The 72,089-nt window shown below is 33.0% G+C and overlaps 6 protein-coding genes and 1 long non-coding RNA gene across 9 annotated transcripts in view; 3 read left to right on the top strand and 4 right to left on the bottom strand.

The window, feature by feature from the left end:
* LOC112037221 (APO protein 2, chloroplastic) overlaps window positions 1–5,415 on the bottom strand; it is a 6,366-nt gene extending 951 nt beyond the window's left edge. The window contains exons 1-4 of one of the 3 annotated variants that reach the window (XM_024070034.2): window positions 5,292–5,415; window positions 3,794–4,066; window positions 2,619–2,971; window positions 1–416 (exon numbers count right to left, since the gene is read on the bottom strand). The exon at window positions 1–416 is cut by the window's left edge and continues 951 nt beyond it. In XM_024070034.2, the coding sequence (XP_023925802.1) occupies window positions 1–416; window positions 2,619–2,971; window positions 3,794–3,961 (937 nt within the window). In that variant the 5' untranslated portion in view covers window positions 3,962–4,066; window positions 5,292–5,415. The remainder of the gene's footprint in view (window positions 417–2,618; window positions 2,972–3,793; window positions 4,067–5,291) is intronic. The other 2 variants (XM_065782872.1, XM_024070033.2) reach the window with 2 other exon arrangements.
* Window positions 5,416–16,546: 11,131 nt separating this feature from the next.
* LOC136071499 (uncharacterized) lies at window positions 16,547–17,501 on the bottom strand. Its single transcript, XM_065782877.1, has 2 exons — window positions 17,433–17,501; window positions 16,547–16,882 (listed from the first exon to the last, which is right to left on the bottom strand). The coding sequence occupies exons 1-2, from the start codon at window positions 17,499–17,501 to the stop codon at window positions 16,547–16,549; spliced, it is 405 nt and encodes a 134-aa protein (XP_065638949.1).
* Window positions 17,502–33,595: 16,094 nt separating this feature from the next.
* LOC136071503 (uncharacterized) lies at window positions 33,596–34,279 on the top strand. The gene is made up of 2 exons (XR_010632796.1): window positions 33,596–33,779; window positions 33,861–34,279. It is a non-coding gene; the product is annotated as an uncharacterized LOC136071503 (long non-coding RNA).
* A 4,683-nt stretch (window positions 34,280–38,962) lies between these two features.
* On the top strand, window positions 38,963–39,864 carry LOC112037219 (early nodulin-like protein 15). Its single transcript, XM_024070030.2, has 2 exons — window positions 38,963–39,219; window positions 39,331–39,864. Exons 1-2 carry the CDS (start codon window positions 39,039–39,041, stop codon window positions 39,678–39,680), a joined length of 531 nt encoding a protein of 176 aa, XP_023925798.1. The 5' UTR covers window positions 38,963–39,038; the 3' UTR covers window positions 39,681–39,864.
* Window positions 39,865–40,661: 797 nt separating this feature from the next.
* On the bottom strand, window positions 40,662–45,062 carry LOC112037218 (uncharacterized). Its single transcript, XM_024070029.2, has 10 exons — window positions 44,931–45,062; window positions 43,407–44,393; window positions 42,572–42,656; window positions 42,364–42,459; window positions 42,090–42,242; window positions 41,801–41,908; window positions 41,550–41,669; window positions 41,273–41,398; window positions 41,067–41,150; window positions 40,662–40,950 (listed from the first exon to the last, which is right to left on the bottom strand). The coding sequence occupies exons 2-10, from the start codon at window positions 44,372–44,374 to the stop codon at window positions 40,825–40,827; spliced, it is 1,866 nt and encodes a 621-aa protein (XP_023925797.1). The 5' UTR covers window positions 44,375–44,393; window positions 44,931–45,062; the 3' UTR covers window positions 40,662–40,824.
* Window positions 45,063–48,014: 2,952 nt separating this feature from the next.
* Window positions 48,015–48,821, bottom strand: LOC112037216 (uncharacterized). Its single transcript, XM_024070027.1, has one exon. The coding sequence runs from the start codon at window positions 48,819–48,821 to the stop codon at window positions 48,015–48,017; it is 807 nt and encodes a 268-aa protein (XP_023925795.1).
* Window positions 48,822–60,573: 11,752 nt separating this feature from the next.
* LOC112037203 (serine carboxypeptidase 24) lies at window positions 60,574–69,120 on the top strand. Its single transcript, XM_024070014.2, has 9 exons — window positions 60,574–61,234; window positions 64,675–64,782; window positions 65,134–65,229; window positions 65,333–65,425; window positions 65,522–65,607; window positions 65,682–66,082; window positions 66,287–66,382; window positions 68,500–68,605; window positions 68,738–69,120. The coding sequence occupies exons 1-9, from the start codon at window positions 60,961–60,963 to the stop codon at window positions 68,885–68,887; spliced, it is 1,410 nt and encodes a 469-aa protein (XP_023925782.1). The 5' UTR covers window positions 60,574–60,960; the 3' UTR covers window positions 68,888–69,120.
* The last annotated feature ends 2,969 nt before the right edge of the window (window positions 69,121–72,089 follow it).

The following is a 72,089-nucleotide window of genomic DNA, read 5'->3' as shown; positions in this document are numbered from 1 at the left end:
TGTCGACTTCATCAGATGGGGCTACTATCTCTGAATCAGGTATTTCTGTTAATAATGGTGTCTCAGGGAATTCAGGGACAGGATCTGGTAGTTCACTTTCATCTGCATCAATGAACTCCTTTCTCCCAGTGCGGATGATTGGCTTTCTTCTCCTTTTTGTTGGAAATTCAGGAATATTGACACCAGCTTGGATGCAGAGCTCAACTACGGCTGGAATCCGGGGAATTGAGAATCTCTCCTGATGAGGAATACGCTTTCCAAGGCGATCATAGAGGTGGTAGGCTTCTACTTCAAAGACTATGTCGTCAACAGTTGCATTTGTCCACACATGAAGACCCTTGCGGAAGCCAGCATTTGGACCTCTACAAGATCTGAATGGATGTCCAACAGGTCCCACGTGAATTTCATTACAGCCGCTGCATTTGCATTGCACAAAAAAGTCACAAAACAAGTTGAATGAATTTTATTAAAGAAAAAGGTTTGAATATATTTTGTTCCTTCTAAATTTGGATTTGCTATCAATTTAATTCTTATAGTTTCAAAATATCAATTTCAACTTTTTCAAGTATTGGTTAATTTGGTACTCTTGTCTATCCCTGTTAATCATAGGCAAAGGGTCATGTAAATTATGCCTGAATGAAACTATTTTGATAGTTTTCTTCTACTTCTTCTTCTTCTCTCTCTCTCTCTCTCAATATGTGAAAAAACAGAAAAAAGGGAGTTGGGAGGGGGCTTAGGTTCAGGCAGCATGTCCACAACGGAGTCACCAATGCCACAGCAAAACAATGTAGCCAAGGATTGTCTCTGGTAGTAATTCACCCAATCTATTCACCATGTAAACAATTGCTGGTGTTGAAATCAGTAAACATCAATTTAGTTCAAAATTTCTTCCTATACCATTTTCTTCACTTTGAACTCTAAAAGATTTGCCAATCCCTCAAAAACAAAGCAGTTGCATGCTTTGGTCATGAAGTTCCAGCTCTATCAGGATCCATTTCATCCGACTAGAATATTATTTGTTTAATTGCCGATTGTCCCAAAACTTAAGCTGTTAGGAAATGGTGAATTTAATCATTTAACCATAATTCTAACACTCCCTCTCAACTATGGGCCTAAACTCCCCCTTAATAAATGAGGCCCAACACGTGGGATTTTTAATATTTTAAATGGGAATTAGAGTGGAGACAGAGATTGAACTCAGGATCTTTTGCCCTGATATTATATTAAATAATTGATTGTCCCAAAAGCTTAAGCTTTTAGGAAATGATACATTTAATCTTAACCATAATTCTAACCGTATTGATTCTATGCCATCATAAGGATATTTGTGTTACTTGCAGCTTAGTCAACAAAAGTTGCCTCCAAGGTTTTTTTTGGGAACTTTGATTATCAGGCTGAGACTTGTTCTTGGAGGAATAATAGTTTATGGGTTAGCATGGGTTCAATTAGTAGAAGTGAATTTGAGTCGCACTTGCATCTATAGTCCCTAACATTGGTGAGGAAGCCAAAGGTCAAATTCAAATCTGCTGAGCCAACAGAAGCAACACTAGCAACAAAAACAAAGAGAACATACCAATTCAAACCTTAGGAACAAGTCGAAGACCAAGGAAATGTTCATGAAGAACAATAACACAATGAAGAGAAGAGGATTGCAAGGTTTGCAACAAGATTTCCAAAATATCGCTCTCTCGTATTTTCTATTTGATTCATTTGATTTATTTTATCATCTATTTTATTTTTCCTCTAAATAAAAGTTTTGAAATGACCTTGTTTTATGCTCACCTGCAACATCACATAAAATTTAGTGTTCCTATGATTAGCAGAGATAGACAGAAGGACTAAATTGAAAATAATCCAAAACTTCAATTTTTTTTAAGAGTACTTTATAGATACTATAGGATTTCAAACTATGACATCAGTTTCATGATGATTGCTCTTTACTAGGAAGGCAAGACATCAATTCGGCCAAAACTTTGAAGTTAATGCTGCTGGAATTAGAACTACACGGACCATATTGATAACAAACTCAAATTTACAGGAACCAATGCCTATTTTAGCTTTAAAAAGAAAAGGGAAAAATGAAGAAGAAGCAATTTAAGTTTCAAGCAAAGTTGACACTGCTAAACTTGAAACTAGATGGATCAAAGTGAAAAAAGTAACAAACTCAAATTTAGCCTAAAACAACCCCAGTTTAAGTTCCAAGCAATTTTTTGACAAGCGATAATCTTTTGTCTTAGATAACAGTCATCTAATATTTGTTCAAGGAGAGAAAGATGCTCACTGGGCAAACATTAAAAAAAGAAAAAAGAAAAAAGAAAAAAAGAAGCTCATCTAAAGAAATCACATACAATGAAAGAAAATTGAAATTCAACCCAGTAAAGAGAGCTAAATTTTTATCACATGGACATCAGCTAATTGAAATATTTTTCAATATGCTGTTGAGTCAACATGTCTGCATTCATCATGCAGTATAGATATATCTCATGAGATACATGCAACAGGTCAGTTTAACAGATTGATTTAGATAACCAAATAGATTTCTGTCACAGTGCTTAACAAAAGCTGATTTTATTTTTTTCCATTCCATGAGTCAAATATTAGCAGAGGAATTGAATTACCTGCAAGCATGCACACGAACCACCTTTAAGAGTTTCTTGAGATTGTTAATCAGTGTAATCCTTGCATTAAACACATCATAAGCAACTGGTATGAGCCTCTTGACAAGTAGGCCATTCTTTGGTGGTGGAGCAGGTCGTTTAGGCTGGCCTTTCATCTTCTTGACCCTCTCCCTAGCAGCCCGCCTCAGCTCCACAATGGGTACTGGAAATGGCTTTTTCTCCTTCTTTGAATAGTAGCGTGGAAAATCAGCATTTTGAGGAAGTTCACTCCTGATGACCAATGGATATGATTGACACAAGTTCAGTGATGGACTTCTGTACTTCAATGGGAGTTTAATTTTAATGCTACTGTGCTGCAAAAGAATAAAAGTAGAGTCATGAAGCATAAACATTAGATGGGAAGTTCCTTAAGAGTTACAGTTATATAGGAATCAAAGAGAGTTTCATGCAGGCTACATTTTCAAGCTGCAATACAGATATTGGAGACACTTAATTCCTGATTTTGGCTTGTCAAGAAACAAGCTAACAATCAGAATTGATTGTGTAAAAAGCTTTAACAGAAAATCTCAGTGATTATTACAGTAGACCCTAAATATGTTATAACTTGAAGCAATGGCGCAATACTGCATATTGGACAAGCTTTGGCTGGGGCTATTGTTCAAGGCCATTACTAGGAAGTTCACCCAAAACAATAGTTCATTTAATTCAGGTCTTTTCCATTTTTATTTACTTTTTCCTTCTTGGAGAGGTGATTGGTAAGCACCCTTGCCTTCCCACCCACCCTTTTTTTTTTTTTTTTTTGCAGAGGCTGATTCCTGGAACTCATTGACTTGAACTCGAACTAATTTTTTTATTGGTTCAAAACCAGACTGAATTGGTCTTGTGTGTTTGCCAAACACCCTAATTGTAATTGGAAGCTTGACATATGTACACTTACAATAACAAAAAACAGCAATAACTGACTAATAACCAATGCCTGAGTGTACTAGTACGGAAATACAGTTGTAAAAATTGAGGGTCCTTAGAACCTTGCATACGATGACATTGGCTTAAAGCTAGATGGCTAGTACTCCACAATTTTCCCAAATAAAATATCAAGAGCTTTCAATAATGTTTTCCAATCAAGTGCATTACACAACCAACAAACTGAGCTGTGAATTCTCAACAAGGCATACCTGGAAAGAATCAAGTGAACCAAGACCCAGATGTCGGCTAAGCTTCAGGTGTTCTGCATTCTTCTGGAAGGAAGCATTTAATGGCCCCACTTTGGGTGTTAAAAACTTTCCTTTACCACACAACAAGACCACTGAGCTATGTGTAAAGTTTAGAGAACCACAGTCCATCCTTAAGACCAAGATAAAACGTCTGCTCAGAAACTTTCTAAAACAAGCTTTGAAAGAGTACAGCTTGAGGATTCACATCAATCTCAATATATCTTTAGCTAAATTCTTGCAAAAAAAAAAAAAAAAAACTATTTTAGCTAACCCACATTTCACATACACCTGCACCAAATTTTCTATTTTTACTCAATTCCATTTGAATAGTCTTTCTTCATTCTTTCTTCATTATTTTTCCAAATCAAATGGTCATATTTTCTCCATTGGTTATACATTACCTCCAATATTTTATTAACTAGTAAGTTTTATACACACACCATAGTTTCATTTTTCAAAGTTTTAACTCCTAAGTTTCATAATTGAAACTCAAAAAAGATTACAAAGAAAGAATTGAGGAACCTGTGCATATACTTAATAATATTTTGAAAATCACAAAAGGTACTTATAAACTTTTAAAAGAATCATAAAGTCCAACTTAGAAAGTTGTTGTTTGTTAAGTTAGAGTATCAAAATATGTCATTACATTGCAACCACAGCATATTTAAGTTACTTATCAAAAAAAAAAAAAAAAATCATGAATAGCATGTTAGCCCTATATCTTGAAATAGAGGATCAAAACCAGTCTATTTTGCCTACAAGGGCAATGAAAGACGTTTGGAAAAGACAATTATTCAGACAGTTAAATATTTTTTTGTATCTCAGTCACTATTGATTACTTATTCTCAGTCTCTATTCAGGAACTAGAAGCAGTCCTTAGGCTTTGTTTCTCAATTTTACACAGTTGAATTCAAAACAATGCCACAAAAGGAGCTATACATGGACATTTCTTCCTTTGGATAAACCATTCTGGACATTTTAAACTAATGGCATTGACAGCAAGCCAAAAAGGAGGTTCTTTTACAATGAGAACCTAGTTGTTTCTAAAACCTCTTTGCAAGAGGAGATAAAAATTGGTTCTTGAAGTTACTTTCACAGACACATATGTTACACAACCAAGTTCAGCTCCAGTTTCAGCTTATGCTCAAAACCCACAACCCCAATTCCTAAAACCATACACCAACAAAACCAAGACACCATAAATATGAACTAAAATCAGCTAAAGTCAAATGGGTATGTGCAAAATCAACAAACTTTAGATTAAAACACACGAACACAACAAACCCACCACCAACATACACTCAACAGGACATCATAGTATCATACATTCATACCCATTATCAAAATGCACAAAAATTCATCATATCACAAAACAAAACAAAATGCAACGGCTTTTTTTTGGGATAAACCGAAATGAAAAAGAAAGAAAGAACTATTAAAAGATAAAAAAAGAGGGCACCTTTTGGCTAGTTTTAGAAGCGAGCTTTAACAGAGCATGTTTTTGAGTCAGATTTTTATTTGTGTGGACAACTCTGGCTGTAGTGGATGAAAAGAGAAAAGGGTGTTCTTGTGATTTAGAAAAAAAATGTGAGTAAATTTTGGGACTTCCGTCAAATTTATTGGACCTCTGGGCTGGAAGCTGGTTTTTTGACGCTGGAAAAAGCCCATTACTAAAGTGGGCTGGGCATGTCCACCTTGGATTCTGCCCTTCCATTTTTAATGGACCAAATCAGAAATTTTTTTTAAGGAAAGAAAAAAAAAAAAGAATAAATTTTTTATTTTTTTATTTTATTTTTTATGTTTAAAGTTAGCTTCATGTTCCATATTATGTAATTTTTATCGATGCTATATTATTTGATAATTTTTTATTATTATTATTTTTAACAAATCACTATTGAATTATATTGTTTTAGGTAAATTCTATGAAACCCTCCTGAGGTTTGGGCTAATACCAATTAGGTCTAAAACTTTTAAAAAACGACTAACTTGGTCTTTAAAAAACAATTTTATCACTAACTTCGTTTAGCACTATTCACTCTTCTCTTTCTCATCGCAGACCCTCTCTTCTGATCTATTCACTGTGAGTCTGTGATTACACTAACATAAGCATAGATTTGAGCACAAATCACACTACACAACATGTCATAGAACACAAACATACACACATAGCCATATAAATTCCAAAACTTGAAACCCCCAAAAATCATCCCAGATTACCAATCATACACACAGATTCATATGCACACACCAACAAAATCACCATATTAGAGCCATTTTGAGACAAACCTTAAATCAAAAAATACCCACAAATCTGCAAATGACCATACCCAAACCCCCATTCAAACCCAAATAAAAAATCACCAAATCCTTATATCACATAAGAAAACCCAATCTGTAAATTGACCAAGACCTAAACCAACAAAGAACCAAACCAAAAGAGGAAAAAAAAAAAAAAAGAATAAAGAAAGAGGATAGAGATTGGCGGCCACCAGTGGTGGCGTCGTCGATGGTGGTGGCGGAGCTCGTGGGTCTTTGTCAAATGTTCCCTTGACGTTTGACACACAAACCTAAACACAAACAAAGACTCAAACCTATAAATCGAGATCTAAACCCAGAAATGAAGACCTAAACACGTTTGGCACCATATTAGAGCTGTTGGCATGGAACAGCAGCAGTGGTGGTGATGTGAAGCTCGAAAATCCCTAGCCAAATGTCTCCATGACACTGATTTGAGAAGAGAATGGAAGATGGTAGTGGAAAAAATGGGTTTTGGCCATAAAAGAGGGAGTCTTCAGTCGCCGTGGGTATGGGTGAGAGAGAGAGGGTGCCAGAGGTCTGAGAGAGAGAGGAGAAGGGTTTGGGCTAGTCAGGGACAAATTTTTCTTTTAAGAACTAGTTTTAACAAGTGTAACTTGATTATGATTCATTTTTTTTTATTTGAAAATGGTAAAAAGTAGTGTAAGTAAGACTAAGCATGCATGCACACATACACACACAAGTGGAGGAGAAAATTTGAACCCAAAATTCTCTATATTGCAAAATCTAATAATGTTACTGAATTATAAGACTATTGACATAGTTATATCAAGGGAGTCAATACCGTACCGGAGGCTGTACCGGTTTGTCCGTTGGTACGGTATATTTCGGATACCGGTCAATACCGGTGTACCGTTTCGGGTTTACCGCTATTTTTTATATTTTTAAATAAATATATATATGTATGTGTGTGTATATATATTATAATAAATATAAAAGTTTACATAAAACATTTCCTCAATTCAAAACTAATTATTCATAATTTTAGACTTTAGTATCAATTAAAAAGAAAAAAAAAACACACAATATAGAAAATAGAAAGCTTAAAAGTTACCATTGCATACTAAGAAAACAAATAATACTAATAATTTAAGGCAAATAAGTTATCATTCTACCCTAACAAAAATTCAAAAATTACAAAACTTAAAAAAAAAAAATTAAAAAAAAACTTTTTTCCTATACCGGCCGGTACGCCTGGTACCAGCCGGTATTGCCCGAAATTGGCCGGTATATGGCCGGTACCGCCGGTATTTAAACTGGTACGAAACGTTAATGTTTCGATACCGGTATGCAACCGGTACGGCTGGTACCGGTACGGTATTGACTTCCTTGAGTTATATGGCAATATGTATCTGATTACTTAGAAAAAGTATGTGAGTTCTGTAAGAAAGAAATAAACAAACCATAAGAAGGATTTTTCTTTAATTTTTCTTTTGGACTTTTCAACTTAATGCCTATTAAATAGAAATCCCCATTTTATGTAAGAGTGTAAAATATTGTGAATTATTAAAAAAGAACAAGATAATTATGTAAATTAGCTATTTATACTATCTTTATAATAAATTTGTAGCTTTATTCTCACTTTGCTAATGATTTTTTCTTCTTTGAGTGCTCTTAACTTCTAGAATTTTTGAATTTAAGGCATCTAAATTTTCTTTTTCCTAAGGGGAGCTCATAATTTTTGGACGGACAAGAGAAAAAATATTAATTCTAATAATTTTTATATGACAAATTGATAGTTTCTTTTTAATTAATTATTTGGGTTTTCGATCATTCTACCTAGTTTCATCTTAATCCACAAAATGACACTTCTCCCAAACGAGTTTGGCTTACCTTCAGTACATTTTTAAAATGAATCACATTTTGTTTTAATGAGAGATTGCCACATCACCCACAAATTAAATAAAAAGTGGAGATTCAAATCCACTACCATTTGCTATTGTATATTTAAAATAAAAGGACATGTCCAGTTAAAAAAAGGGGTGCAGCTTATGTCTAGTGCTCCAGTGCACTGGAGCTGCACCGATTGTGACATGTGTCCATTTTTGAACACGTGTCACAATCGTAACACGTTCAGTGCACTGGAGTACTGAACGTAAGCTGCGCCCTTAAAAAAGTACCAGTGGTAAACCAAACCCCTCTCAAACGAGAAAATGACACTCAACCCCTTAAGGTTTGTATAAATATCTTTTTAGAAGAGGTTTGTATAAATGTCACAAATAAGTCCATAACCTCTAAAAGTATTACTTTAAAAACTAGAATATTTAATTTGTTAGAGAAGAAATGATGCTAGAGAGTATGAATTTATCCTTTGCATTTATAAAAAGCTGAGGATAAGAGTGTCATTTCTTAAAACATTTGGAGCAAAGTGTTATTTCGTGAAACCTCAAGAAAGGTTGGTACAATTTACCCTAATTATTTTTGTGTAATATTTGATAAATTTTTTCAACATTTTGACCCGCCCCTACATTCACATAAAGAGGTTTTCCAAGCCAATTCGTCTAGATTTGGCCTAAGAAAGTAAACAAGAGACTGAAGAGAGTAAGAGAAGAGAGATAAAAGAAAAAAATACACACAAGAACGATTTCAATTCAAAACCAATTTTTTATTTTGGTTGACGTCTCTTTAAATTTAAGATGGATGGCTTACCACCAATAACTAAAACAAATCCAAATGACTGGAATTTATTTAGTGGGATTGACCGTTATCCCCCAAAATTTAGTTTCTCCCTTCTCCAATCCCACTAAATTCCTTATGAAGGAAAATCTCAAAATAATGATTGGCGAATAATATAAGCCAATTTGTGTGAATAATATACTATCTATTCTAAAATTCTTCATACAGCGTGAAGTTTTCTCCTAATAAATTTCAAGTATATATGCAAAAAAATGGCCAATTAGCCTTTTGTTTATCTGGATGGACTAACTGTGATCCTACGACAAAACCTGAACAAGAACTATCAAACGACTTTGATTCAAACACGGGTGTAGTTCTGGTAAAGATTCTCCTATGATTAAGTTAGGAAAAATATGATACAAGGAATTTGGTTAGAGAAAAAAGTGTAATTCGTATTTTTTGGTGCCCGCTTAAAGGGCCGTTATCTTTTAATGATTGACAACAATTATCTAGACCCATCACACACACGGGGTAGTTTAAAATCTAAAAAAATCCTTTTCAGTTTTGGAGAAATATCAATATCGATCCTAAGGTTTGATTTTTATTATTTTAATTCTTAATTTTTAAAATTTTTGTAAAATTGGTCATTTCGTCCATTGCCTTTTATAAAATTGACACCTTTCGCATATGTCACACATGACGTCTTTTTGCTGGACTTAGAACATCAATTTTGTAGACGCAATGGGTAAAATGATCAATTTGACAAGAATAATAAAATTTAAAGATTAAAATGATAAATTAAACTTCAATGATGAAAATGACCATTCACCCAAATCCAAGGGTGTAATTTGTCCCATACAAAAAAAGAAAAGAAAAGTGCAATTTAGATTTTGGCCTATAAAGTACATCAATAATTTATAAGAACACTAAACAACTGTTAGTGCATTTTGTAATAACGAAACTCTGTGCCAGATGATTTTAATTGTATTAGCACATTTCCATGTATTCTATTCATTTTGGGTTGTATTTCCATTGGAGACAACAGGTTCAGGAGCTAATATTGGTATACATGTTTTGGAATTTTGCTCAAGCGAAATTATGGTGTCAGGCGGATGGCGAACAAAATGAAAAATATTCAAATAGAGAGTTCCACTTGAAATTAGGTCGAGTGAATTTTCCACCTTAGAAAAATTAGTTGGTTTTATTTCTCTTCTGTTCCTATACAATTACCCTTTTTTTGTAGTCTTATAAAACCTACGTTTTCACACCCTATTTTTGAGATGAAAGAGAGAGAGAGCTACCCATTCACTTAGAGAGAAAATTCTTGTAACCTCTATCCTTCACCATCTCCAAATTCACATAACTTTGAGAGGAGATTATCCAAACACTCCATATTACCATTGAATGATATTTTGTTCAGAGATTGGTGTTGGAAATCATAGAGCAATCCCACAAATCCAAGAAGAGATGGTGGCTTAACTTGTAGAATCCAGTGAACTAGTGAGGAGAAATGACTTGACAAAGTCGGCTACTAACAAGAGCTTGGAGGGCTTGAATACATTTGCAGTTTTATAATAAGAAAACTGCACAAACTGCGCCCTCTTTATATTAATATATTTATTTTTTTAATATTAAATATATTATTAATACTTTAATAACCCTAGTTTTCCAAAAAAAAAAAAAGTTTATTAACCTTAGCAAGTATTAATTAGGAAAGCCAGCTAAAAATAAAGAAAAACTAGTTCAATGGTTTAAAATTTGGCCCAAAACAAAGGGAAAAATCATTTTTGGGCTGGATAAAAAAAAAATCGAAAATTTGAAAATTATACTAGTTTCAAACCGTTTAAATTGTATCTTATACACTGTACCGCACATGTGACCTAAAAAATGAGATGCGGTGTAGTTATGGTTTTGGTTAAACTCTAAACCGCACCAAACTGCACACGTGACTGTAAAAATGAAGTACATTACGGTTATGGTTTTGGTTAAACCACACTGCAAAGTGTGGTGCTAAAAATGACCCAAAATCGCACCGTACTGCAAACATTCGTAGTCACTACATAGCTTGGAGGGTTTTGTGAGTTTATATGCATTGCAGCTATTTTCACTAGTGGATTCATTACTAACTAGACTTGGAGAGTTTTTGCTTGATTAGGGTTTTCTTTCTAGACATTGTTTGTCAATGATATGATTTTTGGGATTGTTTACTGTTTCAATTTATTTCCATGCAATTGTAAATTAGCAAATCTATCAATAGGGCTTAAACTGTTAATTTGTTTAAAAATTGGTAATAAGTCATAATTAGGGTTCTACACAAGCATTAATTATCACATGTAAAAACTGGGAAAGAGCTTAAACTATTGCAAATTTTATAACCTAATAAATGAATTTCTAAATTACTTTGATGTGTGTGGAATGAAGGACTACACATCAAGAAATAATATGCTCAAGGTACTCTGAACACCCACGTTAGCAGGAAAAAAAAAACCATGTAAAAGTAAAAAGAAACAGATTAAAACTGGTTGATCATATTTAAATGTATTTGAACATCAAATATAACAAGCCAATCCTTAACATGTAATATTTATTTTTTACCAGTTCATGTCTCTTTTGCATCCTTACCAAAACAAAGCGAAAGAATGATCAACATAATGCACACATCTCTCTCTCTCTCTTAAAGTAAAACCATCCCCACTAAAATTCCTACTACTCCCATAAGAATACCCATAAATCCACCCTTTAATCCGTGAGCACCAGCAACTGGTGCAGGCGCTGGCTCTAGCTAGAGCAATGGGAGGAGTATCTTCTGTTTGAGGAAGCGACGGTTTCGGAATCTTAAGTTTTGGCACCTAATCTGCTTTCGAAGATGGGCTACTTTGTCTTCCCGAGTATACATCATCGGACAAGATAACTAAAATTAGCTTCTGACCATTTTCATTACATTTTTCCTTAGAAACACCTATGAAATAGAATGTTCCTGCAGTGTGCAACTCAATCTTGGTCAGGCCTCCATCGTATTTTTTAATTGGATTCACGTTGTTACAGGTCTCGCAATCTTCCTTTGTCACATGCTATACTGAGTCAACATCAGGGTCATACCGAAACACTGCATTATCCAAGAAAATGAGGATGCATTAGAATTAGAGTTGAAGTTGAAAGAGCTAGAGTGCAAGCATTCAAATGAGAAACCATATGGAAAGTTCTAAAACATAAATGAGAAAAAAGAACGTGCATGTTTAAATGTGTGTTGTGAATGTTAGGGTATAGTACTCTTCGGTTGAAACGGATCTATTTTATGATTCAGATTAAATATTATAAATTTAAAAATTTATTAAATGTTGATACACTGCATGATTATTTGTATAATTTTCTTTAAAATAATGCATGACATATGCATGATTACCACTAGAGCTAAATTGCAGAAAAGTGCAAAAAGAGAACATAAAATCCAGATAGAAAAGCATGAAAATGCACAAACAAAACCTATATATGTATATATGGACTATGGTTGCAAATGGCTATACTACATGTCTAGAAAAATAAGACATATGAAAGAAAGTTATTGGGAATTGAGATGGATAATTACCAAGAAGATCGCCAACTTTAAATCGGATTGAGGGTTCGTTTGGATACAATTTATTTTGCTGAAAACTGAAAATACTGTAGCAAAATAATTTTTAAATATGTGAATAGTACCGTGGGACCAATTTTTAATGAAAAAGTTGTTGAAAAGTGAGATTTGTAGGTCCCATGAACAGTGCACGAGACCCACTGATGTGCTGAAAAGTCAAATATTACGGCTACTGTTCATGAATAGTGCTTAAACAGTAGTCGTAACAGTGTTATTTGCGCCTGAAACGCGTGCCAAAAAAAAAAAAGAGTAAAACGCGCAAATGCGCAAACGTGTATCCAAATAGATACTGATTTTGCCCACTCATTGAAGGACAATGACGGTGATGGAGAAAACAAACCCACCCCCCCCAAAAAAGAAGAAGTTTTGTTGCCTCCAACAGAGATCGACCTCATCACTTGCTTTGGAGGAGATAAAAAGCAAAGGTATAACAGGGTAATAAATGGGATTATAGTAGTTCTCAAGGAAGCCATTGATTCAATTAGCACAAAGAGTAAGAAATGTAAATGAATTAAGAAGCTCCTCTATTTAAAGGTTATAGTTAAGGCATGGTTTTGGTTCTTTGTAGACATTAGGTTTGGGACACAGGCTTGGTTATTGGTTCAGAGCATATGAAATTACTCAATTTTCATAATGCAACCCATGTTGCTAAGGAATTTGTAGAGGCAGCTAATTAGTTAATCATTGGATGAAATAGTCACCCATAATATTATTTTAAACAATTATTGTATTTTTCTCTCTAAAAAAAATTACTATATTTGATTTATCTGTCTAATTAATCCATTATCATAATACAAACTTGGACGGGTTATACACAGAGATGTATGTTTCTCATTGATAATTCTCTAACCTTTTTGCAATGACAAAAAGGCACATGGTTGTCCAATAGATTGGCAAGGAAAGGCATAGTGGAAGTGATATTCCATGTGGCATCAAATGTAATAATCAGTTGTGATGGTAGGTTTCAGTTAGTTTAATTAATAAATTTCTTGTTATTATTGAATAAAAGATGTAGGATTTGGTGTTTTGGTACGATAATAAAAAGAAATTATTATAAAGCGAACGTAATAAATTTAAATTCAATTGTTTTTATCGTTTGCATATATAAAGAGACAATAATTGGTGCATTAAAAAATTGCAATAAATGGTAATCATTTTGCTAAACTTTTTGCATTTCGAATTCAAATTTGTTACAAACATAGCTTTTTCTACAATTTGAATCATTTGATAAAGTGATAGTTTGTGTCTAATAGATAACCACTTTTACAAGGACTCACTGTTAACATTATTTTTATTTCCACTATTGGGGAGATAAACATATTGGAGAGCTTTCTTGAATAGTTAATATGATATATAGAGACATACTTAATCCAAATTAAAGGCCTAAGCCTAATAAGTATGTGCTCAATTATGTTATATTAATTAGGGGCGGCGCTATAGCCAACCTAAGGGGTTCAAATAAACCCCCTGAACTATCCAATTTTTTTTTTTTTTTTCGTTTTACCTCCAAAAATAAAAATTTGAATACCCTGACTTTAAATTTTATTTAAACCCTACTAAAATGAGCTTGAATATGATTATTTTAGTGCTATTTTCACAATATTTTTCACAATAAATTTACAAAAAATGTTAAGTAGCAAGTTGTAATTGGTTTTTATTTAGACCCATAACTTACATAACTTTTTTATGTACTTTTAACAACTTGTTACCTAGATTTTGCTTTGAAAGTATTGTGTTAGTAGCACTACTCTTAAAATTGCTCATTCAATAAAAATAAATAAATAAATAAATATTCTCTCTAGAAAATAAATAAATACACTTCAAAAGCAAAAACTTATATCAATTATTATTTTTTTCTTAGTTTCATGTTTACTCCCAATTTTACTTCCAGGTGTTTTACTATTCTTTTTTATCATATATTTTTATATAATTGATATTAAATATAATAAATTATTATTAATTTGACAAAAATATATGATTAGTTAGTTAATTATATTTATTTATGCATTCAATGGTAGTTGTCTTACCAATCTTTAAACTATTAATAATTTTTTTAGACTATATTGTATATAATATTTAGAATACTATTTTAGATTATTGTATATAATATGAAAGTTGTATATACAGAAAAAAAAAATCAATTTATTTTTTACTCCCACAACAAATTTCTAGTTCCAACACTATTGACCCCTTTAGAAAATAATCATGGAATTGCCACTGATATTAATCACTCATTCTTCTTCTTATTATTCAATGTGAGACTTCACTCACACTTGTATACTTAACAACACCACTTACAACCAACCACTTCAACAAGTTGTGAAAAAATTGTAGAAAAAATTGTGTCATTAGACTTATTTATTCAAATTAGTTTCATGTTTACACATTTTATAGCTTCTTGATAGTTTCTATTTAGAGTTGAATTTGATAATGAAACTTTGATTTCAACTGCTCAAAATCAACCACTTCAACAAGAGTTTTTAATCTTTGATTTGACACTTTGAGGGTAAACTTTGGGCTGCGATGATTGGAAAAGCAAGAATTAGAGGGTGAATAGGAAGCAAGGCTTTTTCAGGAATATTATTTTCACTTTGTTGCAAAAAATTTCAAATAAGTAGGTCATGCTTTAGCTGTTAATGTTCAATCTAGAACAGAAACTACATTATGGCTTAAGAAGTTCCCTTCATATCTTATTATCTTATGCCCAAGCTGTATAGTTTTTCTATTTGAATGAAATCTATCATATAATTTCTCAACCTTTTTGGAATGAAAAAACATTAGAATAGCGTATGCATTATAGCTATGACTTACAAAAAGGCATATGGTTATCCAATAAATTCGCAAGGAAAGGTACATGTCCCATTAAATGGGATAAAGCCATAAAGGGTAATCATATTTCTAGACCTTTCGTATATGTGGATTAGTTTGTTTGACACCAAATCAACATTAATTGAAAAATTAAAAGTACATAGCATTTAGTTTGGGGAATCTAATATGTTGCTAGGTATTATGATTCTTAGAAATGTGATAATTGGAAATTTGAATGTTGAAATGTATTTTGTCGATGCTTATTTTTATCATGAATCTAATTAAATTTATAAAAATATTAGATCTTTATACAGTATTTCTTTTTATTCTTAACAATCCTATATCTTATAAAAAAAATCTTTACAATACATAATTAGGAATATGAAGAAATAATCAGCTAAAAAAAAGGAATGTAAAGAGATAATGGTATTTTACATGCAAATTTTTTTTTTATTATTATTTTTTTATGTTGAATGGGTATTAATTAGGATATTATTGTGATCTTATATAAAAAATAAAACATTCTCTAATTATGGGATTTTGATGTTAAGCTATAAGACTCCTGGTCATACATTGACATTTTAGATTGCTTGCGTTATTTATAACCACACAAGATATGTTTGAGAATTCTTGTAAAATTACTAGAACCTTGAAAAATACTCCAAATCAAAAATCATTTGTAAAGAAAATTATATATATATATATATATATTTTTTTTTTTACAATTTTAAATTAATACCGACAAATATAGATGCTTAAATCAAAAATCATTTGTAAAGAAAATTATATATATATATATATTTTTTTTTTACAATTTTAAATTAATACCGACAAATATAGATGCTTCAGAGAAGCTTCACAGTTCACATCATTACTTACTTAACTACCAATTAATTCATACAACAATTTTTAAAGGGTAAACTATTATCATAGAACTTTATTTTTTCTTGTTTCTCAAAAAAAAAAAAAACTTTATTTTTTCTTATATATTCCAATTCTCTTGTTATTGGTAACAATTAAAAAAAAAACCCACCAACATATTTTATTTTGAAAATAAGTTTTCTCTTTCTAACTTCTTATTGATATCATTTAAAAATTTTAAATTCTTTAAGGAACATTATTTATTTATTTATTTATTGATAGGAAGACTAGAATTTTTATTAATGAATGGATGGATTTGTTACATCATGGAGAAGAGCTTGATCGAAAAAACAAGGAGTCTCTTCAATCCAAGTAATGAAGTCAGCAATGCCGCAGGCGTGTTTGGCTAATAAGTGGGCTGGTCTATTCCCCTTTCTCCTGACATGAGAAAACACTACACCACGAAATTCCTTGCACATATCCTACATGCCTTGTACAACAGCAATCATAGAAGAAGGTGGATTGGAAAATTCGCACATAGCATGGTGAATGATGAGTGAGTCACCCTTAACGATAAAGTCATGAATGCCAATATCCTTCGCAAAGATCAGACCTGTTTTGTATGCCATCGCCTTTACCTCCACAGTGCCCAACGGAATAGGTATCTTCTTGCTCATTGTCGCCTCGATCCTGCCCTTGTCGTCTCTGATAATCACTCCCACACCCACTGCTTTTTGATCCGCGAAAACAACACCGTCGACATTGATTTTGAAAATGTTTGTCGGAGGTGGAGTCCACGTACCCCCTACCTCAGCCACCTTTACTTTACAGTTCAAACTCTCAAGGGGGCATGATATCTAAATCTAGAGCTTTTTGTGGGTGCATCTGCTTCAGCACAAGTTTGACCTCTACTGCATTAAAATCTCTGGTAAGCATCTGATTCATTGAAGTAGTTACCTTGGATTAGACTGCATGGATCAAGTCTGAAAATTCTGTTGGTTGGCTTGTAGTAAACAACTCCTTATAATAAGCCACCACCACTTCCTCTATCTACTGATCATCCTCCTGTCACACCTCATTTATGTCCATGATGCCTTCAATGAATTTTTTCTTTTGTCGAGCAGAAGCTTTTGCATGGAAAAAGCTAGTATTTTTATCCCCTGATTGAAACCAGTTGAGCCTTGAGCGTTGCCTCCACACATATCATCCTCTTTTTCTAACTAGCAGTTTAGTTCAACACGGGTACTCAACAGCTCACGGTTAATATCAAGAGATGAAGGTTGGAGTTCAAGCCATTCAAGCCTTTTTTGCAACTCTGTAACCTTCCTTCCCATGTGACCAAATTCTGTTTTGTTCCAATTTTCTAACCTCACCCGACTTTTCTCTAAGTAACTCCCTAGCATACTCCCTGTATTTGTCACATTCCCTTCCTCCCATGCCTTATGTACTACCTCTTCACATCTTTGATCTCTCAGCCACATTGATTCGAACCTCGATGGCTTCTTGATCTTCTTGTTCCCCCTCTTAGTTCTGATCATGCGCAAGGTCAACAACGAATGATTTAATACTGATTAGGTAAGGTGATATAGGTTGGCCTCAGGAAATAAGTCTATCCATTCCGGAGTTGCCATTGCTCTATTCAACCGTTCCTTAATCTCCATGCCATCTGCTTGTTGGTAAATCGATGTAAACTTTGGTCCAATGAACCCCAAATCCCATAGGCCACAGTAGTTGATGGTGTTAATAAAGTTCTTCATCTGCTGTCTCGGTCTCTCGCTGCCCCCTTCCTTCTCTGAGACACTTGTGATCTCATTGAAATTTCCAATAGTGAACCACGGAAGGGCTGAGGTTCCTTTCAGGTGTCGAAGTTTAGCCCATGATTTTGTCCTTTTTGTTGTGTCTGGGTTGCCATAAAAGCTAGTGAAATACCACCACCCTATGTTTGCTCCACCATCCACTAAGGCATCAATATGGGATTAAGAATACGTCTGAACCTCCACTGTTATCCCTTCCTTCCACACCAATGCCAGTCCACCACTCCTCCCTTCGTTTGCTACGATCAAACCATGTTTCATGTTGCATTTATCCTTCACATTATTCATCAACTCTCTGTTCGACTTCGTCTCCATAAGGAAAATGATAATGGGCTCTTCTTTATTAATTGCTCTTTCCAAGGCTTTAACTGACCGGAGGTTCCCAAGCCCCCGGCAGTTCCAACTCATCAGACTTATTAGACTTGGTAGCAGCCTCCGCCGATCCCAAATGTGTCACCATTTGAATACTTAGAGTTCTAGTCTCTTCTTCCAACCTCTGTTTCTTTTCCCTACTCATGGCCTCAGTAATATCAATTGTAATTGCTTCACATTTTCTCTTTGGGTCATTCTCCACCTCTATGGGCTCCGTCCCATCCTTATTTCTTGGTCCCGTGTGAAGCCTAGTCCAACTCCTCCGTATTGGGCTTTTCTTAGGCTCCTCTATTGTCTCCATCTTTCCTTTAGTCGGCCCACTAGATTTCTTAAGTTTATTTTTTTCATTACCAGTACTCCTTTTAGGCCCACTTTATTGATCTTTCTATCCACTGTATTATCCATGCGGCCCACTTCAAATTTAAATTCCGTGGGGTTCATCATAGAAATTTGAGAAGTCAACTTGTCTTCCACCTTATTCAAATTCTGTGGGTACACTCCCAAATCTTCTGTTACTCCTGCATTAGTCCCGACATTCTGATAATTTCCAATCATAGCTACTGAATGGACCGGATTTTGTACGTTTGGTTTCGAAAAATCAAGCTCTGAATTGATTGCCTCATCAAAGTCCATTAATCTCGCCTCAAAATTCAAGATTTGCTTTTGTGGGCCCACTATTTCAGAGTCAAGCACGTGTCTGTCACGCCCCTGTGTACCGCCGCTGCTCACAACCTCCATGGACATTGTCTTGCTTGGATCTTCCTCGTGCACTTTAGCTTCAACGGTAATAACATCTCCAGCCATCTTAGGACCCGATATGAACTCCACATGTTGATCCAACGCATGTTCCTCTATTCTACATGGTGATTTTCGGTCTACTCCTAGGCATTTGAAGCCTTGCACTTCAACAATGGCTTTCCTTCCCGGGTTGAACTGAGGAGCTCGGAGCCAAGGTCCGAATTGTTGCTCCTCCTTTGATAGACTTCCCTTGCTGCTGAGCCATACCACGCATTACTTGTCATTGTGAAAGAGAAGACCGCACCAATAACATAAGTTTGGCAACCGTTCGTACAAGAAATAAACCCACCTATCTCTCCCCTAGTCCCATGTAATCGTTTTGTCGCGACACAACGGTTTCGTAACATCTACTGCAACACGCACTCTCATAAATTGTCCTTCTCTCATCTCGACTTCATCTTTTGGTTTTGAGACAATACCCAACGTTTCCCTAAGACTGATCGTAGCTTCTATTGTGAGCAAGGAGAATGGTAAGTTGTGAATCTGGACCCAGAACGTTGTTCTGTTAAAGCTGAGTTCGTTGATCGGAGTTGTACTGTCATACCTCTGTAGTGTTGAAGATGAAGCTCAAGCACAGAGAAATGGAGGTTCAGATTCAACTTAGACTCAGCAGCACGTGCCTCATGTGAGATTATAAATGGTTGATGCGCACCGTTTCATTAAAAGACATTTATAATACAAACTGATGCGCACCGTTTCATTAAAGGACTTTAGTGCTACACACCGTTTTGATTGGGTCACTGGTGCTTCTTCACCATGTAGCCAAACGGTGTCGTTGTTGAGCCACTCAAATGTCAGTTACTATGGCGCGAAAAACAGTTACAATTGAGCTGGTGCTTCCGTGATCTTAGGTGCATAATTAGGAGTGTATCTATTCTGTTATAGCTGAATGTGTAACTATATATATATGGTAGTGTATCTCAGATTGTATTAAGTTTTGAGTGTTCATAATTTTCATTCAATCAAGAAGATATTTTCCTCTCAATTTCTCTTCTCTCTCTCTCTCTTCCTCTGCTCTCTGTTCTTCTTCGTCTTCATTCAGTATTTCTTGCAATTCCCTTTGACTTCTGTGTGTGATAAAATTCTTCATGGTATCAGAGCCATCTGTTACTGAAACAATGGCAGCAGCTACGAGCTTAACAATGGCAGCATCTTCATCTTCAGTGTTTTCTTCAAACTCTTCAGTCAATATACTAAATCAACCACTTCTCCTGCTTTCTAATATGGCCAACATGATGACCATAAAGCTGGATAATACAAACTATATAGTTTGGAGACATCAGATGACAATGGTGCTAGAAACTTATTCAATGTTTGAATTGATTGAAGAACCACAGTTGATTCCAGATCAATATCTCAAAGATCTCTTAGGTTCATACACAGCTATTGTGAATCCTGAGTTCTTGATTTGGAAGTCAAAAGAGAAGGCATTACTTACCTTCTTGAGCTCTACCCTGACTCCCTCAATTCTAGCACTCACTGTGGGATGTTCTTCAGCATTAGAGGTTTGGAAAGTCCTTGAAAATAGGTTTTCCTCCATATCCAGATCTCATGTTATGAATCTTAAAGGGGAGCTTCACAATATTAGGAAAGGAACTGATTTTGTAGATTCATATCTGCAGAAGATAAAAGTTGTCAGAGACAAAATTTTGGCTGTTGGAGTGATTGTGGATGATGAAGAATTGCTTCACATCACTCTCAAAGGACTTCCCAGAGAGTACAATGCTTTTAGGTCAGCTATAAGGACCAGGAGTACTCATGTGAGCTTTGATGATCTTTCAACCATGCTTAATGCAGAAGAGGAGTCTCTCAATGATGGATCCGAGGTCAAAGATAACATCTTTGCAATGGCAGCAACCTCCAATCCAAAACCTAATAACAATGGTTATAATCAATCCTTCAATAGAGGAAGAGGAAGAGGAAGAAGTCATTTCAATAATAGAGGTGGTAGAAGTGGCAGAGGTTCAAATGGACCATCTCAGTTCTCTCCCTTCAATCAATTTCAGCAAGCACAATCCTGCTCCAATGGAATTAAGTCAGAGAGACCAATCTGTCAGATCTGTGGAAAGGTTGGTCACTTGGCCCTTGATTGTTACCATTGAATGGATTATGCTTACCAAGGTAAGCATCCACCTACCAAGCTTGCAGCCATGGCTATTGCATCCAATGCCTATTTCACTCAAGACCAACCTTGGCTTGCTGATAGTGCTGCAACAGATCATATCACTTCCAGCCTTAACCATCTTAACTTTCCCAAGCCTTATCAAGCTCAAGATCAGATCACTATTGGCAATGGCCAAAATCTTCATATAACTCATCTAGGTAATGCTTCTATTCCTCTTTCTCAATCTACACTTCAACTCAAAAATGTTCTTAGAGTTCCTTCTATTGCATCAAATCTTGCCTCTGTTCATAAAATCTGTCATGATAACCAATGTTGGTGCTATTTTGACGAAAATATCATGTCAATTCAGGCCTTAGCCACGGGGAGAGTTCTGTACCAAGGCATGAGTGAAGATGGTGTATACCCCATCTATCCTCAAAAGGCTTCTCAGCTTTCCTTGTCTCCTAACAGCTGTAATAGTGCCTTTAATGTTTCTGTTTTCAATAAAAATCTTTGGCATTTAAGACTTGGCCACCCATCTGACTAGGTTCTTACACATGTGTTTCCCAATGCCAAATTTAGTTTGCATAAATGTACTCTTGTGAATACTGATTGTACACATTGCTTATATGGCAAAATGCACAAATTACCTTTTCCTAAGTCTTCTTTTACTGCATCATCTCCTTTTGAGCTTATTCATTCTGACTTGTGGGGTCCAGCCTCTATTCCATCCATTAATGGCTTCAAATACTATGTTTTGTTTATTGATCATTTTACCAGATTTACATGGATTTACTTACTCCATTCTAAATCTGAAGTTTTTTCTAAGTTTATTCATTTTAAAGCCATGATTGAAACACAATTCTCTACTAAAATTAAGACCTTCCGGTCTGATGGTGGTGGTGAGTACACCTCAAATACCTTTAAAACTTACCTCTCACAACAAGGTATTCTTCACCAAATTTCTTGTCCATACACTCCTCAACAGAATGGTTTAGTTGAACGAAAGCACAGACACCTTATTGAAACCACCATCACTCTCTTGTCTCAAGCTTCCCTACCATCATCCTATTGGTCTTATGCAGTTCTCACTGCTGTGCATTTGATTAATCTTCTTCCCACATCTGTTCTTAACTTCCATTCTCCCTAGAATCAACTATATTCTGCCTCACCTGATCTTTCTAAACTCAAAGTGTTTGGTTGTGCTTGTTATCCCCATCTCAGACCTTTTACACATCATAAACTTGATCCACGATCCACTGAATGCATCTTTCTTGGCTATCCTACTGGCACAAAAGGCTACTTATGCTTAGACCTGAAAACCAAACACTTATATACCTCAAGGCATGTTGTTTTCAATGAATCTAAGTTTCCTTTTTCTTTTCTTTCTAATTCTTCTTCTTTTGCTTCCTCATCTACTTTACCTGTTGATTTTTCTTGGTTTTCCAATCTGCTGTATCTTCATTCTACTAATCAGCCGTCTATTCTTGGTCCATATCCTGTCAATACTTCCTATTCTTCCAATGTGTCTACTACCAATACATCTGATCTCACTTCTTTGTTACCTTCCCTTCACTTTAATACTTCTACAACTCCATCTGATCCTTTACCTCCACTGCCTTCTCAGCCTCCCTCAGATACATTGCCTATTACATCTCCAACTATATCTTCACATACATTGCCTATCTCAAACCCTTCCATTCCTACATCAGATTCTCTACCTGATACAGCTTCTATTCAACCTTTCTCTATCACAATACCTACTAATCAGCATCCTATGCAGACCAGATCCAAGTTTGGTATCTCCAAACCTCATTCCAGATTACGTTACAAGGCTGTGTTGGACTATTCTCTTACAGAACCTCCTACCTATAAGGTTGCTTCCCAATATCCAAATGGTGTGAGGCCATGGATGCTGAATTTCAAGCTTTGCAGAGGCAACAAACATGGTCTTTGGTTCCTGCACCTCCCAATGTTAATCTGGTTGGATGTAAATGGGTCTACAAGTTGAAGTTGAACAATGATGGTTCCATCTCAAGGTACAAAGCCAGACTGGTAGCAAAAGGCTTTCACCAACAGGCTGGAATTGATTTCCATGAAACTTTTAGTCCTGTCATCAAACCTGCTACTGTGAGACTTGTCATTGGCATTGCTATTAGTTGTAGTTGGAGTTTAAGGCAACTTGATGTCTCCAATGCATTTCTACATGGATATCTTAAGGAGGATGTTTATATGCAGCAGCCACCTGGTTATGTGGATCCTCTTCATCCTACTTATGTGTGCAAGCTTCATAAGTCCTTATATGGTCTTAAATAGGCTCCTAGAGCATGGTTTGAGAGGTTCACCTTCCACCTTCTCCATTTGGGATTCACTGCATCTTTAGCTGACAGCTCCCTCTTCATTTTTCAGTTCTCAAGCACCATTATCTACCTATTGTTGTATATGGATGACATTATTGTTACAGGAAATAATGCATCTCAGGTTGCTCATCTGGTTACTGCTCTAAGTCAAGTGTTTGAACTCAAGGATTTAGGTCCCTTAAGCTACTTCTTAGGGATACAGATTTCTCATACTCAGCATGGCATCTCTCTCACTCAATCTAAGTATGCCTCTGATGTCTTACATAGGTTCAATATGGCAAATTCAAAACCTATGAAGACTACTTCTTGCTCAACCTCTCGTTTGGTGCCTTATTCTGGTGTTCCCTTATCTGATCCTACTGTGTATAGGAGTATGGTAGGTGCTTTTCAATACCTTACATTTACCTGACCAGATTTGGCCTTCAGTGTTCATCAACTCTGTCAATTCATGAGCAAACCCACCTCAGTTCACTTAGAAGCTGCTAAACGTGTTCTTAGATATCTCAGGGGCATTTTGAATCATGGCATTTGCTTCTCACCTGGCCCTTTGTCTCTCACTGCCTTCTCTGATGCAGATTAGGCTGGAGACCCTTCAGACAGACGCTCCACCACAGGTTTATTGGTGTTTCTTGGTCCTAATCCAATTTCTTGGTCTGCCAAGAAACAACCAACTGTATCTCGCTCCTCCACTGAGGCAGAATATAGAGCATTGGCTACAACTGTTGCTGAACTTTCATGGTTAAGAATTTTGTTCAAAGAGCTTCGTATATTTCTTCCCCATGTTCCAGTCATTTGGTGTGATAATGTATCAGCTATTGCCCTTTAATTTCTGCCAATCCTGTCTTCCATTCTCGAACTAAGCATTTGGAAGTTGATTATCATTATGTTAGAGAAAAGGTTCTTCGCAGGGATCTCAAAATTGGGTTTGTTTCTAGCAAAGATAACATGGTTGATATCTTTACAAAGCCTTTACCTGCTCCTCCTTTTCTCTCTTTTCGTTCCAAACTCCTGGTGGATTCCTCCCCCTCTCGTTTGAGGGGGGATGTTGAAGATGAAGCTCAAGCACAGAGAAATTGAGGTTCAGATTCAACTCAGACTCAGCAACACGTGCCTCGTGTGAGATTATAAATGGTTGATGCGCACCGTTTCATTAAAAGACATTTATAATACAAACTGATGCGCACCCATTAAAGGACTTTAGTGCTGCACACCGTTTTGATTGGGTCATTGGTGCTTCTTCACCATGTAGCCAAACGGTGTTGTTGTTGAGCCACTCAAATGTCAGTTACTATGGCGCAAAAAACAGTTACAATTGAGCTGGTGCTTCCGTGATCTTAGGCGCATAATTAGGAGTGTATCTATTCTGTTATAGCTGAATGTGTAACTATATATATATGGTAGTGTATCTCAGATTGTATTAAGTTTTGAGTGTTCATAATTTTCATTCAATCAAGAAGATATTTTTCTCTCAATTTCTCTTCTCTCTCTCTCTCTTCCTCTGCTCTCTGTTCTTCTTCGTCTTCATTCAGTATTTCTTGCAATTCCCTTTGACTTTTGTGTGTGATAAAATTCTTCATGTAGCACCACCAAATGTCTATCGAAAACCCAAGGCTCGCTTTGGATGACCTTCTCTGCATCAACCTCCCTTTCAAACGCTATCAGTACCACATTTTCGCCTGCCATGCTTACTTCAAAGTTTCGTTTCGTATGCCACAGAGGGCGGAAAGTCCTAGCCATTGCCTATACGTTGATCGATCTTCGAGTGAAGAACTTCGCGGCAAGGACATATTTTGCAATCTTTTTTTTCCTTTGAGAGATCATGTTTCTTTCCCTCTGCCTCCGACAAAGAAAGCTTCTTCCATCTCTGCTCGAGTTCCTCCATATTACACCGAGGTGGGTACCACAATAAACACCAACCAGCACTACTCCCTCCTAGTAAATATTTACTAGGGAGAACGGCACATCCTTCTCAAAGAGAAAGGAAAAAACTATGCTACAGTGAGAGAGAGGGTGCCCACTCGCCTCATAGAGAACTCTTTAGGAACATTATTGAATACATTGTCTTTCTCTTTCAACTAAAAATGATACATTCTCAAAATAAGGTAACATTTTTAATATAGTAGATAATATTTAAAGGGTAAGTAAAAAATATAAATAAATAATGTCCTAAAAATTAAAATATAATGGAGAACTAACAAAAAAGTTGTAAATGGAATAAGTTAGAGAAATTTTTGCTCCATTACTTTTTTCTTTAAAGTTCCATTACGGTGGAGCAAGATTGGAGAGGTAGATTTTGTTTTCTAGATTGAATATGAAAACTCATCCTATACCTATTAATTACCACTTAAGTCAAATAAGAAGAGAATGATGAAAAAGTTGCTACCCTTTCAGAATAGGAAAATGCGAAATGTTAGATTGTACTTTACTGGACGGAAACACATACGATATGAAATGTGTATGTGTTTCATTCCCTCAAGATTTAAGGAAGAAAAAATCTTCTTAAAAAAAAGGATTTAAGAAAAAAATTGTAAAAAAATATGAGATAAAAAATGGAAATAAATATAAGTACGAGTATACTAATTAGTAATTACCATGTATACTATAATTTTTACTACTTCTTCCGTCCCATTTTTTTCGTCTTCTATTCCATTTTGAGATGTCCCAAAATATTGTCCTGTTTCTAAAAATAATAGTCATTAATTTACTAATGTTCCTATTATACCTCTATTAATTTACTAATTCAATTTTTTAATAAATTTTTTTAAGGGTAGTTTTGGAAACTTATACATTTTTAAAAGATAGACAAGACAATAAATGATGTTCCCTTAAAAAGTTTGACTTTTCAAACATGACAAAAAAATTGGGACGGAGGGAGTATTTAGAAGTCAAACTTAAAATATATATATATTTAAAAAAATACTTCTCAATAAATAAATATAAAAATTGGATAATAGATACAACTTAATTACCTAACACCAATCTTTAAGGTATATTGTTTTTTTGTTATAATCAAATTTATCTTCATTTCATTGGCAAAAAGATTAATGGATAATGGGATCCATAACTCTTGTAAGTGAGGGAGAAACTTGCACTAGTAACTCTATTGTTGAAGGAATGCCTGATCTAATAATGTATTTATAGGTTAGTTATAACTCATAACTAATAACAATATTTTATTATTGAAATATAATTATAACTATGATGATAATGTGAGAAAATAAAGTATAACTACGAAGAAAAAAAATTGGTGATATGAGAAAAATATCAAATTGTGTGAAAAAATGATGATTGTGGTGATAATGATGAGAATAAATAAATAAATAAAATTTGAAGACCACGAATGAAAAAGAAAAACACACCAATTCAAGCTACACACATTGCATTTCACAATTGTAAACAATTTGTATTCTTAGAAAAAATTAAAAAGAAAGGCACCTGGAGGCTAGAGATTTATTTCGTTTTGGTAAAAGTGTGTGTTTTGTTTGGGTGTACATTTGAGAAACTAATTCAAAAATTTTGGAGGCCACTATGTGTCCCTCCACCCCTAGCCATAAAATGCATTGTAATTATTACTTAATCTTAATTTAAAATCATGATTTCAGTGTAAACTTGTATGTAATAAGGTATGTGTAATAAACATCACCTGAAAATATCATCGCTTGTGTTGTTTCAAGTTGGTCAAAAGTGGGAGGAGTCGCGGCCAGGAATTTTGGAGAGGACTGTCATGATTTGCTAGGGGATATGTAAAGATAAGAATGAAGTTCGACATGGGGGCAGGCTTCGGATTGGACAGACTATGACAAGAAGCTCTCTTAGTTTGCTTGAGAATTTCCAGATGGCGAATGAAAGACCAATAGCTACTACAGAAAGGAACCATGTCGTAAAGTGGGTCCCTCCACAGGCAGGATGCTATAAGGTCAATGTTGTTGGGGTTGTGTTTCCTAAAAGGAAGCAGGCTGGTGTGGGAGTGGTAGTACGGGATGGTGTTAGACAGGTGATAGCAGCACTATGTAGGAAACTGTACACTCTGCTGGGGCCACTAGAAACTGAGGCTAAGGCTATGGAGATAGGGGTCACTTTCGCAATGGAGGTTGGGGTCAGGGATGTGACCTTTAAGGGTGACTCGCTAGTGATATGCAATGCTATCCATAGTCTAACTGAAGCAGCTCCATTAGTCCAGAATGTAGTCACAGGAATCCTTAAACGAGTTCAAGATTTTCGGACTTTTGCTTTTTCCCATACCAAAAGACAAGGGAATGCCCTTGCCTACATATTGGCTCAACATGCAGTTAATGTGGAAGACATTGTAGTATGGCTTGAGGAATGCCCAGGGTGTATTGAGCATGCGTGCATGTATGATGTACTATCCAATTCCAATTCTAAATAAAATATTGTGAGCTTTCCCATAATAAAAAAATAGAAAAAAAGTTGGTCAAAAGTTAACTCATACAAGGAAAAACTGGTCAAAAACTTGGTAAGACATATTCTAAACTGCCAACCAATAAAAAAAAAAGGGTGGGGGTGGGGTGAAAAGGTCTAAGATTTGGATGTGTCTAATCTTCGGCAATCAATTTTTACGATAGAAAAGGAATTTGATTAATTTGGATCATTGTATTTGATTGTTAAGTTTTCACTTTTTACGCTTAAAATGTAATTGCACAGAAATTATTGTCACTAATTTATTTTAAGCTGGTCAAAAATTTAGTTCTTAAAAAAAAAAGGGTAAAAAAGTTAATGAAAAATATGGTTTTAAAAAGGTGGAAATTATTGTTTTCTAAAATTTACTTACCAAACACTTTCAATCCTTTAAATTTTAAATGAGCATTATTGTTTGGTGAATTTTATAAAATGTGCAATATTAGTCTCTTCATTAACTTTTATTACTTTCCTCACTTACATGTCTAATAGAATAATGATGTCTAGACTTAGCAAAATATTTTTGGACAAAGTTTAGGTACAAAACTTGTTTAGCCTAAGGTTACAACTTTACTCAATAAAATAAATGTTACTATATATTTGGTAAATCTAATCATTGAATTGCATGTTCTACATGCTCTTATTACACATGCCAAATTTTGTGTCAATTAGATATTATTTACTATATGATTTATAAGTTTATGTATTATGCATAATTTTAAACTACAAAAACTTACAAATTTAAACAATTTATTGATGACATAGCTATTAATTTTTAATTTTTTAGAAATTTTGCAAGCATGAAGGATATAAGAAGAAGATGTAATCCAATGGTGGATTTCTCAAAATTTGCGTCCAATAGAAAGATATTGAGTAAATATGTAGCCTTAGGCTACAACCAATTTTATAGCTAAATTTTATCCTTTTTTTTTTTTACTAAAAAAATTATACAAGTATTTGGTCTAACGGAGCATCACCTTTCTATTTGGATTGTGTCCCAAATTAAACCCAATAGAGAAAAAAAAAATCCTTAATTTAGGAAATCTATTATCAACGTGGCGTGCATTTGCTTCAATTAATTTTTATGGATGGTATATATTTTTAGAAGTTATATTTTCAAAAGGTATAAGGTTTGGAGAGTACATTTAGACTTGGCAAAATTGGATCCAATCTTGATAACTTGATTCGCACCCAAAGAAAAATACTTGACTCAAAAAAGATTTCTGGGCCTGGAGTAAACTCAGTAAAGTATAACAATACAAGCATAGTACCCAATTTTAATATTGTTACTTATGGTAGGACACCAAATAAGATCTCTTATTTAACTATCAGAAACTTTACCGGTTGAGTTAATTGAAACCCACCTCACATGCCTTAATTATTAACTGCTTCAAATGCCTTATTAATTGTTATCATTTTTTTTTTCACATGCGTTTTAGTTTCTTTTGAGTAGCTTTATATATGCTAGTGTATAACTTGTGTATATGCATGATACAATTAAAAACAATTACAATTACACAGACACACACATATATATATATGGGTTCCAATTATACTTGGTGTAAATGTTACCCATTTTTTAAGTCATAGATGATTCTCTCTCTCTCTCTCTCTCTCTCTCTCTCTCTCTCATTTTTTTATCTTAGTTTTTTTTTTTTTATTATATATACACATGACGCAAAATTATATATTGATTGAAATCAAATTTAGAATTTAATTGAATTTTCTCTCAGCTTAGGCTTCAATTATATACTAGCGTGTAGCATTGTGTCTATGCATGGTACTATTAAAAATAATTATAATTATATAGTTCAAATTATATATGGTATTATCTTACATTTTTTTTTTTAAACCATACATTTCTAAAATATGTAAAATATGTAAAGGTTTCTCATTATATAGTCCCATAAAAATTAAAAACTTAGATGGACGCGTGGCGAAAAATTAGACTTTAATTGAAATCCAATTTTGAATATAATTGAATTTGGACTTTTTGATTTTTACACTCAATAATTTATGTGACACAAAATTAAAAATTAATTAGGACACGTGGCGCAAAATTGTGAATCCAATTAAAATCTATTTGGATTTTCTTTGAGCTTTGGTTATTAATATATACTAGCATGTAGTCCACGCTTCTGCACGAAAATATTAACGATTGTGATGATAAGATGTTTATCTTGGTAGATTCAGTTTCCACATTGAGCATTATAAATGGAGGTAGCTTAACACCAACATTTAAAAATCAAATTGGACACATAGCACAAAATTAAACTACAATTAGAAATTAATTTGATTTGATTTAAATTCTAAAATTGAACTTCAACTTAATATAATATATATGATTATATTTTTGTCCACTTTTAACAAATTAACAAAATCTTAATCCAGACACACTAAAAATTATTAAAAAATAAGAACTGATCATTGAGCTTGGAATTTTCTTAGATGCGCCAATGAAGCGTTAATGTATGAGAGTGTGAAGCAAGGAAAAGTGAGATTGAACATTGTGTTTGAACCCAGCCTTGCTCTGAGAAATCCGTAAGGAGGAGAGGGTAGTGTGTGGATCTAGTTGGTAGAGGTTGAGAGAGGAGGAGACATGGGATGACGATATGGAATTAGGAGGAGATGATGTTTTACTTTTATAGTCTTTCTCGTTGGACTTCTTGGTTCTAGTTGTGAGATTAGAAGAGCTCCAGACTCTATTGAGATCACCCATAAAGTGTGTAGATGAGATGTTCTTGCTTAGGCCTATGAGTATTATCATTGTGGTTTTCTTGGCTTCCGTGTTAAATGTTAATGCATCATTTATTTGAGCACAAAAATTAGAAAATTTAGATAAGATACATGACACAAAATTAGAGTTCAATTTATAATCTCCATAAAAGTGTGTAGGTAAAATGTTCTTGCTGAGGCCAATGAACATTATCATTGTGGTTTTCTTGGCTTCCATGTTAAATGTTAATGCATCATTTACTTGAGCACAAAAATTAGAAAATTTAGATAAGATGCATGACACAAAATTGAAGTCAAATTTATAATCTAATTAGAATTTTTTTTTTTTTTGAATTTTGGTTAGGACAAGTGGCGCAAAATTGAGAATCCAATTGAAATCTAATTAGATTTTCTCTCAGTTTCACCTATTATTATATATATAGATATATATATATATATATATATAGATTCCACATTGAAAACCCAGTTCGTGCATGATGCATGATTCTGTAGAAAATTATTATTTTCTTTTAAAAAGATTGGGGTCTCATTTTAATGCATGCTCTTTTATATAATCCATAAGGTTTATTTTGATGTTCCACTTTTTTTCTCAATCGTATAACCACAATTTCTTCATTTTCTTGAATCTCAGTCTTTGATGAACACGACCCCTTGATTGACTCAGTACTTGAAGTGACAAAGGCTGACTACGATAAATGCTACGTATCAAATCCAATCAAAGAACATAGCGATGTCAACACCAAAGTAGAGTTGGACAGGTCAGGACCATTCTATTTCATAAGTAACGCTGTGGTGAGCTGTGAGGAAGGCCAGAAGCTGACTGTGGTTGTGTTGCACAAGCATCCTAAGCCTCTTCCGCCACCAGGTCATGCAGCAAGTCCAGCACCATTGTCTTCGCCACCAAAGGGTCCTTTAACAAGTCCAGCACCATTGACTCCGCTACCAAAGGTTCCTGCACCAATTCCAGCACGACCGGCTTCTCCACCAAAGAATCCTGCACCAAATCCAGCACCACTGTCTATGCCACCAACAGCTGGTGCGTTTGGATTGAGGGGTGGATTTGTTGGTATTGTTGTGGAATTATGAGTTTGGTGGGAATAGTTTTTATTTGAGGGACATGTGTGAAGAGGAGAAGGATGTGAACTTTTACTTTTACTATGATTTTATTTTGTGTGAATGCTGCAGATTGCAGAGGGGAGATGTGAACTTAAATTTTAAAGATATGAAAAGATTATCATGATTTTATGTTACTAGATAGGAAAGGAAATGGAGTTGCATTGTTTTGTAATTTTTTTTTTTTTTTTTTTTTTTTGCTTTCTATGTAATAATTATTAATGCATTATTATGGTTGAGTCTTGAGTATTTGTTTCCTGAGAGATGCTACATCTGCAACAATTTTACAACATTTTTCAACAAATCATAGGTGGTTAGTTATTATTGGTTCAAATTTGAAACTAATACTAAGATTACTTTTTTGCCCCAACAATAATAACCAGTAACAACTTGCCATTTAGGATTTGTTGTAAAATTGTTATAAAAATGTTGTAGACATAGCATTTCTCTTGTTCCCTTCCTTTTCCTTTTCGTTTTGGTTTAAATATAAATTTCAGTGATCTTTTTTTTTTTTTTTTGTTATTTATTTTTAACTTATTTTGTTTATATAGAATTTGTCAAATTTTTACTTATCTTTTTGTAAAGTATAATTGTATTTTTTTTAATCTTATTTTTTTAGTCAGATCAACCAATAAAAATAAGTTTTTTTTTTCCCAAAGTAGCATATATACCCTTTCACCTCATATTAAAAAATCAAATAAAGAAATATAATTTTTATAACTTATGAGAATTTATTTTTTAAATAAATTAAAGATCAATATTTATTTTTATGAAATAAAGAGTAAGATAGGAAAATTATCAATCTTGTGTTGTGTTTATTGACTTTTTAAAAGAGCATTGTTTTTTCTACCTTTTCAATAAATAAATAAAATAGTCTCGAACATCCTCAATGAAATAAATGACTAACAATATGGATTGAGGATATTTCTAATATAAAATTTACATTATTGAATCTGAAGTTTCTTCGGATGTATTCCAGAGTTTTCAACGTTGAAATGACACAATATCACGGTTTTCTTATCCCAAAAAAAATTACAATATTGAGCTATGTGATCAAATAATTGAAGAGTGTAATTAATTAGTCTATTTTATGAATTCTTTAGTTTGATTTTATTTCAGTTTATAATCTACATTTCACTGACATTTTGAAGACAAATAGATTTATAAAATCTAATAAAAATTCAAATAAATTATAATTCAATTCCCATGAGATAACCAAACAATGTCCAGACTCAATTCCCATGCCAAATTTAGCTGGCAAATGGAACTACTTCACAATTTGGTCATGTTGAAACTTGCACATGAATAATGCATATGCTTCTGTGAAGTTAATCTTTTTGGCCAACAAAACTTACGAAAACGTCAAATTGAATTCATAGTTGAATCAGATATTATGGTATATTATATCATTGGGCCAATAACAAAAAGATAGCAAAATCTTGGCATCTTATCTCTGTTATGATATCTTATAACAGGTTACAGGTGCGAGAAACTTACTCCTAAATATATACCATGACAAGCGGGCTGTTCCATATCACTGTTATGATATCTTATCTATTTTTTCCCCCTGACCGAAATGTTTGTGATTTTCTAAGATTTTGTTGGGTTGTTGATCTTCTAGTCTAGACTTATTTGGGAGGAAAAACTGCCATTATAAGCTAAATCCAGTCGANTTGCCCCTTAGAAGAAAAATATGAAGAGACAGGAAAATTGCACTGGTGGGCTGGGATTTAAGAAAAGTGGGAAGGTAGTCGCAGACACCGGTATTGACTACTTTTTAATTGACGTAAAAAAAAAAAAGGATTGGACGCTGCCTTTTGGAAGTGTGTGTGTATATATATCACATAAGTAATGTTTGAAGTATGAATTGGTGTCTCTTCTATTCAAAATGGATGCCAAGATTTCATGAGGATTATCATGATCGCGATGCTTCTCTTTTTGTTTCTCTCATCTGCCACTGCGAGGGCGTTTTCTGAGCCGAACAACGTCGCCGCTGAAGCCAGTGAGTTCATTTTTGGTGGCCTTATTGTTGTACAGGTTTTTTAGATATATGCAATTAATTAATTTCTTGTTATGTTTGCAGCGAAGAAGAGTAGCCTGCAACGTATTACTGTTCAGATGAAAACTATTGGAGAAATGAAGTTAATAAAACCTGGCCCCATTTGTGTTAATGAGTGCAAGCGGCCAAGAAATCCGTAACACATTTAAAGTCACTACCGAAACCGTAGTGTAGAACACCTTTGAAATTTCCAATGTTAATCCCTGAATTTCTTTTTCTTTTTCTTTTTTTTCTTTTTCTTTTTCATGTTTGTCTGCCTTCTAGTTGAAGAAAATAAGAGCAATTATTGTCCAATTAAAAATTGAAGAGCCCTATCTGGCAGACCAGAAGCTTTTATCCTCTAGGTTTTGCTTTATTTTTTTATTTTTTAACTTTTTTTTATTATACTGTTAGCAAATAAGCTTCGAAAGGTAAATGATGTTAAACGGTAAACACTCCATTTTGCAATCTTTATTTAACATTGTCATTACAAAAAGGGTAAAATCATTATTTTGACCATTACATCTCCAAATACTTAATTGTAAACAAATCTAGAAGCACTGACCATCAAAATGTTATATCGCGTGCTTAAATCTAATCAACAAATTAAAAGTTATATCCAAAGCAAAATTTGGGTGGTTAATTTGCATTCTCATGATTGGGGTTGATCACGTGTGATTGTGATTTATTGATTATAATTGCTTCTTTAAAATTAATTTTGATTAATTATGTATCATAATCTAATTGGATAAAACTAATAATAATCATGAAGATGCATACTGTTTAGCCAAAAAAAAAAATGAAGATGCATACACCAGATAATTTTAAAGTAACTAATAATCTCACCAGGTAGTGGAGTGAATTTAAATATATAGTTAATTATCTTTAACTTAAGATAATTAACTAGTATTTAAAATCCATAAATGACCCTTACAATATCTAGCTTTAAAATGGCCAAAAAAAAAAAAGGTTCAAAGTCGGATTTCTCTCAAAGGATAATCAGAAAAACGTCCAAATCTGTATTAGATTAAATAAGGACTTGGTTCTTATTTCCGATCTAGTACCTTAGTGCTTTGCAATCCATCGTCCCAAGCCAATATGGTCCATGGCTTTGCATGGTAGAAGTTGCTCATTCATATCGAGGAAACTCCTCCTAAAATGTTCGAATTATAATACTTTCAATCTATATTATAAATATTTATATACTAGAAAATTATAACTTCAGCGTAAAGAATCTTTTCAAAAGAAAAAAAAAATGTTAAAGAAAAATATCATATTTAGAAGTTTATTATTACGTAATTACCATCTTACTATTATTCTTTACACAGAACTTTTTATGAAGGAAAATAAATTATTACACAAAGAAGCGCGAAAATTACCCTTCCAACTTTGGAGTAGTGGCCATTACACCTTTTAAAATTTAATTTTAGCCAATTTACACTATAAACTTCACACATATACCAAATTAAAGTGACTTACATCACTCATGCGACATGCACATGAAAATAAAATCACAACAACCTAGTGTAAAACTTGAGCTTTGGAAGATATTTGTAAGAATAAAGCTCGAGTCTTGATTGACTTTAACCTATCTTTCCCAAATTTCACTTAAGCAAATACACATTAAAAGCACCATGTGGAATATACCTCTTAATTATGCACCATTTCTCATCAAATGGGGTTCATTTGTTAAGCAAATACGTGAATAAATCCAGTTTGTAAATGTAAATTATAACCCTAACAAAGAGGATTAAGAAAACAATCTAACCAAGTAACACCATTTCTCTTCTAAAAAATAAAATTCAAAAAAATTATCCAAAGAAAAAAAAAGTTTTACAGTAATATTTCTAAATACAGTTTTTAATCCTAAATTAATCTTATTTTCAAAAAAATTGAAAAATTAGTTGTACCAAGCATCAGACTAATCTCAACAAATGAGAAAGAGAGAGAGAGAGAGAGTACTAAGAATATCGCCAACTTCAAATCGCTCTTTCTGAGCCCAGCCATTAAGAGAGTCTGAAGAAGTTGGAAAACTCCATGAATTTTCATGGCCTCCAACCACAAACTCTCTAGCTTCAGAGAAGGTAAACAACACAATCAAGAGGGTGATCAGAACTGGAGTAACAATTTTCAGAAAAGCCATTGATATATTCAAACACAGTAAACACTGACCCAAATGTACACTGACCTGTACTGATCGAGAAACAAAGGTAGGGTTTTTGGCTCTCTTTATAGCCCTTAGGTTCAGTTTAAGACTATGGCTCGGTTGTTGGTTCGGAGTACTCGAAGCTGCTCATGAGTGCCACGTGTGAAACACAACTATTCACAGTTGTACGTATAATTGGATTCTGATTATCCCTGGGCTGTAAATGTGAACAGGTTTTGTTTGTTTTCCAAGGAAAAGTGCCTCTTCATGTTTATTAGATGACTCAAACATAAAAATACCTTTTCAGGTTTGATAGTATTTCAATCAATTATTGCATCAATCATGTAACATATGCCACTTTCCCAGATAAAATTTAAGGGTTACATAGGAATTAGGATGAGAAACTTGTTAATTACTATACGTGTTAATTAATCAGGGATTAATTTTCCATGCTGATTTGGAAAATGAACTGGTCATTAAGCTATGGATTACCAGGCAGCGGCGGAGCCACACACAAGGATGGGGGGCCAAAGTTTTAAAAAATTATTTTTAGTATTTATATTATTTACATTTTAAAAAATGTAGCATGTAAAAATTGAAGTTGGCCCCCCTCAAATTTTGAGTTATTTCAATGGAACTCTTAAAAGAAAGAGAAATTATATTAAAATTATATAATTTAAGAGGTTTAACAAATTAAACTATGTAAAAAATGATAATTTTTTTGTACATGTCTAATAAAAGAAATACATGACTTTTGTATGCTCATTAAAATTTAGAAGATGATAAATTCTCTTAGTAAATTAATTTTTATGTGTGTATGTAGAGTTTTGTCTTAAATACTATATTAACATCACAACTTGACCCTCCAAACTAAAATTTCTGGCTCCACCCCTAACTATGTATGAACATTAGTGAAATTGTATTATGTCAGTAATAAATTATTATTAATGAGATCCACTTAATCTAATAGACTAGTGAAAATTGAACGAATCCGTTTTGTTTTTAACGTCAATTATGACTGGACTGTGTCCAATTATATTATAGTATATGTTATCTCTTTATTAATTATCTTTACAATGGTTATTTGGCTGATTTCAAATTTTAATCTAAGTTAAAGTGACCTCACTGGCCTGTTTCTTATTTATTTATTTTTTTGAGAGGGCTGTTATTGTTAATTAAACGATAGTAATTTCTTAAATCCCCTTTTATCTATAAGAAGTGCTATGTCCATAACATTTTTACAATACTTTTATAACTAATCATAAATGATTAGTTATTATTAGTTCTAATTTGAATTTACCACTGAAATTACTTTTTTATCTCACAAAAAATAACCTATAACAACTTGCCACTTAGAATTTATTGTGAAAATATTATAAACATAACATTTCTCTTTATCTATAAATTTATTTAAGTTTAACAAAAGGTCAGTGATAACTTGTGGTCGCTTTCTATTTGCGTGCCTCAAATATTCAAAATTACCAAAAGCACTTTCATTTTAAATTTTTCTTAAATGAAAAACATGTTTAAGGGAAACTTTTTTTGGGGGGGGGGGGGGTAGATTTTTTTTTTTTTTTTTTTTTGTAAAATTTAATAATTTGCATCTATTATAATTTAGAAATATATATATTTTATTTTTCAAACAAATAAAAATGATAAACTTTAGAGATAAGCAGTAATTGTAATTTTTTTGAGAGATGCTATGTCTACAACATTTCCATAACAAATCAGAGGTGATTAGTTGTTACTGATTCAAATTTGAATTTATCACTGAAATTATTTTTCTACCCCATCATTAACAACTTGCAACAACCTGCCATATATGATTTGTTGTAAAAATATTATGAAAATGTTTTGGACATAGCATTTGCTACATTGACAACATTTTCACAACAAATCAGAGGTGGTTAGTTGTTATTAGTTTAAATTTATAAGAGAGTTTCCAGTATTTTATTGTTGGTTTTGAGGTGGTCCAATCACTTGATTAGAAAACCGGAAAACGGTGAAGTGAAGAAAGGGAAAATAGGGGAGGAGTTTTTTGGCATAAGAATAAATAAAATCCAATTAAAAATTACATGGAAACTTTATAATTAAATAGTTGATATGGCGTAGGACACTTAAATTACCACGTCAGTTTGTAAATGCCTGCAATAAAATTACAAATGCCACGTAACTTTTCCGTTAGCCACATAAGCAATACTTTTAATAGACGTTAGCCGAAGGACTAGTATCGCTCCTTTTTTAAACTTTAAAGACTAATAGTATTTACTTGAAACTTGAGAAACTAATTGCGCTTACATGGTAAACTTTAAAGACTAATAGTGTAGTTTTGCCAAAAAAAAAAATTAATTAGAGGGATCTATTTGCTATAATATCAAAGTTTATATACTAATTGGCTAAAATAAAATCACATTGTGTAAATGATTTTAATGAATAGCTACTAAGTGAAAGTTTATTTTGGTTGTCTCTCTTGTATCACTTTTTTCCCCTCTTTTATTTTGAATCATAAAGAGTGGTTTAATAAGTTCTTATACAAATGTAATAACTTATTAAAGTAGTCAATTAATGTGATTGATTATCACTTTCACATATACTCATCACTTTTTTCTACAATTATAGTTGATCACATCAACAAGATATAGCAATAGTTGTAAATACTCATCTATTTTAATAGGGTAAATACTAGTACATACTTATTATTATACACAACCATACATCCACACTTTTGCATTGAAATCATGACTTGAATTCAAAACTTTTTGAACTGAAATTGTGATTTTAAATCATGAATTGAGCGTAAAAAATAAATGTGTATGGTTGTGTACAATATCAAGTGTAAAATAAACACAATCCATTTTAATAAGCCCAGGTCTGAAATTGGTCCACCAGATCTCGAACGTTAAAATGACAGGGAGAAAGAAAAAGATGATGCGGCGGCAAACCACTTTGTCACCTACTTTCGAACGGCTAGTTTTCTTTATTGTGCCACTATATAAACAGGCCACAAAGGCCTCCTTCTCCTCACTACTCTCTCTCTCTCTTTGTCTATTAAAAATCTTAAAAGAATTATATCCACTATGGCTTTACACAGGGCTCTACTATCTTCAATGTTGTTCATATCTCTCTTCATTTCCTTCACAGAAGCTAGAGAATTATTAGTCGGGGGCAACAGCAATGCATGGAAAATCCCATCCTCAGAATCTGAATCCCTCAACAAATGGGCTGAAGCCTCACGTTTCCAAATTGGAGACTCACTAGGTACAAACACAATCCCTAAAATTTACATTTTTTTTCACCTTTCCTCATCTGGGTCTTGTTTATTTGATTCAAGAATTTGCATACTCATCTGGGTTTTGTTTTGCTTTACAGTTTGGAACTATGATCCTAGCAAGGACTCTGTGGTCCAAGTGAGCAAAAAAGACTATGATAGTTGCAGTACTTCCAGTCCTATTGCTGTATACAAGGATGGGAACACCAAGGTCAAGCTTGACAAGTCAGGACCTTTCTATTTTATCAGTGGAGCTGAAGGCCAATGTGAGAAGGGACAAAAATTGGTGACTGTGGTGTTGTCTGGAAGGCATGGATTCTTTCATCTTTCTCCGGCACCTTCTCCGGTGGAATTTGAAGGCCCTGCTGTGGCTCCAACCAGCGGTGGTACAAGTTTGAGGGGTGGTTTCATGGTGATTTTTGGGGTTTTGGTGGGGTTGCTGTTGTTCTGAGGAGATGGAGATAGTTTTCTAATAGTTCTAGTAATTGGTGGAATGATTCAATTTATTGGTTGTAATTGATTTACAGGGACATATTTATGTTCTCAATTTCTATTTTGTAACATTTTTTTTTTTTTTTTTGTTGAGATTACAGTTACTTTAGATATAATTATGAATGACATTTATTCTTTTAAATCGTCCTCAGTATGATAAAATCTGAATTAGCAACGCATATAGTAGCAATCAAAAGATTCAAACTCGTCCTCCATTTTGCATGCGTTTATTTGCAAATCACAAGTCTGAACGCTCAAAATATGTATTAATGGGTCTGAAGTCAATTAACAAATACTGTAAAACTATGGCCATCTTGGAAAACATTGGGAAACATGAATTCTGGGATCTGAAGCTTTGAATCCTAAGTCCTAACATAACACAACCCGTCAACGCTACAAATTTAAGTCTTCTACATGATAGATCACAACTCCATTAATAAGTTTACCCAAAAAAAAAAAAAAAAAAACTCCATTAATAAAACAAGCTCCATTCACCACATCACCAAATGAAACATCATATCATTCTTCACTTCTTGGATGCAAAAAAATATGATTGACAGAACTTTATATAGCCACAACTTTTAATTTGTCACCCACAACTTTTAAGCACACAAAGCTCATCCATCAGCATTACAAAACCAATCATCTTCCTTGATGAGGACCATCACAAAATTCGGATGTAAAGCACACAAAGCTCCATTATATCACCCTGAGAACTTCAACTTCTATCCAGATTAATTCTTTGAAACAATTTATACTTTAACCACGAGTGAATACTTACAGAGGTTTAGCACAAAAGTCTTCTTAAGTAATTTTATTCTATTGCTTCTGACCAAAATCTGAATGCATTATTTTTAACCCAGCTTCAATATGGGCATTATATGGGTGCATGTGTACAAGTGGGCTCTGACACACACACACACACACAGAGGACTCACAATGGAACAGATCAAATAACACTCAATAAATTTCAGCCACAAGGGACTTATTCACCTCCAACAAGTCATGGGGTCATGGGATTACACACAAGTTCAGCAGCAACATAAATGTCCATAACTGACAGACAAACAGTAAGCAATGAAGGATGAAACTAGAACACATTCTCATTTAAGGAGGGTCTTGACAATTGATTTGACATTGAGTTTCTTGAGGTCTGTATATGACTGCCCACAGCCAACAAACATGACTGGTGCCCCAGATATATAAACCATCGAAAGTGCAGCTCCAACCTATAACATGAACAGTTACACACAATAACACAATCAACAATTATAGACCATGAACAGGATAAAAGAATCAAGCAAGAGAAAATCTCAACACTCCTTGCAGTTTGAAGAGTGACTACCTTATCATCAATTGTATCAAACTTTGTGAGCAAGATCCCATCTATCAACCTGGCACTAGGTGAAGATGAAAGATCGGCTAATTTCTGCAGGCACAAGAAGAAGCATAGTTCAGATAACTTTCTTCTGATAAAATAATGATTGAACAGATCATGTTTTAAAAAGAGCCGGAAAACAATTTATGCAATCTTGGATAAAAAAATCAAACCTGATCGAACTTGGAAAGTTGATCAACTGCATCATTTCCAACCAGTGCCTCTCCAACAAACAAGACCAGATCTGGCTTGTTAAGGGAAATAAGCTTTGAGAGTGCTCTCATCAATGGTTCATTATCCTGAAAAGCATACGAATTGTACCAGAGCAAAACAACAAAGAAAGAACATGTAAGAAATACTTATATAGCCCTGTCATACACATAATTAGAATTATACATGTAGCAAAGAACACTACTAAATCTTTCTGATAATACCAGCTAAGCATGATACCTGCATTCGACCGGCTGTATCAACAAGAACCACATCAGAACCATTGCGTGTTGCCTCCTGGATGGCTTCCTTTGCAACTATGGCAGGATCTTTCTCATAGCCCTTCTCAAATATAGGGATCTTACAAGAGGAAAAGATAACAAGTCAGTTATCAAAATCCACCATGCAATTATGATTTATTGAGTGAACATTAATCCTCCCTGAGTAAAGCTAGAGACCATGGTAACCCTATGCTACATCAAATATTGTACCTGGAGTCTTCGTGCATGAGTGCGCAGCTGCTCAACAGCTCCCGATCGGAATGTGTCACAAGCAGCCATCATGACGCTGACCTTATGCTGCTGAAGCCAGTAGGCAACCTGCAAATTGATTTTTGAAAGAAATTATCTGATCAAAAGCAATACCATTTTATCTGTGTGCCCACAGGACATACATATATAAATACACACAAATGCAAACTCTACTACAGAGGATAAGGGGGTTAAGCTTAAACTTTGCTAGATTGGTAAAGTTCCCATGAAAAAACAACAAATGGCTAACCTTGGCAAGATTAGTAGATTTCCCAACTCCATTCACACCGACAAAAACAACAACATATGGCTTCCCTTGTTCCTTGGCGACGTGCACATCCCTTAGTATGTCAATAGAGCGCCGAGGTGTTAGAATACGAACAAGAGCTTCTTCCATAGCTGCCTGCAGTCATTGTTTCAAGCCATGATGTTAATCTTATTACAGTGTGAAATAATAAGAAACCAACTGGTTCAGATTAAGCATGAGAGAGAGAGAGAGAGAGAGAGAGAAGGCATTCACAAACCTGCACTGTTGAAGATACCCTTGTGAATGAAGCCAACTTTTTCCCTTCAAGACTAGCTGCCACTGATTCACAGAGTTTCTCAGCTATCTCCTCAGCCTATGAACATCATTACATGAAACTTCCATTAGAAGGCTCAGCAAGACTGAGAAGAACCAACAAAATAGAGGTGAAACATATGTAGACCACAGTAGCAGAGGGAGAAACATACCACATTCTTGGTCATAAGCCTATCCTTGAGAGCTTTCAAAGCTGGTTCCAGGTCTGACTTCTCCAAATTTGCTTTGCCCGCAATGCTGAGCACAGGAAAGTAAATAAATGATAAGGCAAGTATCTGGTAATTTCAAAAAAAAAAATTTCAATGAAAATGGATATGGCAGCACAATAGTTGCAACATTAAAGCCATTTACATGCTGGAGACCTGAAGTTGACAGTTAATCTTAGGGTTATTCTAAACTACAAAAATATAGAGGAAATATTTAGCCATCATTAAGTTAAACCTAAGGAAGCACCCTTGTAAACTCCAGCATTTAAAAAATAAATGAATAAATAGAAATAAAAAATGAATCCAATCAATAAGACAGATATATTATTGTCACAGGAAGCAGTCTGAATCTGAAAATAATTTCAACAGAAGATAAAAAATAAATGAATAAATAGAATTAAAAAATGAATTCAATCAATAAGACAGAAAAATATTATTGTCACAGGAAGCAGTCTGAATCTGAAAATAATTTCAACAGAAGTATATTAACCGATGCAATGCTGGTGGGCACTGACAGCCAAATATGAGCCATCTAAATTCTTGTTCAACCATTTACATTGAATAATTGAAACAAATGTCTGGAAAAAGATCCTTGCCTAACAACCACTAAGGGTTTTTTCCCCCCAACTCCCCAAAAAAAATCTTGTATAAAACTCAACGTCCTTGAACTAAATATCTCTAAAGCAACTACAAAATGCAATAGTTAGAATTAGACATAACCAACTCAACTAAGTCATAAATGCACATAACTATAACCAAGGATTGAGATCAATAAATTTACCTTTGGAACATTGATGAAAACCACCCCTTCTTCTTATTTTCAGGTTTGCTGTCCTTCCCCACTTCCTCATCTTCTTCAGACTCACTTTCACTGCTAAGGATCTCTTCCTTGTCCATCATACTTTCACCATGATCTGCTGCAACAACCTCTATATGATCTCCATTCTCACCCACAGAATCCGTAAAGTCCAATTTTTCCTGACGAGGTGAATCGTCCCAAACTCTATTCTTCTTTGTTACCTTTTTCTTTGGCTCTACCTTGGAGCCCTTGCTAACAACAGTCTCTGTTTTCTTCCCACCTTTACTTCTAAGCTTCTGAAGCTTATTTACATCAAAAGCCCCACCATTGGAACTTGTATTTTCTACACCGTTACCCGAACCATTCACCTTAGATCCACCAATATCAACATGATTGCCATTGGAGTGGCCATTCTCCAATTTACCACCTTTCCTATTGTCACCATCCCCACCATCATTGGCTGAAGCACCCTCACTCTTTTTCATATTTCCTCCTTCAAATCCAGTTTTTTGCACCTGCCCTTGCTTCTTACCATTACTTAAAGGCTTGCTCACCTGCTTTGATTTCTTCAATTCCTCGGCCCGAGCCTCAGCCTCTTTTCTCAGTTGCCTAAATGTTTCGTCAAAATCATTGTAAACCGTCCGTTTTGGATCATAAATTTCTGCAAACTCACGCTTCACCATCGCAAGCAGTTCATCTACATACAACAGATGAAGTATCCGCTGATACACAGCGACAAAGACAAGGCCAAGCTCATTGTGGAAGGTCCACTTCAGCGTGTAAGCGGCACCTGGGCCATCATAGTTGTATGATGCTGCACTGGATCGTTCTTCCAAAAGACAAGACTGGATCAAGTTGTCAATTGGTGATCCCTTAAGAGCGTTTATAAGCTCTTTACATGACCAGAGGATTAACCCCCCTCGAGTAAATATTAGTAACTGCTCTAACATCTTTTATTACGTCTACAACCTGCAATCAAATGCAGCCGAATTCAACATCAAAAACCACCCTTTTCATCTCCATTTTTTAAAATTGAAAGAACCTCGCTCTAATCATATTCAAAAAGCAGTTTAAAAGATGAATTTGAATTTGAATTTTAAACCCATAAATAAATTTTGAAAAGCAAGCGTTTTCCTTAGGTAACAGAATCAAATTCACCGAGAGTTGAGAATTGCAACAATAATTTTTAAGATTGTTTCTGGGCAACCAAACAGAACCATTTTGAAATCTATGATTTCCTAGATAACCATGGAAATAGCCCTAATTTAAATAGGAACCCAAAAAAAAAGAAAAAAAGAAAAAGAAAAGAAAGATGAATTTGAATTTAAACCCGTAAAACTGACAGATCTTGGATTCAAAATTACGAGAAATATGAATCAGATACATCAAAATTATTCACCAAATCGAACCCAACAACAAAGTTTGTGATCTTAGAATACACGAATCAAACAAAGAAAGAAAAAATTGTGGAATTTGAAGGAATCAGAGAAAGAGAAATCAAATTACCTGTCTTTCCTCGGAACTCTGAAAAAACCCTACAAATGAAGAAAAAGTGTGGAAAAAAAAAAAAAAAAACCAAAATTGGAAAGCGAGAGAAACACAGAAGAAAAAGGAATCAATTTGAGAATTTACGAATGTCCGTTATAAATAGGTGCGTTTCTTTCTGGTGTTGGTGGGCGGTTGGTTAAATTCGTGTAGTTGGATGGAAAAGTAGTAAAAAGTAAAAACGTGTAAAACAAAACGACACGTCTAATTAAAAAAATTATTAACACCTGTTTAGATACAATTTATTTTTAAAAATTAAAAATTTATTGTTAAAAAAATTATAATAAAATAATATTTAAATTATAAATAGTTTTTATAGTCTCAGTTTTAAAGTTATATTTGTTGAATTTAATATTTACAGGTTTTGTGAATAGTACACGAGACCTAGAAAAAACGCAAATGTCAGTTGCGTTTGCTATGCAAACTCACACTGAAAGTAAGTTAAATTCTTAAATTTTAATAGACTTAAAAAACATCTCATAAAGTTTTAAGTTTAATTTACCTCAATATTAGAGTTTTTATTTTTTACTTTTGTTGAAAATTATGAATTTTATTCAATACAAAAAGTAAAAATTATATCATGAAAAATAATATGTTCTAAGAAACAAGAACCATTTTTTTATCCGAGTAGAAAAATTACTAATGCCTAAATATGTTTTGCTAATAAATGAGTTGTTCTATTACATTTCCTACAAAGATGGGAAATCTCAATTGTAGTTAGACTGAACATGACTCTAAAATTTTCAAACTATTTTATAGCAGGGACCCGACCGACCCAATTTTGTGTTCTATTACTTCCTTTCTTGTTCTCATCTTAGGATTGTGTTATAGTTAGACTGAACATGACTCTAGACTTTTCAAGTTACTACAAATTATTTTTAAGTTTGTGATTGTGAGTCACCGAAAATCAATCCATAGAGTTTTTGGGATGTCTCTTATTCAATTACCAACTAAGCTATTGGAACTTCAATGACTCGAATTCTATTATTTGTAAATTCAATTATAATTTTTTTTTTGGGTTACATTTTAATTGGAAAGGGCAATTCAAAGCTTTGACCGTGGAGATAGAAACATTAAAAAAAAAAAAAATTTTGAAATGTTGATGAATTGTGTAAATTTTTAGATATAATACAAGATGAAACTTATGGTTAGCTCATTAAATGTCATTTTATATAATAGGTGAGTGAATGTATTAAAAATAACTTTTTTTTTTTGTATTTTTTAAAAATGTGAATATGTAATAAAAGTTTGTATACTTTTGCTAAAGTATTGTAATTTAAGTAATATTTTTTTAGTGTTTTTAATTGTAACTATTAAATTATTTAAAAAATTGTATATTTAAAAAAAAAAATTGTGTATAATAAAGATATGGGCTATTGGATTTGGGATATTTTGTTCATATTTGCTTGAGTTAGTTGTACGTACGGTGTATTTATAGCCTATCAATTAGGTAATCTCTAAAAGTTATCAATATCACTAACAAATCATATGTTTCCATAAATAAAAACAAATCACTAATATGAAGTGCACAAAAAGTGGGGCAGATTATGTATGCATTGTAACTATTAATTTACTACTTTCTATTTATATTGTTGCAGATAAACTTGTAACTCACCAATCTTCTTTGATCTCTTTGGAAAGATCAGGTATTTCCACGTACCTCGGCCAAACAATAAAAAAATAAAAACAAATTCCCATTAATTGTCACAAGAAGTCTTCCTTTCTTTTGTGGTCAAACAAGTCCTTCTCTTTAAAGAAGTCAACTTTTTCCTACCCATAAACTTGCTGAGTCAAAATCGGAATCATCATTACCACCTTCCAAACGCGCTCTCTCTCTCTCTCTCTCTCTTTCTCAAAGTCTCTCTGTTTTTTCTTTTTTTTGGTTGGAGAAATTAACCTAACATGATGAAATTTTGATTTGGGAGCGAAAGGGACTGGATATGGATAACCTTTCAAACACAGTGTCTTATTGCTTGACGTGGAATCTTAAAAAATAGTTTTGATTAAAATAAGAGATATGATATGTCTACAATATTTTTTAATATTTTTATAACAAATCTTAAATGATAGGTTATTACTGGTTATTATTGTTAAGGTAAAAAAGTAATCTTAGTGTTAGTTTTAAATTTGAACCATTAATAACTAACTATCTTTGATTTATTGTAAAAATGTTGTAAAATTATTGTAGACGTAGCATCTCTCTTAAAATAAACCCTTAGAGAAGAGTTTTTTTTTTTTTTTTTGAGAACCAACCCTTTGAGAAGAGTTGTCCATATATAAGCTTATAGAAAATGAAAAAAAGTCTGCAACTACAAGATTTGCAATGGCTTTAATTAGTTGCATCTGACCTGGACCACAACTCTATTGGAACATTGGATCACAAATTATGGATTTCCCCTTAATGGATATGACTAACAAGTAAATTAAGAAAGGGATGGAAACATCAAAGATAAATTAATTATTCGCTCTTGTATTTAAAAAAAAAAAATTATTCGCTCTTGTAGGCAGACCAAGTAAAAAATGTGCATTGTTGATGTGGTCCTCTGGTCAGTATGAATAGTTTCTCCAGATGTAAATGGGAGAGTTTATTGTGAAGTTAAACTATTATTTACTTGACTCAATCCAATATTGAATAAGTAGATAATCACTTAAGACATGTTTAGTAGACTGTAATAATAATTACATAGGAATAGGAATAGATATTATAAGAAATACAAAATGCTGTAACGTAATATTTATTACTCTTCGTTTATTTAGTGACGACACAATAATAGAACCTTAAAGACAATGGAATGAAATCATTTTAAATCAAACTTAAAATTTATTTTAGAAAATATCTTACTTATATAATTATATTTCCAATTTTTTTTTTAAATTTGAAAAAAAGATTAGTTATTTTTATGATTTTTTATTTTCATAATTATTATGTGCATATAGAAAGTTTGTTTATTTAGAAATATATTAATTGTAGAAAATTTATACACCTACTAAGAAATAGCTATTACATCCCTTTTAGTGATAAATAGTTTTTTTTATAAGAAACACTCACATAGCATCTTGCGAAACCAAAGATGCAAGGAGAGGTGGACACTCTTCCATCCAAGTTAAAAAAGAGTCAATATTCTTCGCAAAAGCAGCTAAAGTATGAGCTGGTCTATTTCCTTGTTGCCTCACGTGGGATGATTGGAAAGTACGAAACGTAGGAAGTCTTGAACAGAAACCTGAGACCACGGTAGAGATAGAGATTGGGACGTCCATGGGGTTCTCCATAGCATGGCAGACTTGCAGGGAATCTGACTCGAAAATGACATCTCTAATTCCTATGTCCCATGCAAAAATAGTGGCTTCATCAATTGCCTTTGCTTCTACCTCCAGAGGATCCAATGGGAGAGGGAGGCATTTGCTTAAGGTTGCGACAACAGATCCAAGGTGGTCCCTAATAATCACACCGACACTGATTATGCCTAGCTGAGAGAAGACTGCAGCATCTATGTTGACCTTGTACCAGGGAAACACAGGTTGGACCCAACAGCCATCTATGGCTTCTTTGAGCTGAATGGGCCGTAGGTGTGCAAGCTGGAAGTCATGTAATATGAAGCGAGCTCGTCTTAGAATTTCTTGCAAAGTTTGTCTTGCTTCACCCAGGCGGGTTTTGTTTCGGTTGAACCATGCACTCCATGTTATTGTGACTACCAGTTCGATAAGTGTGGTGTCCATGTGCTGTTTGAAGGGTAGATACCAGATGAGATCCATGAAAGACCTATGAATGATCCCAGTTCTCTTTAGTGGTATGTCCGAGAGGGTCCAAAGTTCCTTAGCAACATTGCACTCCCAAAATAAATGTCCAATCATTTTTGGTGCTAGTGTGCAAGCCTCATAAGTGGGGTCATCGATAACCTGTCTATGGTAGAGGTTGGCTTTTGTGGGAAGTATGTTGTTGCATGCTTTCCACGTAAAATTTTTTATCTTGTTGGGTATGTGCAAATTCCAAATGTGGCGCTAAAGCTGGGCTTGCTCATTGCTCTGAGATGTCTCAATTGAGGTAGAAAGCTAGGTGATGGTCCTTGCAACTTTGTATGCACTATTGACAGTGAAACGCCCCCTAGGAGTGAAGGCCCAAATCATGCGGTCCTTTGGTTTGTGGCAACTCAGAGGAATGCTTAGGATGGATGTGGCATCTTCATGGAAGAAAACCTGGTTGATCAGGTTTAGATTCCACTCACCACTTTCTTGGTCCATGAGAAAATCCACTATGGTATTTACAGGTAGTAAGGTCGGGGGTGTGAGGACACGGAAGGTGGAGGGTCTTGGCAACCAATGATCTGTCCACACTTTAATGGACTTGCCATCTCCTACCTGCCAGTGGTAGCCCGATTGCACAATAGTCTGAGTAGCCAAAATGCTTCGCCATACAAATGATGGTTTCATGCCTAATTCCGCATGTAGGAAATCTGTATTTGGAAAATAGCGGGCTTTAAGTACTTTATAGAAAATGAGTTTCTGGTCATCTGTAAACGCCAGCCCTGTTTAGCTAAGAGAGCAAGGTTGAAAGCCTTGAGGTCCCGGAAACCCAATCCCCCTTCTTCCTTTGGTGTGCATTGTTGATGTGGTCCTCTGGTCAGAATGAATAGTTTCTCCATATGTAAATGGGGAGGGTTTATTGTGAAGTTAATCTCTTATTTACTTGACTCAATCCAATATTGAATAAGTAGAGAATGCATGTTTGGTAGACTATAACGGTAATTACATAGAAATAAGAATAGATATTATAAAGAATACAAAATGCTGTAATATAATGTTTATTACTATTCATTTGTTTGGTGACAACACAATAATAGAACCCTAAAGACAATGGAATGAAATCATTTTAAATCAAACTTAAGATATATTTTAAGAAATATCTTACTCATATAATTATATTTCCAAAAAAATATATTTTTTTTTAAATTTGGAAAAAAGATTAGTTATTTTTATGATTTTTTATTTTCATACTTGTTATGTACATATAGAAAGTTTGTTTATTTAAAAATATATTAATTGTAGAAATTTATACACCTATCAAGGAATAACTATTATATTCTTTTTAGAGATAAATAGTTATTTCTCATTTTAAAGAATAGATATTCATAAAAAATGAACTATAGGAATAACTATTATATTACGGTACTTATTACAGTCTACCAAACATACTAAATTACGACAACTCAGGATTCATGAAAGACTAAAAATGCATTTATGGAGAGCTGCATGTGGTGGAAATCCCACGAACAAAAGAAAGGCTCTCCAAGTTCAGTCACTTGGCACACATAGCATGCCCCATTTGCAATAAGGCAGCTCAATCCTCACTACATCTATTTCAAACTTGTGATTTGTGAATTTGCTAAGGCAATCTAGTTTTGCAGCCAAATGGAATATCAAAATTGAAAATTTAAAGGTGAACAGTTGTGCTAACTGCTAAATTGGTTCAAGAGCTCATAGACACTAGAGATTTCCGATTTCAGAAAATGGGTTTGAATCAGAATTTTGTCTATTCTCAACTATTGGTTTTGAGAAAATCTGGAAAGCAAGGAACCAGGTGGTGTACGCAAACAAGAAAATTAATATGCACCAGTACCACTTGTCATCCTTGGGTTGAAATTTCATGAGCCATTTAATAGAATATATACAAAAATAAATAAGATACGTAAAAAGATTAAATTTATATATATATATATATATATATTTTTTTTTTTAGAAAATTTTAATTTATGACATTCGCTCTTGTCTGATGACAATTTTTTGTTATCAGATCAAGATACTAATCAATTTTTAGTGTAGTTGAAAAAAATATTTTAAATATATATACATATTATGGGCTGAACAGGCAAGGCGAACAAAACCCATTTCCATTCCATCACTTCTTTAAAGAAAAAAAGAAGAAGAAACTCGCATGGAACAAGAAGAAAGAAACTGAACAAAGAAATTTTAATATCCCTAAATTTTATCAACATAATAAATAAATTTCTTAATGACTCTACATTAATGTCCTGTTCATATAAGAACTATAAAAGGATCAGGAATGATTCTATCTCTCTCTCTAAAGAATGTAAAGTTAATGCATTTTTATAATCAGGGACTAGTTGATTATTTGAGATAGTAGTACAACTGTACAAGTACACCATCTTTTTTCCATTGGTACACTGATGAAGATCGATATATGTTTGAGGCTTTGAGAAACTTCTTTGCCATTTTCCTTCTTCTCACTCTTTGGGTCGTTCTGCCCACTTCGTGTGCGCTGAACCCAACATTAGGCCCAAAACAAGGCGAAGGCCCAAATACATCTGGGCTTTTAGTCAATATCTTTACACTAGCTTGGACTAAAATCAGCAAACCTAGAGGGGTGGGACAAGTCCAAATATCCACTGTGAGTGATAGCTCGTACATATCCTTTTTTTATTTTTTTTTTGGAAATAGTTACAATATGCTTGCAAAACCCGCCGCTTGAATCTTTTTTGCTCCTAGAGCTCTAAGCATTTTGGTCATTTGAATTTTGCTGCAAGACCTACTATAGATGCCTTTAGTAATACATGTTTTTCAGGGGTGTAGTCAGGAATTTTTACATAGGGGGGCCGATTCGAACCATGAAGGTTGAAATCGACGACGATGAGTATCATCGTGGTATGGTAGTCTATATTTTTAGGTTGATATGGACCTTCTTTGAGATAAGTTTGTCGGATTTCATCTTGTTTGTTGATAGGAAATTCACATATTTATTTACGTGATCCTGGATCGTGATCTATCTCTTCAGATTGAATTCTTGAACATTTGGAGAGGTCAGGGTGTTCATCAGGTATTGAAGTATCAACATTTGTTTCTACAACCACAAGTGTCCTAATTTCTGAATTGCTAACATCTTTTTTCTTAAAGAATGTATCAATTATTTTTCGTTTGCTTATAGTTCTTTTAGTTTTAAGAATATGACTCAAAAATTAACTTGAAAAGAAGTTTAAAAAATTAGATTTTAATTAGAAATTTTTACTTAGTTATATGGATGTTGTTCATACTCAAGAAAAAATAAAATTTCCACTATAATTTAAACATACAACCCATTTTTAATACAACTTTAATTAATAATAACCCCTCAAATAAAAACAAAAATTAAACACACAAGTATTGGTACACAACATAAACCAAATAATTTTACAACACCCACAGCCACATCCACAGCCACATGATATCTAACTAATCAAAAATAGGTAATAAATCAAAACAATTTTACCTTAGAAACTTTGTCTTTACAAATTGCAAAGATGGGTCACCTGTGTGGCAATGCCTATTGCCTCTGCCTGATTGCCTCCAACTTTAAATCTTCCCTTCAAGACTCATCACAAACAATCTCCCCACGCCTTCAATCATGTATTTCTCTAAAAATTTATGAAAATATAAAGAGCATGTGAATATTTAGGTGTAGATAGTTGAGAAAATAAAAAAGAAGACACTAAAAAGAGATGAATGTCTAATGCTTAAGAAAGAGAAGAAAACTCAACAGTCACCAAGTTTCAAAACTAAAACTGATGAAAAAAGAAAAAATAGGTTAGGATTTTTTTTTTTTTTTGAAACTGTGAGTACAAAGGACTGGAGTTTTGGGGGTTGTTAGGTAGGCAACGATACCAGTGCAAATGAAAGCGTATCAAAGAAGACAAAACAAAAGAATAAGAAGTAAAAAAAGGGATTCCATGAGTCAGTGGGTGGATTTTTTGTGATGAAGAGAAAGCGAAGTTTTGTTTTTAGTGTTTGAACTTGAGCAGGCCAGTTTGTTTTATTTGGAGTACATAAGGTGATAAGGCCTAAAACTAAAGCTGGGCTTGGGAGAATATTTGAGCTGGGCTTGGAAGAATAGTTGAGAATTGGGCATGGGGGGGCCGGCTGTCCAATATTGGGGGGGCCGAATTTTTTTTTTCTACCTACTTTAATGGATTTTTTTTTTTGCAGGGGCCGGGGCCCGCCCAAGCCACTATGTGGCTCCGCCTCTGATGTTTTTCTCACACACGTAGTCACAGCAATGCTATAGCACATAACCTAATTAGACATGTTAGTGGTTATTTAGTGTAGATGGAGGATGTTCCTCCACATCTACACTTGCAAAATGTACTTCAAGCTAATTATGGCTAATTTGCTTCAATGAAAGTTCATGGTCTTTCCTTTGAAAAAAAAAAAAAGTTAGGCTTAGAAGTTATGGTTGCGTCAAGTGGATACTCTCACTAATTAGTAAATTCATTTTATATTATCTTTTGACTTCCACCCCAACTAAAAGTCTGTTATCAACATTTTAAGAATAAATAATTAGTAAATTAATTTCATATTATTTGTTATGATATATTACCTCAAATTAAGGGATAACATTTAACAACTGTTTAATTTAAATAAAACTAAAAGTCTATCTTCAAAATCTTTTAAACTTAAATCCCACACAACTCATGTTTTTGTTTTTGTTTTTTTCTCCAAGTTGTATCTTATTAAATTAATATTTTATTAGGATATTAATTTGGATTTAGAAGCCGTGGTTGCGTCAGGTGGATACTATCACTAATTAATAAATTCATTTTTATATTACCTTTTGACTTCTACTCCAACTTAAAAAAAAAAAAAAAGTCTATCATCAACAATTTAAGAACAAAAAATTAGTAAATTATTTTCATATTATTTGGTATGATATATTTCCTCAAATTAAGAGATAACATTTAACAACTGTTTAATTTAAATAAAACTAAAAGTATATCATCAAAAATTTCTAAACTTAAATCCCACACAACTCATGTTTTTGTTTTTGTTTTTGTTTTTTTTTTTTTCTGTTTTGTTTTGTTTTTTTGTTTTGTTTTGTTTTGTTTTGTTTTTTTTTTTTTTTTCAAGTTGCATCTTATTAATTTTTTTTTTTTTTCTGTTTTGTTTTGTTTTTTTGTTTTGTTTTGTTTTGTTTTGTTTTTTTTTTTTTTTTCAAGTTGCATCTTATTAAATTAATATTTTATTAGAATATTAATTTGGGCTTAGAAGCTGTGGCTGCGTCAAGTGGATACTCTCATTAATTAGTAAATTCATTTTATATTACCTTTTGACTTCTACTCCAACTTAAAAAAAAAAAAAGAGTCTATTATCAATATTTTAAGAACAAAAAATTAGTAAATTATTTTCATATTATTTGGTATGAAATATTTCCTCAAATTAAGGGATAATATTTGATAACTGTTTAATTTATATAAAACTAAAAGTTTATCATCAAAATTTTCTAAACTTAAATCTCACCCAACTCTTGTTTTCATTTTTATTTATTTTTTTCTTTAGTTGCTTCTTATTAAATTAGTATTTTATTTTAAGATATTAAGTTGGGACTAGAAGCCGTAGTCGCGCCAAGTGGACACTCTCACTAATTAGTAAATTCATTTTATATTACATTTTGACTTCTACTCTAACTAAAAGTCTATTACCAACATTTAAAGAATAACTAATTGGTAAGTTATTTTCATATTATTTGTTATGACATATTTTCTCAAATTAAGAAATAAAATTTAACAACAGTTTAATTTAAATAAAACTAAAAATTTATAATCAAAATTTTCTAAAATTAAATTCCACCCAATTCATATTATTGTTTTTGTTTTTTTGTTCTTTTTTGTTCTTTTCCTTTTTTTTTTTTTTGCGCATAGTCTGTTATAAAAAAAGAAGAAAAAAGAAGAAGAGATCTTTTGTTCCATCACATCCATCAACCCATGAAAGACAAAAGCAACCCTTAGGTTAGGTCAGGTTGGTGCCTTAAATATCTTGGCTGTCCTCTTGAATGCTATTTTTCCTTACTTTATTCACCCAAATAGACGTTTTTGTTGGCACCCGTCTTTGATGTTATAATAGTATTTTATTTTGATAAGATGTTTATCATTTAAGATCGCATTTGGTTCCTCATTTCCGGGTCAAAGGTTTTTGTTGACCAACTGTTATTAGTATATCAATATCACACGATAAACCCAAAAGATGTAGAATTCTTTATAGGATTACATTAATTTATTGAGATTTGAGAGGCTGTTTTTATTTTAATTTATATATATTTTTTTGTGGGTGAGAGGCTGTTTTATGATTGATTTGGTTATAATTTTATAAAAATTCCCACCGACTTCTCAAATCATTTATTATTGAATATGAACATGCGTCTATCATTTTGATGGGACAATCGGACAGATCTTTATTTACGCCAAAATAATACTGCGAACGTGTTTATAATTATATGAACTTATTCGTTAAGTTATTTTTTGTTTTAGAAATTAATAAGTTGCGTAAAAGTATGATCGTACAATCTGAGATAAAAACAATTTGGCAATATTAAAAAAAAAAAAAAACTCGATATATGTGCCCCACAAATGTTGTTAGTTTGATTTGATAATAATTAAATTTTCTACCGACTTGAGAACAGGCTTCTTCTGTCTCCTCATGTTTATCTCCTAACTTCTCAACGTGGATAAATAAAGTTATCCGTTAATAAATAATTTTACGTCAATTTTTTTTTATTTTATGTAAAAAATTTCACAAATTTTATAGAGTGCAGAGCTAATAATGTTAACATTTCGAGTTTCTCCTGTTACTTTAGTAATATTTTCAGCTAGCTTATCTATTTATATCAATTTTTTATTAGACGAACTCCACAATAACTTATCATTAAGGGGCACAATCAAATTTAGTAAATAAATCAAACTCAAACTTAAGTATAGACTCAATTATTAAATAAATTAACCTTAAATATAATAATGTGCTCGTGAATATGATGATCATTTATAAATTATAATATTTTTCTTATAAAAAATTATATTTTATAAACTTACGAATTTAAATATTTACAGTCTTATTGATAAAGAGAGAGAATAACGCTACAAACTGATGTTTACCAGTCTTGTAGCCGTTGAGACATAGTGCCTTGATGGCTAAGATCTTGCCCATCATATGAAACTAATATTTGTAATAACAATCCATTAAATACTATTTGTTTTGAAGTAAAATATTATCAAACGTAAAAAATTTTACAGACAAAAAAATTTACATGTAAAAATTTTTCAGGTAAAAATTTTTCAAGTATTTTGTATTACAATTAAAAATTTTCAAGCAATTAAACTACAAAAGTTGGTGACTTAGCCATTGGAGTCGTTGGACCGAAACAGGCTGCCAGAATCGGCAATTGGACTATCAGTGACCACAGCTGAAGTGGTGTCTTCAGTGACCGGAGCACTCTTATGGATGACTTCTGTATCGAACCTCTGACACTTGTCGGAACAATTTCTTTGATGATTGGATTGCCAACATCGGTAGTAGGAGTGTCGGCTTTGGCCATTGAACGGCTAACATCGATTGCTAGAATGATAGCTTCTATCACATGACTTGCAGCACTGGTCATCGAAACGGACTATCAACATCGACCATCGGAGCGACAGCTCTAGCCACTAGTTGCCTAGTCCATTGGACTAGTGACCTAGCCACCAAATGGAGTGATGGAATATTACTGTGCGTTTTTGTAAAATATTTTATGAAAATTTTAAAGGTTTTACAACTTTTTATGAAGGATTTTACGGTCAATGAAAAATATTTTACAGGTTTAATGGCATTACCTACAAAAAAAATAAAATAAAATAAAAAAACATTTTTCAAAAAATATTTTGCTTCAAAACAAACAGATGGTCTAATATCTTTTCCTAAACGGAGATATTATCACCACCAACTTCACTAATTCCTCCTCCAATTAATGTTGATATGGGAAAAATTGTAACATTTGACCCTAAGGAAAAGATTTTGATCTTATCCAGTTAGCGCACTCTATTATATGAGTCACAAATCAAACTTTTAATACTTATTTTTGTCTTATTTGTTCATATTTTGAACTTTGACCTTGATGGCACCACTGCACCACAACTCAATGCAGCTTTTGGTGATGGAAACATACTCATCTTCTTTAGAATAAAGAATGAAGGAGAAGCCTCCCGGACAGTGATGTTCCTCATGGTACAGGTAGGTTTTGCACGATTGCATGCACGTGAGTATTGTGTTACCCAGTGAAAAAAAAAAATTTGAGTAGAAGTGAAAAAACAACACCTTGGAATGCTCAGAGATCTCATTTAAATAGTAAGAGTTTTACAAAACGAGTGAGCATAATTAGGCCAGACTGGTTGCTGGGTATGGCTTACTATTTGAGAATAATTAAAACCCCATGTACATTGTCAATGCATGCATGTGGTGCTGAAGTAGATGGTCAGCAAGTGCTGCTATGGGACAATTAAAAAGAGATCATATATGGGGAAGGGAAATCGAAGGAGAACCCATCGATTTTGAGTCTTTGACTAAATTAAATTTGACAACTATGCAAAGTAGCTGATGATGTGGTAAGGATATATTAAATATATCAAATTTTGTTTTTTTGTGAAACGGAAATTAAGTTTGATGTATATATATGTGTGTGTAAAGAAAACAACAGAAATATTATTGTTGATAAAATATTTACTAGTAGTATATGCTGGAGGGAACATAGTGCCTTTGAGAAAATTACAAGCAAAATTTAGCCAGACAATAATACAATCTGGAAACAAAAACGAATGCCCAACACAACCACAGTCTCATGAAAAAAAATTCTCTAATTTACTAAGAATAGAAGACAATATTTTCAACAAAACTTGTTGCTATCATAAAAGCTTCAAAAAAGATAACGCAAATAAGATCCAAACAAAAACTAGACACGTGAGCGCATCATATCGTGTTTAGAGCACTGCTGCACTGGACAGAAACTTAACGCCGGCCCCCTAAAAGTGAAACTAAAAGTTTAAATCTAAATATTAATTCATTAACTTCTTTATTTTTTCTTGAGACTTCCCACTCATTTTTATATTCAACACTTTAGACTTACGCTCATTTGTCAAGTTCAATAAAATTGTACATGCACCTAATTCAAGGTCACTCATTAGTCATCTGTTAATCCTTTTTCATTTGTCAAGTTCAATCAAATTGTACGTTAGCATACTAATTCAAGGTCACTCATAAGTCATCTAATAATCATTGCAAAATGATTAATAATGAATATACCCACTAAAAAAAATTGCTATTTATGACAAAACTTCAAAAAGAATCATTGTAAAAGCTAGCTTTTTTTTAATGGCAAGTCTCTTCCGTTAACAATAACTAGTCAAATATTAACATATTTGTGACGGCAAAATGAAGAAAAGCTAAATGATTTTCATGAGGTGAGGGGAGACATAATTTGAAATTTGTCTTTCAACTTGCAGATTTAATAATTAAAATAGATCAAGAGTTATAATTAAGAGTGGATATCATAAATTGAAACTTTTTTTAAATAAAAAAAAAATCAATCAAATTTGGTGAACTACTTTCATCAATACGAAAGATATTTAATATTTGTGGAAGGATGGCCTAACTCCAAATCACATCCACTAGACAAACAAGTTTTTCTAGGACATGTGAGATTAGCCAATTGATTACAGATAATTTTTTAGAATAAAAGTAAATTAACAAGCCAGTTTCAAAAAATTCCTAGTGGTTTTCCATTTTGGTTGAAATTTTTATGTCATCACTGTCTATTCTTTTCACTTTCATTATAAAATAACTATGAAATAAATAAACACATTATATATTGCAATTGATGGAACATAAAATATAATTTGTTTTTGTTCTATATTTTGGTCTTAAACAAAAATTCTTTATCCCATTTTTTTATTCTACTTTATACTTTATCAATCACAATTTCAAAGTGTCCTGATTTTTTTTTTCTATTTTAAAATTTTGTTAATTTATAAAGAAATAAAAAAGGAGTACATGGGAATTTTGTACTTGGTGGAATATAAAATAGAATACAAAAAGTGAAACATAGGACTTTATTCATTTGTCTTGTATTCTATTTATACATCTTGGACATCATGTGGAATTGGGGTGAATGTGTTTCTTAGAATCACTAAATCAATGTATGCTTTCTATTATTTGTTTTAGAATTCAAGATTGTATGTTATCTATCTTGAAAGAAGATCTTTGTGTTGCTTCCATTGTATTCTTTTGTATGTAATGCAAAACTATGTTTTTCAATAGACAATGCATAAGACCATTGGTGTGTTTGGTTTGAGAAAAAAAAACATGGAGGACGGAAAATGGAGGAGAGAAAATAGGAGAGATTTTGGGTGGGAGGGGTGTTTGTTGGGTTAATTTTGGGGGAGAGAAATTGATGGGGTTTGGCTTTTTTCTCCCCAAGCTCACCACTTTTTAGCTCCCTAAATTGGAGAAAAAATGGGGTGGAGAAAAGGTTGGGTTGAAATTACTCATCTACCCCTTCTCCTACTCCAAACTAAAGTCAATGTTAATTCTTTTTTTTTTTTTTTCCAATTTTATGGGTTGTTAATTCTTTTTTTTTTTTTTCCAATTTTATGGGTGATTTGTTAAATGTTTGACTTGCTTATTTTATTCCAAAATAACACTTTTTTTTTATAATATATATATATATAATTATGTTATAGAGGCATGAGAGTAAATTTATACAAACTTTATTTTTTTTATCTTTCCACTTTTCCATCCTTCAACCAAATACAAATGAAGAAAACTAAAATCTTTTTTATCTCTCCACTTATTCATATCTTTCTTATGTTCTATCGTCCCACTTTTCCATCCCCTAACCAAACGAATTCTATGCGTTAAATGACATTCCTTTATGTAATTGGATTTTCTAAGCATGAATAACAATACGAGTCAGAGGGAATATAGTCTTTTTCTCTCTTTATCATTCCATTTCTTTTTAAAATTTGAAGAATCAAAATCGTAGACTCAAGGAAAAAGATAATCCTTCCTCTTACTTATTTCTTCCTCCCTTTCCTTCCAATAAAAAAAAGGAAAGATTTTCTATCATCCTTCTCTTTTCTTTTGCTTCTTCATCCTCTTCCTTTTGAGAAAATATCTCATGAGATCGTCTCCTACAACGTTTTTCTCACATTTGTTGGGTCCTATACACTTGGGAGATCCATATAAGATGGTCTCATAAATTTTTTTTTTTTCATCCAGAAACAATATTAAAAAAAAATGTGGAATTTGACAATTTGACTTGCACCATATTTATAAGAATCACCCCCACCATATAGGTTCATGAATAACGAGCACTATTTGTTCTGACTTCCAACATCCTTTGTCTTATTCCATATCCAAAGAATCAAAGACACAAGCCGATAGAGTTCACAAGAGTTGCAACCCCACATCAACTTCACCTTTGCCAGCCTACTCTCTATTTGCTTAGGACCACCACAGAGAGAGAGAGAGAGAGAGAGATTCTCAAGCCAAACTTAAATAACTTGGTTTGACTCAACTTCGTATATATCATCCTAGAACTTGGTTAAACTTTAAACAAATGGACCTATAAAATTAAATGTAAATTTTGCTTATTTTATTTCAACCTTTCAATTAAATGAGTGAGAGTAGCACCAGTGGGTTGACAGTTGATACATTGTATTTGTAAATTGATAATTATTAGATATTCTAAAAATAGAGCGACATAATATTTTATTCTTTTGCAAATTTAATTAGCAGCATCTACAATTACGTGAAATGAAAAATACGACTGTACATCACTATAGTTCCATATTACTGGATAAATATTGTAGCCCTCAGGGCTCAGTGAGAGATCTTGTGATGCATTTATGATACTGCTGGCTTATTAACTAGGTTCTGATCCAGGTTTCAGATGGCTTGTAGGACCAGCTACCGTCTCTCTCTGGGGAGAGTGAGAAGAGAAGGTCCACAGAGGAGCACAACTTGCAATCGTGTAGTAATGCAGCAACATCAGACTGGAATGCCAGCCCTACTAACCTATAATTGAGGCATCAATTTATTCACTCAGTTCTATGCACCAATACGGCAATACCCTTAAATACATATATAGATACTAGCTCTTTGACCTTACCGAGGGAGAGAGAGACAGAGGGAGAGAGAGGACTAAACCATTATGGAGGGTCCAATGGTGTTCCAAAATGTAGTCCTTAATCTCTTCATGTCCTTACTCTTTTTCTCTTCAACCATCACCACTGCCATTGCTGCCTTGCCAAAACAACAAGAGCTAGATCGAATTTCAGCACTGCCTGGACAACCAGCAGTCACATTTTCTCAATTTTCTGGCTACATTACGGTCAACAAGCAACATGGACGAGCTCTCTTCTACTGGTTGACTGAAGCCACTTCTTTTCCTGAAAAGAAACCTCTTGTTCTTTGGCTCAATGGAGGTTAGTTTAGCTTCTTTCTAGCTTTGTTTTAATTTCCACCGACTACTATTCTCTTGAAATTCTAGGGTGTTAGTATGTAAAATAGCAGTTATGAAGTAATGTTCTGCCTTACCAAATGTGATAGAGGCTGATTATGTTTATAATCATCATGCTTACACGTATCATACATGAAATTGAAAGTTTGTAATAACTTTATCATCTAAGATACAATCCAATTATCATAATCAATTCAACTTATCACTAAGGATAAGGATAGACTTCTACGGAATTAGGACTTAGGACTTCTATTTGATGTGGTTGCTAGATACCTCATTATCTCTATCTCTTGTATTTGAATCCTTTAACATAGTCTAGCTCTATTAGGAATGAAAACAATATATATCCATCTTATAGCACTCTTAACAAAATTTATATGGGAAACATGAATTACAAGGACTTCTACTTCTTCTTCTTCTTCTTCTTCTTTTTTGGGTGGAAAACTTAAAAGAGTAGAACTTCAAAAAAACAGTCCATTAGACGCTTGCCTAAACCATTAAAGACATTGACTTCGCCAAAAGAAGCATAAATGATGTAAGGAATGCAAGGATAAGAATTAATGAGAAGCCATGAATTAATTACTCTACAGGAAATTAGTTAAGCAAATGAATTGTTTTTTTCTTGTTCTTATCACTTTTGAATGTAGCTGTGATTCATGTTGAAAACTTTCATAATGCCAAAAATGATTGAGCAAACTACTCTTCTTGACCGCAATAAATTCGTCATTAACCGTTCTTAACCAACCAATTTACCTACATCTTGCACGTGTCACTGCCACACGGGTCCCACTGTATCCATTACTTCACAATTTCTCACATACCCATCACTTTAAAAGAGCTATCTACCATAAAAAAAAAACAAAAAAAAAGAAAGACAGAAAACTAGTACCACAAGAGCACATTAGCAAATAGGTTCTAACCAAGGCTAATATACGCCAACATCAACATGGGTTTTGAAAGTAATATATAATTAAAGTGAGAACTCACTCAAAAAATAATTAAAGTGAGAACAACTGGTTCTCTGTAACGTACAAAATGTACCAGCAAGAAGAAAAAATGCACCCACATGGGTCCTCGTGATATCTCACTGTCTTTCTCTCTCCATGTTTAGGGTTTATTCCTTCCAAAACTGACGTTTCTTCCCACTTTGGAACAATCTTTTACCTCAAAAATGCTATGTGCAGATATCACATATTTTTTCATCACTTTCTTTTGTTTGTGTCTATGGTTGTGGGGGATTTAAGAAAACGCCAAATGTCACTACAAAGTGATCCAACTTTTCTATTTTGTCCCGGAAGAAAGATGCTTCTCTCTCCTACACACACACACACATCCACAGTCAGACACTGTGTGTACTTCTCCATCTTTGAAGCACGCGCATTCAGAAGTCACAAATGGTGATGATGATGTGTTTGTTTTATTTTCTTTTGGGGACCTAGAATTGAAAAAAAGAACAAGAAAAAAAGAAGCAAAACAAGGAGTTACAAATTACTTTTGGAAAGCATTTTAGAGTTAAGGAAAATAGAAAGAAAGAACAATAAAACAAAAATGAGTCGAGCATATATTAGTCATCTATTTAGAAAAAAGTTTTATAAAAATTTAAAAAAGTTGTCAAAAAGTTTCATTAGTTTTTCATAAACAGGCTGGCATACTTTAGTATAACCCAATAAAAAGAAGGTCTAAAGAACCCAAAAATTTTCACCATCTTTTCCACAATTATTGAAAGTGACATATAATGTGACTGATAATGTAAATGGTGAATTTATGTAAAAAAGATGTTATATTAAACACAATTTGGCATGTATGAAAAAAACAATGATAACAACATTGCTTACTATTAAATGTGTTGCTGTCTACTTGTGTTTAAATAATTGAAACCAACATCACTAACAATAAAACGTCACTATCTAATTGTGTTTAAATAATGGAGACCGACATCAGAATTAAATTAATTAATATAAAATATAAATATATATAATAACAATTAATTATTAACGAAAAGGGTAGGTTATAGCCTCATAGGTGCTTCAATGTCGATTACTAAAGAGACACACCTAATCTGTTTGTGAAAAGGTTGTACATAATTATAAATATCCATAAATAGTTGTAACTTAAGGTTATAGTTTTTTGAGAGAACCCCAGATTTCTTATACAATTATCAGAGATTTTATCAATTGAGTTAATTAGAACCCACAACTTAAGGTTACATTTTTACTCAATATCATTAATATTGTTACATATTTCAAAAATTTAACTGTTGGACTGCATGTTCTTTACACTCTTAAAATATATGTCAAATTTTGTGCCAATCGTATATTATTTACTATATGATTTATAAGATTATATTTTATACATAATTTTAAACTACAAAAACTTGCAATTTAAATAATTTATTGATAACATAGCTATTGATATTTAATTTTCTAAAATTTTGCAAATATGAAGGATATAAAAAGAAAATGTAATCTAGTTGTGGATTTGTCAAAATTCACCTCCAATAAAAAGATATTGAGTAAGATTTTAGTCTTAGATTACAATTAATTTTGTAACTAAATTTTATCTCATAAATAATTTTTTTATAAAATTAGTAGAAAAGTTGTACGGATGTTATGCAGTGAAATTAATTCATATCTACATAGTACGTTACCCATTACGTATTTTACTATCTTTTCATGAGAAAAGTTAACAATAAAATAAAATATTAAAAAAAATCTTAATTAAACTACAAAAAATTGCAATTTAAATAATTTATTGATGACATAGTTATTGATCTTTAATTTTCTAAAATTTTGCAAATATAAAGAACATAAGAAGAAAATGTAATCTAGTTGTGGATTTGTCAAAATTCACTTCCAATAAAAAGATATGGAATAAGATTTTAGTCTTAGACTACAACTAATTTTGTAACTAAATTTTATCTCATAAATAAATTTTTTTATAAAATTAGTAGAAAAGTTGTTCGAATGTTATGCAGTGAAATTAATTCATATCTACATAGTACGTTACCCATTACGTATTTTACCATCTTTTCATGAGAAAAGTTAACAATAAAATAAAATAAAATATTTAAAAAAATCTTAATTTTTTACAATTTTTTATAATTCTCATAAAAGTTGTGTCAAAACATTCTTAAAATAGTTTATTAATAATTACCCTAAAAACATCCGTTAATAAGATCTAGATTTCATTACTAACTTGTGACTGCACTAAAGTTAATCTACTTACCAAATAACAACTGCACTAAAAGCTAAAATCAAGATCTCTACTCTATATTTCTTAACCAAAAAAAAAAAAAAAAAAGGGTCTCTACTCTATTTTGTACCTTCCACAACCACATGGCTTAATTTCTCAAAAGAATGACCAGAACTATCTAATTAATAATTTATACATTGAGTAATTGTGCAGGGCCAGGTTGTTCATCGGTAGCATATGGAGCATCGGAGGAAATTGGGCCATTTAGGATTAACAGGACCGGTTTATCTCTTTATCTCAATAAGTATTCATGGAATAGAGGTAACAACCACTATTCAAATAATTAATATTCATTTTGGTTCTTTTAATGAATGCAATTATATTGTGAACAATATAACATATTCGCATGACACAATCCTCATATCACATGGGTCATAAATTGCACACAATTTTAATAGTCTGTCATTAAAATTATTAACAAATTCTGCTCTACCAAATTCAACTACTTCATGCAAAGAAACGAATTGTAATGGCACCATGACCATGCCATTAATTTATGATTTTTAAAAAAAGTAGATGCAAGTTATGAAAGCTGCTAGCAAGTTGGTAAACCTTTATATTTGCTAATTTTGTGGCTAAAATCTATCGTGTGTTTACCTTTTGTACTTACAGAAGCAAATCTTTTATTTCTTGAATCGCCTGCTGGTGTTGGTTTCTCATACACAAATACAAGCTCTAATCTTAATGATTCTGGAGATAAACGGACCGGTACTAGATTATGATGATGATTATTATTATTATTATTATTATTTTATTACCATAAAATTTATGTTGTAAGAAAATCCTATGCGTTACCAATTTTGTGACACAGCTCAGGATGCTCTAGCATTTCTAATTAGATGGATGTCAAGATTTCCACAATACAAGCATCGAGAATTCTACATTGCTGGGGAGAGCTATGCTGGTATATATAGAAGCAATAAGCAACTAATAACTTACTATTACATAATTATGAGGAATTCTTAATAATGATAAGCTAATCTTTTCATCCTTTTTATAGGGCATTATGTTCCCCAGTTGGCAAAGAAAATTGTCGAATATAATAAGGCACTCTTGCGACCCATCTTCAACCTTAAAGGATTTATAGTAAGTAATACATAATTAACACAAATTTGAACACTGAGTAACTTGAATTAAAAATTTTCAATCAAATTATGTAGGTGGGAAATGCTGTAACTGATAGCTACTATGACAACATTGGAACTATGACATATTGGTGGAGCCATTCAATGATATCTGATACAAGTTATCGATCAATTCTCAAGAATTGCAATTTCAAAGGGGTACAATCATCACAGCAATGTGATGATACAGTGACCTATGCCGTGAGCAATGAGCTTGGAAACATAGATCAGTACAGTATTTATACACCATCTTGCATCGCATTGCATAATAATACTATGAGGTCTATAAGGTTCAAAAATACTCTATTGCATCGAAGGATTTCTGGGTATGATCCATGTATTGAGAATTATGCAGAGAAGTATTATAATCGCCCGGAAGTGCAAAAGGCAATGCATGCAAATGTTACTGGAATTCCTTACAAATGGACTGCTTGCAGGTTTTCTATTTAATGACTCAATACTTTTTTTTATTTATTTACATTTTAATAACCCGATAATTAGGAGAAAAGGGATTGAACATAGATATCTTTGTTAGAAATACTAAAAAATGTTAGTTGAGCTACAAAATATAAGCCTAGCCGCATTTGATGAATGCATCTGATTCATATATATATATATATATATACTTTTCTATTGTGCAGTGACGTTCTCATCAAAAGTTGGAATGATTCTGAATTTTCTATGTTACCAACATACAAGAAGCTGATTGCAGCTGGTTTGAGAATATGGGTTTTCAGGTAAATTTTTTAAATTCAAGGGATAACAATTTTTATAACTAGAGTAATATTGGACAAAATTTAGCTACAAAATTGGTTGTAGTCTTAGACTACAAACTCACTCAATATCTTTTTATTGGAAGTGAATTTTGACAAATCAACCACTGGATTGTATTTTCTTCTTATATCCTCTATGTTTGCAAAATTTCAAGAAAATTAAAAATCAATAGCTGTGCCATCAATAAATTTTTAAATTGCAAGTTTTTGTAATTTAAAATTATGTATAAAATATAAGATTATAAATTATATAATAAATGATATCCGATTGACACAAAAATTGACATGTGTATTAAGAGCGTAAAGAACATGTAATTCAACGATTAGATTTTCAAAATATGCAGTAATATTTATTTTATTGAGTGAGTTTGTAGCCTAAGGCTATAATTAATTTTGTAGCTAAATTTTGTCCAGTAATATCGATCGATTTTATACTAGCATCACTTATATTAACACCAATTACAATATTTGTTTCCTAAAATTTGAAGTTTTTATAAATAGATATGAGTAAATAACTTATCTTTTCACAATGTATGAGAAACTATAAAACTTAGCAAAATTTAACCACTGTCTTTACTTCCCCCTCCTCCCTCCCTCCCTCCCTCAAACTAGTATAGAAATATGATTTCCCTAAAGTATTTTTCGCTAGTGTAAATAGTGTTTCTTGGAATTTCACGGGAAGGGCAATTTGTTTGTTGTCTACTAGTCCACATGTTTAACTCTAATGTTCTATTGGGAGCTTCCACATCATAATTTGGTAAAAAAAAAAAAAAAAAAAAGAGTACAATCTTAATGTAGAATTTTCTTGGGTTTTGTGCACTAAATTGTCACAGATCAAATTTTGTACTTGCACACGTGGTAAGTAATTTTTTGCCGGTGACTTTGATTTGGCTATGTACAACTACAAGTGACAAGACAATATTGAGACACAACAACAATGAACAAAAAGAAAAAGAACAATTCTTTAACCTGCTTTTTGATTCAATAACATGCGCACTGTAAAACTATCTGTACAAGGTTATGGCCCATTATAAATCATCTTCTCCAACCTGATATTTGATACGAATTATGCGCACAATTTTTAGTATAATTTTGTATCATAACTCGTTACATAATTAGTTTTGATTGATAAAAATATGTCTCTATATAGCCGACTAACATTTTCTAATCAATTATAACTCACCATACATCAAATTATGACATAAAATTGTACCAAAAATTGTATCTATAGCATAATTCATTTGATAGTCTTCCACTCAAAAAGAAACACTCTGTTAGTACTTGTTGGCCTCTGAGGCTCTGAGCAATTGAAAGTAATTGATAGTCTGGACAATATCCTAGTCCAATAGTCCGTACGCTTCTGTTTGAAATCAATTTTACAATGTCTAGTCACATGACATTCCCAGTGGATTGATTTGAATGTTGAGTAGTGTTAGACTGTTCTTGATGAGACTCTGTTCTGACTGGAGTCATCAATCAGCATTTAACACCATTTCTTTTCTTTTTGACTGTAACATTAGTGTCGGTAGAAGTTCTTCTGTTGAAGTCATCAATTCCTTCACTGTAGTGTAGATTTCATCTCTTTATTTGAAAGGCTCTGATATGTGGCTAATGACCATAACCTTGAGCTTGCCTAGTTCCCTAACAGCCATCTTCCTTGTAGACTTCTTGTTGTACCAAACTTCAAATTTTGATCAACTTGAGATTGAATGCTTTGAGAGAATAGTTTATATGCTACCACTTTATAGTCTATATGTGGCTCTTGCATGCAATTTTTTTTTTTTTTAATAAAAATTTTATCTTTCAAATCTTGCATGCATGTTATGATCCTCTGTGTTTGCCTCCCATGCATTATTGACAACTTAATTTTGTTTATAGACACACAATTCCATATCGAAACAAACACCTAAGCAATATAAATATTCTGAAGCTTTGGTTACGTGAGAGATTGTGGTGATATAGATTAAAATTAAATATTAGACTAGTGTAGATGCAATTGCTTCTGATTTGAAAAGTAATTAGTACAAAAAAAGAGAGAGATCAATTTTTTAAGGCAATTGCTTCTATATATGTTGATGCAGTGGGGACACAGATGCAGTGGTTCCAGTGACTGCCACTAGGTTCTCCCTCAACCATCTCAATCTCACTGTTAAAACTCGGTGGTATCCATGGTACGCAGGTGATCAGGTAATCAAACACACAATTTCATACCAAAAATCAATTAGAAGCTCCAACTTACTAACAAAAATATATAGATAGGTAGATAAAAATATTCACAAAGAAATGTTAGTAATCTGGAAATTAAATTTTCATTTATAGGTAGGAGGATGGACAGAGGTATACAATGGGCTAACTTTTGCTTCAGTGAGAGGGGCTGGCCACGAGGTTCCACTATTTCAACCCAAGCGAGCATTTATTCTTTTCAAATCTTTTTTGACAGGGAAGGAATTGCCAAAATCTTATTCTTGACAAATTACTTGGAGATGATAACTATTTGAGCAACTTGTTAAAGTGTAATTGTTTCAAGTAGCATGAAATTCCATATAATGTTGGCTGAACTGGCTAGAATAGGAATCATTCATTGAAAACTAGCATTAATAATTTGATGACATGTATTTAATTCGCTATAATTTGCTTAATCTGTATTCCTAGGAGGCCTCTTCATTTCAAATGGTTTCATTTCATGATTTGGATTTATGATATATTGCAAATCCAAAATTACTGCCTCTATACATGGAACAAGATCATCCCAATTTCAATTACAAATTCAATTGGTGCGATAGTCACTTCACAAATATAAGTGCTTGTAGAGTGTGAGGGCAAGAGCTGGGGTTCAAGTCTCTAAGAAGAAGTTTCATACACATAGAGTAGAATTTCTATTTTGTATTAAAAAAAAAAAGTGTTAACCGTATTTAAGATTGAGAGGATAAACTGTGGCATTTCTACCAATGGCTTCCCTATGTTGTATGTCATTTAGAAACCAATTTAGTAACCCAATGTCAATCCTTAATTAAGGACCAAAGGCATATTTGATTTTTTTAAAAAGCCATTTCACATATTATGGAAAAACACATTAATAGCACCTGGAAAATGAATGGCAATTTCTACAACAAATCTAACCGAATAAAGGAAAAGACATCCTTTACAATTTTAGGAAGACATGTATAGATAAATTAGATGCACACTAATTTCAAAGATCTCTACTTATTAATTTGAAAAGTACATTTTTGAATTCAAGGTTGTATAGTACAAGCAAGTATTCCTGTCTGGGTTCGTAATCATATACATTTTACTGGTTTTTCCTCCCTTTTCCTTCTTTACCGAAAATTCTCTTCAACATTTTTTCAGTTAACATCTTTTCCTAAATATATTCTTAAAGAGAAAAACAAAGCGATATTGACAAGGTCAAATCCCACTTTCTGCAAACCCCACCCCAATAAAAGGAGCCCGCTGGGGAGAGGAGGAGGGGGTGTTAAGAATAGATGAAGAAAGAATCACATTTCCCATTTGCGTACCCCAAAGTTTTCACCAGTCGAGCCAGGCCATCAAACCAAACTAGAAAGATCCTGCTATAAGAATATGTTTTACATTTTTTTTAAGACCATCTCCTCCCCAATAAACAAGGGACAAAGAATGAAGTGATAAGTTCAATCTTATACCTGTTTATAATAAAAAATAAAATAGGCAAACTACACAAACTTCCCTCATGGTTTTATGAAATGATACAGCCCTTTAAAAATTATGGAAGAAATGACACTCCTTCCCTTGAAGTTTGTATAAATACAGCATATAAATCCATGAATGCTTTCCCTAATGAAATATTTCATTTAAAAAAAATAAAAATAAAAGTTCCTATCCAAACAATAGACGAAATGACACTTTTACCCATAAGAGATTGCGCCTCCGACCTATTTTGAATTGATTAATTTGGGCCAAACCCATATTAATGTGTGGGTTCACGTTCATGTCTCTCAAAATGATGGTTCGGCTAATTACATTTCCCCCTAGATTAAGGGTATTATGATAGAGTCATCATTTATTTAATTATTGGTAAAAATAAGAAAACCAGAATTGAAAAATTTATCATATCATTGATTTAAGAATGAATATACATTGATCCAAAAAATTACATTGCTTTTATCCTAGAGACAATCTAAGATAAATCACATGATTTTGTTTCCTAGTTACAATCTAGAGATTAAAAAGTACATGGATAAGTATTTGATTTACTAATCCTTAATTTAAGATCGGAAGCTATGTTACAAGATGAGAAGGTATTGGGCTCCCATCTTACCCTGTGAAATCGGTATTCTACCCTGTGGTAGTCAATGTTCATGTCACATCATCCAATCAATCAACATATTATCAATCAATTGCATGTTTATTGCTTTAATTTAAATTGGCATACTACTTGTTTGAATTTATATGTATTTGCATGTGATAAACCCTAATTCCATTTATTTATCATCAAATTTGGATTTAAAAATAAATTCTAGTGAATGGTGATATCGTAGATTCAAGCAATTGGAAAAATTATGAAATTAACATGTTTTCTATATTTTGGATATGGATTTAAGATCAAAGCCAGTGTCATGTATGAACATGTGAAAAAAACCAAGAACATGTGAAGAATGCATATGAACAACATTCAAGCATATCAAGAACATTAAAGTACATTCAAGGAATTTAAATAATCAAATAGCATGCTTTAAACTTAAATTAACATTATAGCAAAATGAAAAACAAGTTAGGAAAATTGATTATACCTACATGCATGATCCACACAGTAGAGGAGGAGGCTTTTGGTGGAGGTCCTAAGGGTGGAGTAGAGAAAAAGCACTAAGGGAGGGAGAGTGAGGCTAGCTCACTCAATATCTTGAGTATTAGGAAGACTAAGATATGATAAGATTAACTCTATCACTAGAACCTGAGAGGTGGAGAAGAGATGATATTACTATGTGGTTTGGAATGGAATGACATTTAATGAAGGTTGACAAAGGATGAGAGTAGATCATGAACCTAGACCCAATTTCAAAGTTCAGGGAAGATTGATACATTAATTTTGAAGGTTGGTGGGAGTGGTGAGCAACTAAAATGACTAAAACTTCGGTTTTTCTTGTAGCTCCTGTAACATCCCTTAAAGCTAACTTCAAAAAATCATATCTTACTCAATTCTAACAAGACTTAGCTCGTTCTTATGCTCATATTAAAGCCCCGGGTGTTTAGTTTCTAACAAAATTAACCTCACTCATAAATTCAAAAAGTTTTGAGAGATATCTACGAAATAGTGAGCATAGGTTATTTCTTGGAAAATAGTTTTAACATAATTAACATTAATAAGCCCTAATTACTTTAATTTCAGAATTAATCAGCTCCAAATCATGACCTAATTTTTCCAATTAAAAATATGATCACTCCCATTACTCTTAAATAGTTAATGTTTGACTATCTAATTAATCAAATGTGCACAGCCTTACGACAAGTTGTAGTCCAAGCCAATTAAATTATGACATGTCATTAATTTCAAATTGATTTATTGTTCATAATCACATGTAGTTTGTCTTAATTTGTGAGAGTGCATCTTGGTCATTAAAACTTAGTGTGAGAGAGCATGTACTAGTTTGTTGCATTTATACAAACCTCAAGAGAGGAATGTCATTTGCAAGACCTC

The sequence above is a fragment of the Quercus suber genome, unplaced genomic scaffold (assembly GCF_002906115.3).
Source record: "Quercus suber isolate HL8 unplaced genomic scaffold, Cork oak 2.0 scaffold_318, whole genome shotgun sequence".
NCBI classification, from domain to species: domain Eukaryota; kingdom Viridiplantae; phylum Streptophyta; class Magnoliopsida; order Fagales; family Fagaceae; genus Quercus; species Quercus suber.
Note: the sequence above shows the minus strand (reverse complement) of the source record. Positions and strands in the feature narration are given on the sequence as shown.

Bases quoted from the DNA above. Each gene is read 5' to 3' on its own strand.
- LOC136071499 (XM_065782877.1), bottom strand. From the start codon at position 17,501: ATGGGAGGAAGGGAATGTGACAAATACAGGGAGTATGCTAGGGAGTTA. The intron at 16,883-17,432 runs GTTAGAAAATTG...TGTAAAGTAAAG, and splicing joins TTAGAGAAAAGTCGGGTGAG to GTGGCTGAGGTAGGGGGTAC.
- LOC112037219 (XM_024070030.2), top strand. From the start codon at position 39,039: ATGGCTTTACACAGGGCTCTACTATCTTCAATGTTGTTCATATCTCTC. The intron at 39,220-39,330 runs GTACAAACACAA...TTTGCTTTACAG, and splicing joins CCAAATTGGAGACTCACTAG to TTTGGAACTATGATCCTAGC.
- LOC112037218 (XM_024070029.2), bottom strand. From the start codon at position 44,374: ATGTTAGAGCAGTTACTAATATTTACTCGAGGGGGGTTAATCCTCTGG. The intron at 42,460-42,571 runs GTATGTTTCTCC...TGATGTTCATAG, and splicing joins GGCTTATGACCAAGAATGTG to GCTGAGGAGATAGCTGAGAA. The intron at 41,151-41,272 runs GTTTGATTTTTT...TTGTGCCTGCAG, and splicing joins AACTTTCCAAGTTCGATCAG to AAATTAGCCGATCTTTCATC.
- LOC112037216 (XM_024070027.1), bottom strand. From the start codon at position 48,821: ATGATTGGACATTTATTTTGGGAGTGCAATGTTGCTAAGGAACTTTGG.
- LOC112037203 (XM_024070014.2), top strand. From the start codon at position 60,961: ATGGAGGGTCCAATGGTGTTCCAAAATGTAGTCCTTAATCTCTTCATG. The intron at 65,426-65,521 runs GTATATATAGAA...TCCTTTTTATAG, and splicing joins TGCTGGGGAGAGCTATGCTG to GGCATTATGTTCCCCAGTTG. The intron at 65,608-65,681 runs GTAAGTAATACA...CAAATTATGTAG, and splicing joins TCAACCTTAAAGGATTTATA to GTGGGAAATGCTGTAACTGA.